Source organism: Triticum urartu, chromosome 2, assembly GCF_003073215.2.
Source record: "Triticum urartu cultivar G1812 chromosome 2, Tu2.1, whole genome shotgun sequence".
Taxonomy (NCBI): Eukaryota; Viridiplantae; Streptophyta; class Magnoliopsida; order Poales; family Poaceae; genus Triticum; species Triticum urartu.
This window is the reverse complement of record NC_053023.1, coordinates 706,217,862-706,289,950: the sequence shown is the minus strand read 5'-3', so window position 1 is coordinate 706,289,950 and position 72,089 is coordinate 706,217,862. Positions and strand designations below refer to the sequence as shown.

General features: G+C 44.8%; 4 protein-coding genes and 1 pseudogene across 4 annotated transcripts; 1 reads left to right on the top strand and 4 right to left on the bottom strand.

The window, feature by feature from the left end:
* The first annotated feature begins 39,555 nt into the window (after nt 1–39,555).
* On the top strand, nt 39,556–40,902 carry LOC125534239 (tuliposide A-converting enzyme 1, chloroplastic-like). Its single transcript, XM_048697509.1, has one exon. It carries the CDS (start codon nt 39,675–39,677, stop codon nt 40,641–40,643), a length of 969 nt encoding a protein of 322 aa, XP_048553466.1. The 5' UTR covers nt 39,556–39,674; the 3' UTR covers nt 40,644–40,902.
* Nucleotides 40,903–44,356: 3,454 nt separating this feature from the next.
* On the bottom strand, nt 44,357–45,168 carry LOC125534238 (heavy metal-associated isoprenylated plant protein 2-like). The gene is made up of 2 exons (XM_048697508.1): nt 44,997–45,168; nt 44,357–44,902 (listed from the first exon to the last, which is right to left on the bottom strand). The coding sequence occupies exons 1-2, from the start codon at nt 45,079–45,081 to the stop codon at nt 44,547–44,549; spliced, it is 441 nt and encodes a 146-aa protein (XP_048553465.1). The 5' UTR covers nt 45,082–45,168; the 3' UTR covers nt 44,357–44,546.
* Nucleotides 45,169–48,555: 3,387 nt separating this feature from the next.
* LOC125542019 lies at nt 48,556–48,650 on the bottom strand (annotated as a pseudogene).
* Nucleotides 48,651–48,838: 188 nt separating this feature from the next.
* LOC125539937 (inositol-pentakisphosphate 2-kinase IPK1-like) lies at nt 48,839–53,412 on the bottom strand. Its single transcript, XM_048703483.1, has 8 exons — nt 53,059–53,412; nt 52,630–52,744; nt 51,961–52,164; nt 51,513–51,657; nt 50,831–50,871; nt 50,630–50,740; nt 49,768–50,355; nt 48,839–49,604 (listed from the first exon to the last, which is right to left on the bottom strand). The coding sequence occupies exons 2-8, from the start codon at nt 52,729–52,731 to the stop codon at nt 49,431–49,433; spliced, it is 1,365 nt and encodes a 454-aa protein (XP_048559440.1). The 5' UTR covers nt 52,732–52,744; nt 53,059–53,412; the 3' UTR covers nt 48,839–49,430.
* A 499-nt stretch (nt 53,413–53,911) lies between these two features.
* Nucleotides 53,912–60,353, bottom strand: LOC125539938 (protein HEAT INTOLERANT 4). Its single transcript, XM_048703484.1, has 14 exons — nt 60,013–60,353; nt 59,270–59,308; nt 59,112–59,165; nt 58,963–59,026; nt 58,538–58,596; nt 57,598–57,722; nt 57,414–57,473; nt 57,036–57,094; nt 56,075–56,148; nt 54,998–55,036; nt 54,859–54,921; nt 54,696–54,743; nt 54,477–54,605; nt 53,912–54,386 (listed from the first exon to the last, which is right to left on the bottom strand). The coding sequence occupies exons 1-14, from the start codon at nt 60,166–60,168 to the stop codon at nt 54,339–54,341; spliced, it is 1,017 nt and encodes a 338-aa protein (XP_048559441.1). The 5' UTR covers nt 60,169–60,353; the 3' UTR covers nt 53,912–54,338.
* Between the last annotated feature and the right edge of the window lie 11,736 nt (nt 60,354–72,089).

Below are 72,089 nucleotides of genomic sequence, written 5' to 3'. Positions count from 1 at the left end.
ATACCTAGTTCAATCTCGTTACCGGCAGGTCTCTTTACTCGTTCCATAATACATCACCCCGCAACTAACTCATTAGTTACAATGCTTGCAAGGCTTGAGTGATGGGTATTACCGAGTGGGCCCAGAGATACCTCTCCGACAATCGGAGTGACAAATCCTAATCTTGAAATACGCCAACCCAACAAGTACCTTTGGAGACACCTATAGAGCACCTTTATAATCAACCAATTACATTGTGACATTTGGTAGCACACAAAGTGTTCCTCCGGTAAACAGGGGTTGCATAATCTCATAGTCACAGGAACATGTATAAGTCCTGAAGAAAGAAATAGCAACAAACTAAATGATCAAGTGCTAAGCTAACAGAATGGGTCAAGTCAATCACATCATTCTCCTAATGATGTGATCCCTTTAATCAAATGAAAACTCTTTGTCTATGGTTAGGAAACATAACCATCTTTGATTCAACGAGCTAGTCAAGTAGAGGCATACTAGTGACACTCTATTTTGTCTATGTATTCACACATGTATCATGTTTCCGGTTAATACAATTCTAGCATGAATAATAAACATTTATCATGATATAAGGAAATAAATAATAACTTTATTATTGCCTCTAGGGAATATTTCCTTCAGTCTCCCACTTGCACTAGAGTCAATAATCTAGATTACACAGTAATGATTCTAACACCCATGGAGCCTTGGTGGTGATCATGTTTTGCTCGTGGAAGAGGCTTAGTTAACGGGTCTGCAACATTCAGATCCGTATGTATCTTGCAAATCTCTATGTCTCCCACCTGGACTTGATCCCAGATGGAGTTGAAGTGTCTCTTGATGTGTTTGGTTCTCTTGTGAAATCTGGATTCCTGCACCAGTATTGTCACAAAAGATTTTCATTAGACCCGATGCACTAGGTATGACACCTAGATCGGATATGAACTCCTTCATCTAGACTCCTTCATTTGCTGCTTCCGAAGCAGCTATGTACTCCGCTTCACATGTAGATCCCACTACGACGCTTTGTTTAGAACTGCACCAACTGACAACTCCACCGTTTAATAAAAACACGTATCCGGTTTGCAATTTAGAATCGTCCGGATCAGTGTCAAAGCTTGCATCGACATAACCATTTACGACGAGCTCTTTGTCACCTCCATGAACGAGAAACATATCCTTCGTCCTTTTTAGGTATTTTAGGATGTTCTTGACCGCTGTCCAGTGATCCACTCCTGGATTACTTTGGCACCTCCCTGCTAAACTAATAGCAAGGCACAGAGCAGGTCTGGTACACAGCATTGCATACATGATAGAGCCTATGGCCGAAGCATAGGGAATACCTTTCATTTTCTCTCTATCTTCTGCAGTGGCCGGGCATTGAGTCTGACTCAACTTCACACCTTGTAACACAGGCAAGAACCCTTTCTTTGCTTCATCCATTTTGAACTTCTTCAAAACTTTGTTAAGGTATGTGCTTTGTGAAAATCCAATTAAGCGTCTCGATCTATCTCTATAGATCTTGAAGCCCAATATATAACCAGCTTCACCGAGGTCTTTCATTGAAAAAATCTTATTCAAATATCCTTTTATGCTATCCAGAAATTCTATATCATTTCCAATCAACAATATGTCATCCACATATAATATCAGAAATGCTGCAGAGCTCCCACTCACTTTCTTGTAAATACAAGCTTCTCCAAAAGTCTGTATAAAACCATATGCTTTGATCACACTATCAAAACATTTATTCCAACTCCGAGAGGCTTGCACCAGTCCATAAATGGATCGCTGGAGCTTGCACACTTTGTTAGCTCCCTTTGGATTGACAAAACCTTCCGGTTGCATCATATATAACTCCTCTTCCAGAAATCCATTCAGAAATGCAGTTTTGACATCCATTTGCCAAATTTCATAATCATAAAATGCAGCAATTGCTAACATGATTCGGACAGACTTAAGCATCGCTACGGGTGAGAAAGTCTCATCCTAGTCAATCCCTTGAACTCGTCGAAAACCTTTTGCAACAAGTCGAGCTTTATAGACAGTAATATTACCGTCAGCGTCAGTCTTCTTCTTGAAGATCCATTTATTTTCAATGGCTTGACGATCATCGGGCAAGTCAACCAAAGTCCACCCTTTGTTCTCATACATGGACCCCATCTCAGATTTCATGGCCTCAAGCCATTTTGCGGAATCTGGGCTCACCGTCGCTTCTTCATAGTTCGTAGGTTCATCATGGTCTAGCAACATAACCTCCAGAACAGGATTACCGTACCACTCTGGTGCGGATCTTACTCTGGTTGACCTACGAGGTTCAGTAACAACTTGATCTTAAGTTTCATGATCATCATCATTAACTTCCTCACTAATTGGTGTAGGTGTCACAGGAACCGGTTTCTGTGATGAACTACTTTCCAATAAGGGAGCAGGTACAATTACCTCATCAAGTTCTACTTTCCTCCCACTCACTTATTTCGAGAGAAACTCCTTCTCTAGAAAGGATCCAAATTTAGCAACAAACGTTTTGCCTTCAGATCTGTGATAGAAGGTGTACCCAATAGTTTCCTTTGGGTATCCTATGAAGACACATTTGTCCGATTTGGATTCGAGCTTATCAGGTTGAAGTTTTTTCACATAAGCGTCACAGCTCCAAACTTTAAGAAACGACAACTTTGATTTCTTGCCAAACCACAGTTCATAAGGCGTCGTCTCAACGGATTTTGATGGTTCCCTATTTAACGTGAATGCAGCCGTCTCTAAAGCATAACCCCAAAATGATAGCAGTAAATTAGTAAGAGACATCATAGATCGCACCATATCTAGTAAAGTACGATTACGACGTTCGGACACACCATTACGCTGTGGTGTTCTGGGTGGTGTGAGTTGCGAAACTATTCCGCATTGTTTCAAATGAATACCAAACTCGTAACTCAAATATTCTCCTCCACGATCAGTTCGTAGAAACTTTATTTTCTTGTTACGATGATTTTCAACTTCACTCCGAAATTCTTTGAACTTGTCAAATGTTTCAGATTTATGTTTCATTAAGTAGATATACCCATATCTGCTCAAATCATCTGTGAAGGTGAGAAAATAACGATACCCGCCGCGAGCCTCAACATTCATCGGACCACATATATCTGTATGTATGATTTCCAACAAATCTGTTGCTCGCTCCATAGTTCCGGAGAATGGCGTTTTAGTCATCTTGCCCATGAGGCATGGTTCGCAAGTACCAAGTGATTCATAATAAAGTGGTTCCAAAAGTCCATCAGTATGGAGTTTCTTCATGCGCTTTACGCCAATATGACATGAACGGCAGTGCCACAAATAAGTTGCACTATCATTATCAACTCTGCATCTTTTGGCTTCAATATTATGAATATGTGTATCACTACTATCGAGATTCAATAAGAATAGACCACTCTTCAAGGGTGCATGACCATAAAAGAAATTACTTATATAAATAGAACAACCATTATTCTCTGATTTAAATGAATAACCGTCTCGCATCAAACAAGATCCAGATATAATGTTCATGCTCAACGCTGGCACCGAATAACAATTATTTAGGTCTAAAACTAACCCCAATGATAGATGTAGAGGTAGCGTGCCGACTGCGATCGCATCGACTTTGGAACCATTTCCCACGCGCATCGTCACCTTGTCCTTAGCCAGTCTTCGCTTAATCCGTAGTCCCTGTTTCGAGTTGCAAATATTAGCAACAGAACTAGTATCAAATATCCAGGTGCTACTGCGAGCTCTGGTAAGGTACACATCAATAACATGTATATCACATATACCTTTGCTCACCTTGCCATCCTTCTTATCCGCCAAATACTTGGGGCAGTTCCGCTTCCAGTGACCAGTCTGTTTGCAGTAGAAGCACTCAGTTTCAGGCTTAGGACCAGACTTGGGTTTCTCTTGAGCAGCAACTTGTTTGCCGTTCTTCTTAAAGTTCCCCTTTTTATTCCCTTTACCTTTTTTCTTGAAACTAGTGGTCTTGTTGACCATCAACACTTGATGCTCCTTTTTGATTTGTACCTCCGCAGCCTTTAGCATTGCGAAGAGCTCGGGAATTGTCATATCCATCCCTTGCATATTATAGTTCATCACAAAGCTTTTGTAGCTTGGTGGCAGTGATTGAAGAACTCTGTCAATGACACTATCAACAGGAAGATTAACTCCTAGTTGAGTCAAGTGATTATTATACCCAGACATTTTGAGTATATGTTCACTGACAGAACTATTCTCCTCCATCTTGCAGCTATAGAACTTATTGGAGACTTCATATCTCTCAATTCGGGTATTCGCTTCAAATATTAACTTCAACTCCTGGAACATCTCATATGCTCCATGACGTTCAAAACATCTTGAAGTCCCGGTTGTAAGCCGTAAAGCATGGCACACTGAACTATCGAGTAGTCATCAGCTTTACTCTGCCAAACGTTCTTAACGTTGTCAGCAGCATCTGCAGCAGGCCTGACACCCAGCGGTGCTTCCAGGACGTAATTCTTCTGTGCAGCAATGAGGATAATCCTCAAGTTACGGACCCAGTCCGTGTAATTGCTACCATCATCTTTCAACTTTGCTTTCTCAAGGAACGCATTAAAATTTAACGGAACAACAGCACGAGCCATCTATCTACAATCAACATAGACAAGCAAAAAACTATCAGGTACTAAGTTCATGATAAATTTAAGTTCAATTAATCATATTACTTAAGAACTCCCACTTAGATAGACATCCCTCTAATCCTCTAAGTGATCACGTGATCCAAATCAACTAAACCATGTCCGATCATCACGTGAGATGGAGTAGTTTCAATGGTGAACATCACTATGTTGATCATATCTACTATATGATTGACGCTTGACCTTTCGGTCTCAGTGTTCCGAGGCCATATCTGCATATGCTAGGCTCGTCAAGTTTGACCTGAGTATTCCGCGTGTGCAACTGTTTTGCACCCGTTGTATTTGAACGTAGAGCCTATCACACCCGATCATCACGTGGTGTCTCCGCACAAAGAACTTTCGCAATGGTGCATACTCAGGGAGAACACTTATAGCTTGATAATTTAGTGAGAGATCATCTTATAATGCTACCGTCAATCAAAGCAAGATAAGATGCATAAAAGATAAACATCACATGCAATCAATATAAGTGATATGATATGGCCATCTTGTGCTTGTGATCTTCATCTCCGAAGCACCGTCATGATCACCATTGTCACCGACGCGACACTTTGATCTCCATCATAGCATCATTGTCGTCTCGCCAACTTATGCTTCTACGACTATCGCTACCGCTTAGTGATAAAGTAAAGCATTACAGGGCGATTGCATTGCATACAATAAAGCGACAACCATATGGCTCCTGCCAGTTGCCGATAACTTGGTTACAAAACATGATCATCTCATACAATAAAATTTAGCATCATGCCTTGACCATATCACATCATAACATGCCCTGCAAAAACAAGTTAGACGTCCTCTACTTTGTTGTTGCAAGTTTTACGTGGCTGCTACGGGCTGAGCAAGAACCGTTCTTACCTACGCATCAAAACCACAATGATAGTTCATCAAGTTAGTGATGTTTTAACCTTCTCAAGGACCGAGCGTAGCCACACTCGGTTTAACTAAAGTTGGAGAAACTGACACACCAGCCACCTGTGTGCAAAGCACGTCGGTAGAACCAATCTCACGTAAGCGCACGCCTAATGTCGGTCCGGGCCGCTTCATCCAACAATACCACCGAACCAAAGTATGACATGCTGGTAAGCAGTATGACTTGTATCGCCCACAACTCACTTGTGTTCTACTCGTGCATATAACATCAACGCATAAAACCTGGCTCGGATGCCACTATTGGGGAACGTAGTAATTTCAAAAAAATCCTACGCACACGCAAGATCATGTTGATGCATAGCAACGAGAGGGGAGAGTGTGTCTACGTACCCTCGTAGACCAAAAGCGGAAGCATTAGCACAACGCGGTTGATGTAGTCGTACGTCTTCACGATCCGACCGATCAAGCACTGAACGCACAACACCTCCGAGTTCTGCACACGTTCAACTCGATGACGTCCCTCGAACTCCGATCCAGCCGAGCTTTGAGGGAGAGTTCTGTCAGCACGACGGCATGGTGACGATGATGATGTTCTACCGATGCAGGGCTTCGCCTAAGCACCGCTACGATATGACGGAGGTGGATTATGGTGGAGGGGGGGTACCGCACACGGCTAAAAGATGTAAGAGATCAATTGTTGTGTCTATGGGGTGCCCCCTCATCCGTATATAAAGGGGGAAGGAGGAGGGGCCGGCCAAGAGGAGGAGGCGCGCCCAAGCGGGGCAATCCTACTCCAAGTAGGTTTTGCCCCCCCTTTCCTATTCCAACTAGGAGAAGGGGGAAGGAGGAGGTGGAGAGAAGGAGAAGGGGGGCCGCCGCCCCCTTCCCTTTCCCAATTCGGATTGGGGTAAGGGGGGTCGCGCGCCACCTCCTGCTGCCTCTCCTCTTCCACCACTTTGGGCCCATGAGGCCCAATAACCCCCGGGGGTTCCGGTAACCCCCCGGTACTCCGGTATATATCCGATAACCCCTGGAACCATTCTGGTGTCCGAATATAGTCATCCAATATATCAATCTTCATGTCTCGACCATTTCGAGACTCCTCGTCATGTCCGTGATCACATCCGGGACTCCGAACTACCTTCGGTACATAAAAACATATAAACTCATAATATAATTGTCATCGAAACGTTAAGCGTGCGGACCCTACGGGTTCGAGAACTATGTAGACATGACCGAGACACATCTCCGGTCAATAACCAATAGCGGAACCTGGATGCTCATATTGGCTCCTACATATTCTACGAAGATCTTTATCGGTCAAATCGCATAACAACATACGTTGTTCCCTTTGTCATTGGTATGTTACTTGCCCGAGATTCGATCGTCGGTATCTTAATACCTAGTTCAATCTTGTTACCGGCAGGTCTCTTTACTCGTTCTGTAATACATCATCCCGCAACTAACTCATTAGTTACAATGCTTGCAAGGCTTGAGTGATGTGTATTACCGAGTGGCCCAGAGATACCTCTCCGACAATCGGAGTGACAAATCCTAATCTTGAAATACGCCAACCCAACAAGTACCTTTGGAGACACCTGTAGAGCACCTTTATAATCACCCAGTTACATTGTGACATTTGGTAGCACACAAAGTGTTCCTCCGGTAAACGGGAGTTGCATAATCTCATAGTCACAGGAACATGTATAAGTCATGAAGAAAGCAATAGCAACAAACTAAACGATCAAGTGCTAAGCTAACAGAATGGGTCAAGTCAATCACATCATTCTCCTAATGATGTGATCCCGTTAATCAAATGACAACTCTTTGTCTATGGTTAGGAAACATAACCATCTTTGATTCAACGAGCTAATCAAGTAGAGGCATACTAGTGACACTCTGTTTTGTCTATGCATTCACACATGTATCATGTTTCCAGTTGATACAATTCTAGCATGAATAATAAACATTTATCATGATATAAGGAAATAAATAATAACTTTATTATTGCCTCTAGGGCATATTTCCTTCACCCATGTGTTTATATCTCTTTCCTCGGGGTGGTGATGGTGGGGTTGTTGATGATGTAGGCTTGTCATCCATCTTCCAAGGCATAGGCTCACCATCATAAAAGGATGATCGAGTCTCCGGGATCATCAAGTCTGCAGCCAAACTCATCCTCTTGAATCTATATTCATACTCACAGTTTTGGTTTTGCAGGTCATAGATCTGGGCTTGGAGGCGCTCAATTTTCTCGTGAAGCTTGTGGATGGCCTCCCCAATGTTCTTGGCATCCAGCTTGTGGTTTTTGGTGAACTCCGTGATCATTATATGATTAGCGTCGAGTCCACGTTCCACCATCTCCTGGCACTTGAAAACTTGTTGCTCCATTGCCTCGAGCCTTGTCTCCACGCTTCCGATCCTCCTTGGTCCCTCAACATCGCGTATGTGCAGCAACCCCTCATGCATCTCAATGGTTTGAGGATGTTGTAGCACTTCCGCGAGGTAGGGGTTGATGACCTTCTCGAAGAACTTGTCCTTGGGGGCACTTGGAGATGTCATGGTGATCTAGATTTGTCAGAAAAACAGCTCGAAACAAAAACAGAGGATATTTGCATGGTATGGTGGTCAAAACCTTCGGGAGATTATATAATGAATTTTTATCGACCGAAAGAAGTACTGTGCAAGAAAACAGAATCCGGAGAGCACACGAGGTGCCCACGAGGCAGGGGGTAGGGCGCGCCCTCCACCCTCGTGGACGCCTCGTGTCCTTCCCGGACTACTTCTTATTTTCCTATTTTCTTAAATATTCCAAAACGGAGAAAAATTGCTATTAGAACTGTTTTGGAGTCGGTTTACTTACCGTACCTCATACCTATTCCTTTTTGGAGTCTGAAACGTTCTGGAAAGTGTCCTTTATGTATTCCTCCGGGGTTACGGTTTCAATAACATTAGGTTCAACATTTATAGGATTACCTGAGATATAATGTTTGATTCTTTGACCGTTCACCACCCTCGGATTTGTGCCTTCGAATTTGTTGATTTTTATGGCACTGGAACGATAGACCTCCTCGATAATGTAAGGACCTTACCATTTAGAGAGGAGTTTGCCTACAAAAAATCTTAAACGAGAGTTGTATAGCAAAACATAATCACCTACATTAAACTCACGCTTTTGTATCCTTTTGTCATGCCATCTTTTAACTTTTTCTTTAAACAATTTGGCATTCTCATAGGCCTGGGTTCTCCATTCATCAAGTGAGCTAATGCCAAATAGTCTCTTCTCACCGGCAAGTTTGAAATCATAATTGAGCTCTTTAATGGCCCAATATGCCTTATGTTCTAGTTTGAGAGGTAAGTAGCATGCTTTTCCATAAACCATTTTATACGGAGACATACCCATAGGATTTTTATATGCAGTTCTATAAGCCCATAATGCATCATCAAGTTTCTTGGACCAATTCTTTCTAGATCTATTAATCGTCTTTTGCAAAATTAACTTAAGCTCTCTATTACTTAGTTCTACTTGACCACTAGACTGTGGATGATATGGAGATGCAATTCTATGATTAACATCATACTTCACAAGCATTTTACGAAAAGCACCATGAATAAAATGTGAATCACCATCAATCATTAAGTATCTAGGGACTCCAGACCTCAGAAAAATAACTTCTTTAAGCATCTTAATAGAGGTGTTATGATCAACACTACTAGTTGGAATAGCTTCTACCCACTTAGTAACGTAATCAACAGCAACTAAAATACTCCCTCCGGTCCTTTTTAATCTGCATATTAGAATTCTCTGAAGTCAAACTTCACAAAGTTTGATCGTATTTATATGAAAAAATATCAACATCTGCCATGCTAAAGTTATATAATATGAAACTTTAAGTCATGACACATCTATTCATATTGATTTCAGATTGTGAAGTTGGTACTTTTTTCTATAAAGTTGGTCAAACTTTACGAGGCTTGACTTCAATCAAATCTTATATGCGAACTAAAAAGGACCGGAGGGAGTATGTGTATACCCATTAGACGAAGGAAACAGTCCCATATAATCAAAGCCCCAAACATCAAATGGTTCAATAACAAGTGAATAATTCATAGGCATTTCTTGATGTTTACTAATATTACCAATTCTTTGACATTCATCACAATACAAACTTACGGGCATCTTTGAAGAGAGTAGGCCAATAAAAACCAGATTGCAATACCTTATGTGTAGTTCTATCTCTAGCGTGGTGTCCTCCATAAGCCTCGGAGTGACACTTGCGTAGGATCTGTTCATGTTCATGCTCAGGTACACAATGTCTAATGACACCATCTACTCCTTCTTTATAAAGGTGTGGGTCATCCCAGAAGTAATGTCTTAAATCATAGAAAAACTTTTTCTTTTGCTGGTATGTGAAACTAGGTGGTATAAATTTAGCAACAATATAATTAGCATAATCAGCATACCATGGAGCAGTACGAGAAGCATTTATGAAAGCTAATTGTTCATCAGGAAAGCTATCATCAATAGGTAGTGGGCCATCAAGAACATTCTCTAACCTAGACAAATTGTCTACAGTGGGGTTCTCGGCTCCCTTTCTATCGATAATATGTAAATCAAATTCTTGTAGCAAGAGAACCCATGTAATAAGTCTAGGTTTAGCATCTTTCTTTTCCATAAGATATTTAATAGCAGCATGATCAGTGTGAACAGTTACTTTAGAATCAACAATATAAGGTCTGAACTTATCACAAGCAAATACAACTGCTAAAAATTCTTTTTCAGTAGTAGCATAATTTCTTTGGGCACTGAGGGACTCCTGGACTATGAAGATACAAGATTGAAGACTTAGTCCCATGTCCGGATGGGACTTTCCTTGGCGTGGAAGGCAAGCTTGGTGATGCGGATATTCAAGATCTCCTACCATTGTAACCGACTCTATGTAACCCTAACCCTATCCGGTGTCTATATAAACCGGAGGGTTGTAGTCCGTAGGCAATCAACTCCATATACAACAATCATACCATAGGCTAGCTTCTAGGGTTTAGCCTCCTTGATCTCGTGGTAGATCTACTCTTGTACTACCCACATCATCAATATTAATCAAGCAGGACGTAGGGTTTTACCTCCATCAAGAGGGCCCGAACCTGGGTAAAACATCGTGTTCCCTGCCTCCTGTTACCATCCGGCCTAGACGCACAGTTCGGGACCCCCTACCCGAGATCCGCCGGTTTTGACACCGACATTGGTGCTTTCATTGAGAGTTCCTCTGTGTCGTCGCCTTTAGGCCCGATGGCTCCTTTGATCATCAACAACGATACGGTCCAGGGTGAGACTTTTCTCCCCAGACAGATCTTCATCTTCAGCGGCTTCGCTCTGCGGGCCAATTTGCTCGGCCACCTGGAGCAGATCGAAAGCTACGCCCCTGGCCATCAAGTCAGGTTTGGAAGCTTAAACTACACGGCTGACATCCACAGAGACTTGATCTTCGACGGGTTCGAGCCACGGCCAAGCGCGCCGCACTATCTCGAGGGGCATGATCTAGCTCTACCTCCGGACAGTGTCCTGGAGGCCGCACACGCATCGGTTCCGACCCCTAACTCGGAGCCTATTACGCCAATCGAGGATGAGCGGTTGGACGTCACCTCGGGGGCTTCGATCTCAAAGGCGATCGAGCCGAACGCTAGCCCCGCACTCTGCATGATCCATGACTTCGAGGATCCGGACTCTCTTCCGAACTCTGAACCCCCCGCGCCCCTGCCGATCGAATCCGATTGGGCGCTGATAATGGAGTTCACCGCCGCAGACATCTTTCAGCACTCGCCTTTTGGCGATATCCTGAACTCTCTCAAGTCTCTCTCCTTATCAGGAGAGCCCTGGCCGAACTACGGTCAGCGAGGATGGGATACGGACGATGAAGAAATTCAAAGCCCACCCACCACCCACTTAGTAGCCACTATCAACAATTTAAACGACGTGCTCAACTTTGACTCCGGAGACATCGACAGCATGGACGATGATGCAGGAGATACCGACGAACCAACGCCCATAGGGCATTGGACAGCCACCTCATCTCACGATGTGTACATGGTGGATACCTCTAAAGGAAGCGACAACGAGGAAAAAGGGGATGGGACGGGAGATCGACCCCCTGAAAAGCAATCAAAGCGTCGGCGTAAACGCCGACCCAAGCCCCGCCTCAACAAAAACCCAGCCATAGAGTAGGACGAGCCGGTAGACGACGAGCAGGCCTTAGAGCAACCGTCCGAACAGGGCAACACGGATAGAGAAACCGAACATCCCTCCTCCGGCGAAAACGGCATTCCGGACGACCTCACGCCGGATAAACCTATGGAGCAGAAGAATCTCCATGAGAGACTCGTTACAACTGCACGCAGCCTAAAAAAGCAGAAGCGGAAGCTAAAAACAGCGGAAGATGCACTCCGGATTAGATGGAGCAAAGTAATCAATACCGCAGATAAATACGGCGACAGTCGCCGCACAAAAAGCTATCCGAAAAGAAAGCTACTGCCTGAATTCGACGAAGAGGCCCTAGAGCCCTCGCATTCAAAAAATGAGAAAGCCACACGGGCGGATAGACGACCCCATAAAGCGGCAAGCGGCGCCGCACCTAAATCGGCATGCGACCCACTTAAGGATTCGCATCATGGCCCAGTCAGGTCCATTTATGGGCCAAGAAAGCAAGCTCTCGTAAGCAACGCTATGAAGCCATCATCAGAATCCGGCACACCCAAATACAAGGGCGCCACACACCCCCTATGTTTCACCGATGAGGTCCTGGACTATGAATTTCCAGAGGGATTCAAACCCGTAAACATAGAGGCATATGATGGAACAACAGACCCTGGAGTTTGGATCGAGGATTATATCCTCCACATACACATGGCTAGAGGAGATGATCTCCACGCCATAAAATATTTACCCCTTAAGCTTAAAGGGCCAGCTCGGCATTGGCTTAAAAGCCTTCCCGAAAACACAATTGGAAGCTGGGAAGAGCTCGAGGATGCTTTCCGAGCAAACTTTCAAGGGACCTATGTCCGCCCTCTGGATGCAGACGATCTTAGTCACATAACTCAACAACCCGGAGAATCAGCTCGGCAGTTCTGGAATAGATTCCTCACTAAAAAGAATCAGATAGTCGACTGTCCGGACGCCGAAGCCTTAGCAGCTTTCAGGCATAACGTCCGAGACGAATGGCTCGCCAGACACCTCGGCCAAGAAAAGCCAAGAACAATGGCCGCACTAACAAGCCTCATGACCCGCTTTTGTGCAGGGGAAGACAGCTGGTTGGCAAGGTGCAGCCCCAGCGACCCAAGTACATCCGAAACTAGGGATGGAAACGGAAAACCGCGACACAACAAGGACCGTCGCTGGACTAAGGACAAAAGTCCGAAGAGCACGGCAGTCAATGCCGGATTCAAAGGCTCACGACAAAATCAGGCAAAATCGCCCCCCCCCCCAGGATAACATGGACGATCCATCCAACCTAAATAAAATCCTGGACAGGATATATCAGATACACAGTACTCCCGGGAAGCCTGCTAACCATACCCACAGAGACTGTTGGGTTTTCAAACAATCCGGTAGACTCAATGCCGAACACAAGGGGCTCGACACACCAAGCGAACACGAGGACGAACCCCAAAAGTAGAGCACCAGAAAACAAAAGAACTTCCCACAAGAAGTAAAAACAGTGAACTCACTTCACATAATAAAACGTGCGGCGCCCGTAAAGGTACGCACCACACGGCCCATCCCCAAAGGGTCCTGCCACTGGTTGTCAAAACCGATCATCTTCGATCAGCTAGATTATTCTAGAAATATCAAGAATGTAGGCTGGACTGCCTTGATACTCGATCCAATAATTGGCGGACTCCAGTTTTCAAATGTCCTTATGGACGGCGGCAGTGGACTAAACCTGATATATCAGGATACAATCCAGCACATGGGGATAAACCCAGCAAGAATCCGCCGCAGCAAAACCTCCTTTCAAGGGGTAATACCTGGTCCGGACACCCATTGTATGGGTTTCCTCCGGCTTGAAGTCATATTCGGCTCTGTCGATAACTTCCGCCACGAAAAGCTGACCTTCCATATCGTCCCGTTCTCAAGTCGCTATCAAGCACTACTGGGATGCGAACCTTTCGCTCGCTTTAACGCAATACCGCATTATGCATCTCTTACGCTTAAGATGCTCGGTCCACGAGGCATCATCTCTTTGAAGGGGAAGCACTAAAGTGCGCCTCCCCAAGCGGAGGACTGTGCGGCCGCTTTGACAGCCCCACAGCAAAATGGCCTCACCGGCCAAAAAAAACTTCGAAATAGGTCATTCAAGACCACGAACGCGGATAGACGAGTTCGGTGCAAAATCATCATTGATGCAGGCCTAGTGGCCATATAATCCCGCACTAGGGGCTCCACGTATATACAATAAGAGACAATAAATCTCAATCTTATACATTTTACTTTATACTTTGTTTATTTTAAACCTTTTCGGCACGACCCATTTTCAACTCAGTTCCTCTCTTTTACAGATGAACGTCGTGCGGCGCCCGTCCAGGATACGGCACAATGGAGACACAGGCGCATACGTGCAGTAGGGAGCCGTCCTAAAGGATTCTTTTTAGATTAAGACCCTGCGTAAACCTTTTTTACTGTCTCTTGTTGCTACACATCCCCTGGTTTTTTCTGATATAACCAAGGAGGAGGCTGGCGTCTTGCCATGTGGCCACGTCAGAATTTTTGCACGTACCTGGACACTAGGGGCTTTTTTAATGAAGAGTGTTGTTTCACCCGCACTCATAAAGACCGAACACCTTAGGGAGTGTTCGGCGTCGCGAGTTTTGGCATTATATGCATCAGCTCCGAATCATGTCTTTGGTCAAATGTTGGGTTGCCCGGCTCCTGAGTTCGGCCACCTTACGTTCCGCTCTATCGGCTAAGGTAGCACCAGGAGAACTACTGCGATTGTGCCCCAGTTCGGCCGGGCGAGCACCTCAGTAGAGAAAGCCGAAAACTGACTGTCATGATGTAGCGTGAGACTGGTCAGCCACTCGATGACCTATCGGAATCTATCGGATTCCTCCGCTTTAACGAAGGGCCGCTTCCCGGTCAGGCACATACGCGCCCCGAACTCGGACGAGCGCAGTTGCCACCAAGGGCTACCTAAATAGTCTCACTGTCAAACTCCTATGGCTAAGTGAAAGTGTTAAAGCATTATAGTCCGGTTGCCTGGCCCGCTGCGCTATCACCTCCTTTGTAGGACCAAGACGTTGGGTTAAGTGTGAAAATGCGTCTTCTGCGAGCACCCCCGCACTATGTGCGTGGGGGCTGAAGCCAACGACTGCCATCTTTCAGATTTTGTATATATATATATATCTTAAAACGGCCGCACAGGAGGTGTTCCCAATACTTGGAGGCACAAGTATAAAAAAGGCCACTACAGTTTATCAAAATATTACTTTATAATTACATATGCTATCATAACATAGCATCTTTCGGGCACTGCGTCTCTATTACACGGGCGCCTTCAAGAACTTCCTGAAAATAGTGCTTGGAGGGTACTCGGCTTTTGTCCGAATCTCGGGATGCAACAAGGGTGGTCTCCATCTCTGCCCAGTATGTCTTAACACGGGCAAGAGCCATCCTAGCGCCCTCTATGCATGCTGACCTCTTCATTGCATTTATACGCGGCACCGCGTCAAGGAATTGCTGCACTAAGCTGAAATAACTCTTCAGCTTCGATCTCCCCGGCCACAGGTGACCCATGACGTACTTCATGGCGAGTCCAGACAACCTATTCAGTTCGGCCCATTGAGCCAAACGATCATCCACTGCTAGTGGACGCTCTGGATTGTGAAACTGCGACCAGAAAAGCTTTTCCACTTCGTGATCTTTCTGATCTGAAAGTGTTCGGTCGCATTAGCAGCACTCGCTGCCAAGTCCAGATAGGTATCCTCCACACTCCACATCCGGTCCAACGGAGCAAACTTCGGATCGCAAAATTTCCTTCGCAGCATAAAGGGCTTTCCAGCCGCAATCTGTTCGGCCTGACGCAGCTCCTCCTTCGCAGCTCTCATCACAAAGCGCGCGTCCTTGGCATTGGCAACGGCCTTCTCTAAGTCCATCTGTTTCGCCTGGTCTTCTTTTTCAAGAAGTCTGCAACGGTCTGTAGCGCTTTTTAACTATTCGTCCATCTCGGCCATCTCTTCCTTGCTTCGGCAATGAGCAGCCTGTTCGGCTCTCAGCTCTTCAAGGGCTTTCCTGGTGGCCGCATCACTTTCACTGGCTTGTTCTTTAGCTCGGGCAAGTTCTGCCCTAAGACTCTCCACGGCGGCCGCACCATCTGCGTCAAGCACACACATCATAAGACACATGCATAAAACTGTTCTTACCTGATGCCGCCCGAGGAATTACATACCTTGAGCCTCATCAAGCCGCTTATTGACAAGCGTGATGTCGGCATCTGCCACGTCCAGTTGCCGCTTTAGTTCGGCAAAATCGTCAGTTCGGCTCGATTCCGGACACTGCCGCCTACATTCAAAGGTGACATCTTAGACCTGGGATTATGATCCTCCGCGTGCCGTCATTTCTTGACGACGCGCAGAGTCTCAAGGGCTACCATCTACACAGGGCGCATCTTATTCATGCGCAACTGACAAAAGTATACATTATCTAATGTACCTCGAAACCCGTCAGTAAGCTTTTAACGGCCTCATACAATCCTCTCTCTACGGATGAAATCCTTTCAATCACCGTGCCCATCAATGCGCGGTGCTCCTCTGAGATAGAAGCTCGCCCCAGCAGAATCTTTAGCTCCTTTGGCCGAGCACCAGACGGTGCCGGGCTCGTCCCATGACCTCTTTCGAAGGCCGGACGCGGAGAACCTCGGGGGGGCGCATAGCTACCTTCCGCCCCAGCCGGATTTGGAGAAACCCTCCGCGACGACACCTCAGGGTCGCCCGCCTCGCTAGGCGGCACGGCAGGGGGAGGCGTCCCGCTCTCCATCATCTCCGGAAGGAGATCCCCCGAAGACGAGCTCTGCTGAGAAGGGCTGAGGTCTGAGCTACAAGGTAAAGGTTTGGTTAATCTTCTCAGATATAAATCAAGGATTTCCCTTATCCCTCAAAAGGAAAATCTTTCTCCACTTACGGCTCGCTGGAGAGCTGATCCCCTTGAGGGCGTAGTCCGGCCGAGGGACTCCCCGGCGTCGGACCCTCTGACGAGGATTTTCTCCCCTGCTTCGAGGCCATGGTTTCCGGGTCGTCAGAGGCGGCTCTCTTCTTCCCCTTAGGAGAGGAATTGTCGGTTCCTCCCTTCGGAGCAGCCTCCTTCGAGGAGGCCATAGCTTCCTTGTCCTCCCCCTCCAAAGGCATTATCTCCAGCATCCTGACCAGCACGGGATCTGGTCTGGTTTCAGGAAGGGGAGCCGGACACCTGATCAGCTTTGCCTTCGCTATCCACTCCTGTTTAAAAGGATGGCTCTTTTAGGGGCAAGTTTATGACAATTATACGGATAGAAGGTCCGGGCACAAGGTTGCTTACTTGAGTATCCGGGCGATTGCAGCTTAGGCCTGCGTCCTCGGTTAAATCCGGACACATCTCTTGTGATCCGAAGAACAATCTATACATCTCCGCGGGCGTTGCGCCCATAAAGTTCTGGAGAGCTCACGGTCCCTCTGGATTAAACTCCCACAGGAGAAGGGGGCGACGTTTGCCGGGCAATATTCGGCGAATCAGCATGACTTGCGTCACCTTGACCAAGCTGAGGTCTCCTTTCAAGAGATCCTTAATTCGGCCCTGTAACAAGGGCACGTATTTGGGCAAACCCCAATCTAACCCTCTGTTAACCCATGACGCTAGCCATGGTGGGGGACCCGAGCGAAAGGCAGGAAGCGCCACCCACTTGGTGCTTCGGGGAGTGGTGATATAAAACCACTCTCGTTGCCACAAGCCTAGCTCCTCTTGAAAAGAGCCCTCGGGCCATGGAGCATCAGCATTTTTGCTTATAACAGCTCCTCCGCACTTTGCGTGCCATCCCTTGATCATCTTCGGCTCCACTTTGAAAGTCTTGAGCCATAATCCGAAGTGAGGGGTAACACGGAGGAACGCTTTGCATACAACGATAAACGAGGAGATATGGAGGATGGACTCCGGAGCTAAGTCGTGGAATTCCAGCCCATAATAAAACAGCAGTCCCCTCACAAAAGGATCCATCGGGAAGCCTAACCCCCGAAGGAAGTGAGACACGAATACTATGCTCTCACCGGGCTGGGGACTGGGGATAGCCTGCCTTTGAGCAGGCAACCTGTGCGAAATTTCGACGGTCAAGAACTTAGCCTCTCTCAACTTTAGCACGTCCTCCTCCGTGACGGAGGAGGGCATCCATCGGCCTTGAAGGTCGGAACCGGACATTGTCGAAGGTCTGAGGTGCCCGGAATCTGGAGCCTAGGGTGTTGGAACTCGAGGCGACGGGCGAACTTGTTTTGGGATTGGAGAAAAGGAATAAGGCCCTGGTCTCTTTATAAGAGGTTGAATACCAGGAGCCCTCCCCGTAACCGTTTGGGACTCGCCTTTAATCGAGAAAACATGCTAACGGGCACGATTGGGTTACCCACGTCCGTATTGATGAGAATCCCGTAAAAGGGGGGTACACGATCTCTGCTTTGACAAGACGTGCCAAGGAAACCACCTCGCAAAACACGCTGAGGTGGAAAAGTGAAAACGATTCGAGTAAAGGACTTCGCTGTAGTGTGATGATGCACTGCGGAATACGTCAGCAGATTTGATTCGTGTTAATATTATTCTCTCTATGGCAATATGTGGAAGCTTACTTTGCAGAGCCGGACACTACTCTTGGTGTTTACAATCTTCTATGAAGGACTTGGAGGAGAACCCGCCTTGCAATGCCGAAGACAATTTGCGCGCCGGACTCGTCGTCATTGAAGCCTGGTTCAGGGGCTACTGAGGGAGTCCTGGATTAGGGGGTGTTCGGGTAACCGGACTATACCTTCAGCCGGACTCCTGGACTATGAAGATACAAGATTGAAGACTTCGTCCCGTGTCCGGATGGGACTTTCCTTGGCGTGGAAGGCAAGCTTGGCGATGCGGATATTCAAGATCTCCTACCATTGTAACCGACTCTATGTAACCGTAACCCTATCTGGTGTCTATATAAACCGGAGGGTTGTAGTCCGTAGGCAATCAACTCCATATACAACAATCATACCATAGGCTAGCTTCTAGGGTTTAGCCTCCTTGATCTCATGGTAGATCTACTCTTGTACTACCCATATCATCAATATTAATCAAGCAGGACGTAGGGTTTTACCTCCATCAAGAGGGCCCGAACCTGGGTAAAACATCGTGTTCCCTGCCTCCTGTTACCATCTGGCCTAGATGCACAGTTCGGGACCCCCTACCCGAGATCCGCCGGTTTTGACACCGACAGGCACTGTCTAGAGTTTTACTAGCATATTGGATACCATTTAATTTCTTATCAACTCTTTGTCCTAGAACAGCCCCTACAGCATAATCACTAGCATCACACATAATTTCAAAGGGTAAATTCCAATCAGGTGGCTGAACAATAGGTGCAGAAATCAAGGCTTTCTTAAATATTTCAAATGCTTCTACACAATCATCATCAAAGACAAATGGAACATCTTTTTGTAAGAGATTAGTCATAGGCCTATAAATTTTAGAGAAGTCCTTAATGAACCTCCTATAAAAATCGGCACGACCAAAGAAACTTCTTATACCTTTAATGTGTTGGGTAACGCAGTAATTTCAAAAAATTTCCTACGCGCACGCAAGATCATGGTGATGCATAGCAACGAGAGGGGAGAGTATTGTCTACGTACCCTCATAGACCGTAAGCGGAAGCATTATGAGAACGCGGTTGATGTAGTCGTATGTCTTCACAATCCGACCGATCCAAGTACCGAATGTACGGCCTCCGAGTTCAGCACACGTTCAGCTCGGTGACGTCCCATGAACTCCGATCCAGCAGAGCTTCGAGGGAGAGTTCTCTCAGCACGACAACGTGATGACGGTGATGATGATACTAGCGATGCAGGGCTTTGCCTAAGCACCACTACGATATGACCGAGGTGGATTATGGTGGAGGGGGGCACCGCACACGGCTAAAAGACCAACTGATCAACTTGTGTGTTCATGGGGTGCCCCTCCCCCGTATATAAAGGAGTGGAGGAGGGGAAGGGTCGGTCCTCTACTATGGTGCGCCCTGGGGAGTCCTCCCCCCTTCCATGTAGTAGGAGTAGGAGAGAAGGAAAGGGAAAAGAGAAGAGAAGGAAGGAGGGGGCGCCGCCCCTCCCCCTAGTCCAATTCGGACTAAGCCTTGCGGGGGGCGCAACCTCCCCTCTCTCTTTCCCCTAAAGCCCAATAAGGCCCATATACTCCCCGGTGAATTCTCGTAACTCTTCGGTACTACGAAAAATACCCGAATCACTCGGAACCTTTCCGATGTCCGAATATAGTCGTCCAATATATCGATCTTTACATCTTGACCATTTCAAGACTCCTATTCATGTCCCCGATCTCATCCGGGACTCTGAACTACCTTAGGTACATCAAAACACATAAACTCATATTACCGATCGTCACCGAACGTTAAGCGTGCGGACCCTACGGGTTCGAGAACTATGTAGGCATGACCGAGACTCGTCTCCGGTCAATAACCAATAGCGCAACCTGGATGCTCATATTGCCTCCTACATATTCTACGAAGATCTTTATCGGTCAAACCACATAACAACATACGTTGTTCCCTTTGTCATCGGTATGTTACTTGCCCGGGATTCGATCATCGGTATCTCAATACCTAGTTCAATCTCGTTACCAGCAAGTCTCTTTACTCGTTTCGTAATACACCATCCCGCAACTAACTCATTAGTTGCATTGCTTGCAAGGCTTAAAGTGATGTGCATTACCGAGAGGGCCCAGAGATACCTATCGGAGTGACAAATCCTAATATTGATCTATGCCAACTCAACAAGTACCATCGGAGACACCTGTAGAGCACCTTTATAATCACCTAGTTACATTGTGACGTTTGGTAGCACACAAAGTGTTCCTCCGGTATTCGGGAGTTGCATGATCTCATAGTCACAGGAACATGTATAAGTCATGAAGAAAGCAATAGCAATATACTAAACGATCGAATGCTGAGCTAACGGAATGGGTCAAGTCAATCACATCATTCTCTAATGATGTGATCCCGTTAATCAAATGACAACTCATGTCTATGGCTAGGAAACTTAACCATCTTTGATTCAACGAGCTAGTCAAGTAGAGGCATACTAGTGACACTCTGTTTGTCTATATATTCACACATGTACTAAGTTTCCGGTTAATACAATTCTAGCATGAATAATAAACATTTATCATGATATAAGGAAATATAAATAACAACTTTATTATTGCCTCTAGGGCATATTTCCTTCATAATGTCCTTAGGACACGACATCTTTTCAATAGCATAAACTTTAGTTTTATCAACTTCAATACCTCTTTCAGAAATTTTATGCCCCAAGATAGTACCTTCATTAACCATAAAGTGGCACTTCTCCCAATTCAAGACAAGATTAGTTTCTTCACATCTCTGCAAAACTTGATAAAGGTTGCTTAAGCAATCATCAAAAGAAGTTCCATATACGGAGAAATCATCCATGAAAACCTCAACAATCTTTTCACAAAAGTCAGAGAATATAGCAATCATACATCTTTGAAAGGTAGCCAGTGCATTGCATAAACCAAAAGGCATACGTCTACAAGCAAAGGTACTGAAAAGGCAAGCAAAAGTTGTCTTTTCTTGATCCTCTTTTGACACAGGTATTTGAGAGAAACCAGAATAACCATCTAGAAAGCAAAAATGTGTATGTTTGGATAATCTTTCGAGCATTTGATCAATAAAAGGTAAAGGGCAATGATCCTTTTTAGTAGCTTTATTTAATTTACGGAAATCAATTACCATTCTATAACCTATAACAATTCTTGGTGGGATCAATTCATCTTTATCATTAGGAACAACAGTAATACCTCCCTTCTTAGGGACACAATGGACAAGACTTACCCACTGACTATCCGCAACGGGATAAATTATACATGCCTCCAAAAGCTTTAGTATTTCTTTTCTTACCACTTCTTTCATCTTAGGATTTAACCATCGTTGGTGATCAACAACCGGTTTCGCGTCTTCCTCCAATTTTATTTTGTGCTGGCATACAGTGGGACTAATGCCCTTAAGATCATCAAGAGTATATCCAATAGCAGCACGGTGCTTCTTCAGAGTTTTCAATAATTTCTTTTCTTCATGCTCTGAAAGGTTAGCACTTATAATAACAGGATATATCTTCTTTTCATCAAGATAAGCATATTTAAGAGTATCAAGTAATGGTTTAAGCTCAAACACGGGATCACCCTTGGGTGGAGGAGGACCCCCTAGGATTTCAACAGGCAAGTTGTGTTCAAAATAGGTCCTTGTTTAAATAATACTTCATCTATTTCCCTTCTTTCATTCATAAACATATCATTTTCATGGTCGAGCAAATATTGTTCTAAAGGATTATTAGGAGGCACGGCAATAGAAGAAAGACCAATAATGTCATCTTTACTAGGCAATTCTTTATCATGGGGTTGTCTATGAAATTTAGCAAAATTAAACTCATGAGACATATCCCCTAAACCGATAGTAACAACATCCTTTTTGCAATTTATCCTGTCATTAACAGTATTCAAGAAGGGTCTACCAAATGTAATGGGACAAAAGTTATCTTGTGGGGAACCAAGAACAAGAAAATCAGCAGGATATTTAACTTTCCCACACAAGACTTCAACATCTCTAACAATCCCAACTGGTGAAATAGTGTCTCTATTGTCAAGCTTAATTGTAACATCGATTTCCTCTATCTCAACAGGTGTAATATCATGCATAATTTCTATATATAAGGAATGAGGTATTGCACTTGCACTAGCACCCATATCACATAAGCCATGATAGCAATGATCTCCTATTTTAACAGAAATAACAGGCATGCCTACAAAAGGTCTATGTTTATTTTTAGTGTCAGGTCTAGCAATTCTAGCAGCTTCATCACAGAAGTAAATAACATGCCCACCGATATTAGCAGCCAAGAGATCTTTGACCATAGCAATACTATGTTCAACTTTAATTTGCTCAGGGGGGTGTGGGTGTTCTAGTATTACTCTTACGAACCACAGTTGAAGCTTTAGCATGATCCTTTATTCCAACAGGGAAAGGTGGTTTCTCAATATAAGCAGTAGGAACAACAGGATCAACATTATAAGTGATAGTCTTTTCTTCAACTTTAATAGGTGAAACTACTTTTACTTCAATGGGAGGATTATATTTAAACCACTTCTCCTTAGGGAGATCAACATGAGTAGCAAAGGATTCACAGAAAGAAGCTACTATCTCAGAGTCAAGTCCATATTTAGTGCTAAATTCACGGAAAACATCGGTGTCCATAAAAGATTTAACACAATCAAACTTAGGTGTTATACCTGACTCCTTACCTTCGTCGAGATCCCAATCTTCAGAGTTGCGTTTAGTTCTTTCCAATAAATCCCATTTGAATTCAATAGTCTTCATCATAAAAGAGCCAGTACAAGAAGTATCGAGCATGGAGCGATTATTGAGAGAAAGCCGAGCATAAATTTTTTGAATAATAATTTCTGTTGAGAACTCATGATTGGGGCATGAATATAACATCGACTTAAGCCTCCCCCAAGCTTAAGCGATGCTTTCTCCTTTGCGAGGCCAAAAATTATATATATAATTACGATCACGATGAACCAGATGCATAGGAAAAACTTCTGATGAAATTCCAATTTCAATCGGTTGTAGTTCCATGATCCCATATCATCACATAGCCTAAACCATGTCAATGTCTTTCCCTTCAAAGATAAAGGGAAGACCTTCTTCTTGATAACATCCTCAGTCATACCTGCAAGCTTAAATAATCCACATAGATTAGGTGCAAATCGGGATGTAATGTTCCATCACCTGTGAAAGGATTAGCTAGCAGTTTCTCTATCATACCTGAAGGAATTTCAAAGTAAACATTTTAAGTAGGTTCAGTAGGTTGAGGAGCAACTCTTTGCTCTACTGGTCGGGGTGAAGTACCCCGAACAAGCGCCTCAAAGGATTATGTTCCATAGTAACAATGACAGTAAATTTCAGCACACTATATAAACTTTTCCTTACCAAATTCCACCTACCAAAGGCACTTCACTCCCCGGCAACGGCGCCAGAAAAGAGTCTTGATGACCCACAAGTATAGGGGATCTATCGTAGTCCTTTTGATAAGTAAGAGTGTCGAACCCAACGAGGAGCAGAAGGAAATGACAAGCGATTTTCAGTAAGGTATTCTCTGCAAGCACTAAAATTATCAGTAACAGATAGTTTTGTGATAAGGTAATTTGTAACGGGTAACAAGTAACAAAAGTAAATAAGGTGTAGCAAGTGGCCCAATCATTTTTGTAGCAAAGGACAAGCCTGGAAAAACTCTTATATAAAGGAAAATGCTCCCAAGGACACATGGGAATTATCGTCAACTAGTTTGCATCACACTGATATGATTCGCGTTCGTTATTTTGATAATTTGATATGTGGGTGGACCGGTGCTTGGGTACTGCCCTTCCTTGGACAAGCATCCCACTTATGATTAACCCCTATTGCAAGCATCCGCAACTACAAAAGAAGTATTAAGGTAAACCTAACCATAGCATGAAACATATGGATCCAAATCAGCCCCTTACGAAGCAACACATAAACTAGGGTTTAAGCTTCTGTCGCTCTAGCAACCCACCATCTACTTATTACTTCCCAATTCCTTCCTCTAGGCCCAAACAATGGTGAAGTGTCATGTAGTCGACGTTCACATAACACCACTAGAGGAGAGACAACATACATCTCATCAAAATATCAAACGAATACCAAATTCACATGACTACTTATAGCAAGACTTCTCCCATGTCCCCAGGAACAAACGTAACTACTCACAAATCATATTCATGTTCATAATCAGAGGGGTATTAATATCCATAAAGGATCTGAACATATGATCTTCCACCGAATAAACCAACTAGCATCAACTATAAGGAGTAATCTACACTACTAGGAATCCATAGGTACCAATCTGAGGTTTTGAGACAAAGATTGGACACAAGAGATGAACTAGGGTTTGTGATGAGATGGTGCTGGTGAAGATGTTGATGGAGATTGACCCCCTCCCGATGAGAGGATCGATGGTGATGACGATGGTGATGATTTCCCCCTCCTGGAGGGATGTTTCCCCGGGAGAACAGCTCCGCCGGAGCCCTAGATTGGTTTCGCCTCGTGGCGGCGGAGTTTCATCCCGTGAGCTTGCTTATGATTTTTTTCTCGGACGAAAGACTTCATATAGCAGAAGATGGGCACCGGAGGCCTGCCAGGGGGCCCACGAGACAGGGGGCACGCCCAGGGGGTAGGGCGCGCCCCCCACCCTCGTGGCCAGGGTGTGGGCCCCCTCTGGTTAATTCTTTTGCCAGTATTTTTTATATATTCCAAAACGTGCTCCTGCGAAGTTTCAGGACTTTTGGAGTTGTGCAGAATAGGTCTCTAATATTTGCTCCTTTTCCAGCCTAGAATTCCAGCTGCCGGCATTCTCCCTCTTCATGTAAACCTTTTAAAATAAGAGATAATAGGCATAAGTATTGTGGCATTATGTGTAATAACAGCCCATAATGCAATAAATATCGATATAAAAGCATGAGGCAAAATGGACGTATCACAACTCTAACAGCAAAGTCATGCATATTATGATTCGTTTCATCAAGTAATTCTCTTTGAGATTTAGCAACTTGTTCTAATTGAGTTTAAACCATAGAAGCATGTTTTCCAACACCCTTAACATCATAGACTGTTCTGTTTTTGACAGATTCTGTTTTTCGTGTGTTGTGTGCTTATTTTGATGAATCTATGGCTAGTAAAATAGTTTATAAACCATAGAGAAGTTGGAATACAGTAGGTATAACACCAATATAAATAAAGAATGAGTTCATTACAGTACCTTGAAGTGGTCTTTTATTTTCTTTCGCTAACGGAGCTCACGAGATTTTCTACTTTAAGTTTTGTGTTGTGAAGTTTTCAAGTTTTGGGTAAAGATTTGATGGATTATGGAACAAGGAGTGGCAAGAGCCTAAGATTGGGATGCCCATGGCACCCCCAAGATAATCTAAGGACACCTAAAAGCCAAATCTTGGGGATGCCCCGGAAGGCATCCCCTCTTTGGTCTACTTCTATCGGTAACTTTACTTGGAGCTATATTTTTATTCGCCACATGATATGTGTTTTGCTTGGAGCGTCTTGTATGATTTAAGTCTTTATTTTTTAGTTTACCACAATCATCCTTGTTGTACACACCTTTTGAGAGAGACATACTTGATTTGAAATTTGTTAGAATACTCTATGTGCTTCGCTTATATCTTTTGAGTTATATAGTTTTGCTCTAGTGCTTCACTTATATCTTTTAGAGAACGGTGGTGGATTTGTTTTATAGAAACTTTTGATCTCTCATGCTTCACTTAGATTATTTTGAGAGCCTTAAATAGCATGGTAATTTGCTTAAAATCCTAATATGCTTGGTATACAAGATTAATAATAAAACTTTCTTATGAGTGTGTTGAATACTATGAGAAGTTCGATGCCTGATAATTGTTTTGAGATATGAAGATGGTGATATTAAAGTTATGCTAGTTGAGTAGTTGTGAATTTGAGAAATACTTGTGTTAAAGTTTGTGATTCATGTAGCATGCACGTATGGTGAACCGTTATGTGATGAAGTCGGAGCATGATTTATTTTTTGATTGTCTTCCTTATGAGTGGCGGTCGGGGACGAGCGATGGTCTTTTCCTACCAATCTATCCCCCTAGGAGCATGCGCGTAATACTTTGCTTTGATAACTTGTAGATTTTTGAAATAAGTATATGAGTTCTTTATGACTAATGTTGAGTCCATGGATTATACGCACTCTCACCCTTCCACCTTTGCTAGCCTCTCTAATACCGCGCACCTTTCGCCGGTATCATATACCCACCATATAGCTTCCTCAAAACAGCCACCATACCTACCTATTATGGCATTTCCATAGCCATTCTGAGAGATATTGCCATGCAACTTTCCACCGTTCCGTTTATTATGACACACTCCATCATTTTCATATTGCTTAGCATGATCATGTAGTTGACATCGTATTTGTGGCAAAGCCACCATTCATAATTCTCTCATACGTGTCACTCTTGATTCATTGCATATCCCGGTACACCACCGGAGGCATTCATATAGAGTCATATTTTGTTCTAAGAATTGAGTTGTAATTCTTGAGTTGTAAGAAAAATAAAAGTATGATGACCATCATTATTAGAGCATTGTCCCAGTGAGGAAAGGATGATGGAGACTATGATTCCCCCACAAGTCGGGATGAGACTCTGGACGAAAAAATAGGAAAAGATGACATAAAAAGAAAGGAGAAAATGCCCAAATAAAAAAATGAGAGAAAAAGAGAGAAGGGACAATGTTACTATCCTTTTACCACACTTGTGCTTCAAAGTAGCACCATGATCCTCATGATAGAGAGTCTCTCATTCTGTCACTTTCATATACTAGTGGGAATTTTTCATTATAGAACTTGGCTTGTATATTCCAATGATGGGCTTCCTCAAAATGCCCTAGGTCTTCGTGAGCAAGCGAGTTGGATACACACCCACTTAGTTTCTTTTGTTGAGCTTTCATATACTTATAGCTCTAGTGCATCCGTTGCATGGCAATCCCTACTCACTCACATTGATATCTATTGATGGGCATCTCCGTAGCCCGTTGATACGCCTAGTTGATGTGAGACTATCTTCCCTCTTTTTGTCTTCTCCACAACCACCGTTCTATTCCACCTATAGTGCTATGTCCATGGCTCACGCTAATGTATTGCGTGAAAATTGAAAAAGTTTTGAGAATGTCAAAAGTATGGAACAATTGCTTGGCTTGTCATCGGGGTTGTGCATGATTTAAATATTTTGTGTGGTGAAGATGGAGCATAGCCAGACTATATGATTTTGTAGAGATAACTTTCTTTGGCCATGTTATTTTGAGAAGACATAATTGCTTTGTTAGTATGCTTGAAGTATTGCTATTTTTATGTCAATATTAAATTTTTGTCTTGAATCTTTCTGATCTGAATATTCGTACCACAATTAAGAAGAATTACATTAAAATTATGCCAAGTAGCACTCCGCATCAAAAATTCCGTTTTTATCATTTACCTACTCGAGGACGAGCAAGAATTAAGCTTGGGGATGCTTGATACGTCTATCTACTGTTTTGGACATTATTGGGCTTTATTGTCCTCTTTTATATTATTTTTGGGACTAACCTATTAACCGGAGGCCCAGCCCAGAATTGCTGTTTTTTTGCCTGTTTTAGGGTTTCGAAGAAAAGGAATATCAAACGGAGTCCAAACGGAATGAAACCTTTGGGAACGTGATTTTCTCAACAAACAAGACCCGTGAGACTTGGACCCTACGTCGAGACGCAAAAGAGGAGGCCACGAGGTAGGGGGCGCGCCTACCCCCCCCCTCCCGGCACGCCCTCCACCCTCATGGACCCCCTGTTGCTCCACCGACGTACTCCTTCCTCCTATATATACCTACGTACGCCCAAACGATCAGATACGGAGCCAAAAACCTAATTCTACCGCCGCAACTTTCTGTATCCACGAGATCCCATCTTGGGGCCTGTTCCGGAGCTCCGCCGGAGGGGGCATCGACCACGGAGGGATTCTACATCAACACCATAGCCTCTCCGATGAAGTGTGAGTAGTTTACCTCAGACCTATGGGTCCATAGTTATTAGCTAGATGGCTTCTTCTCTCTTTTTGGATCTCAATACAATGTTCTCCCCCTCTCTTGTGGAGAACTATTCGATGTAATCTTCTTTTTGCGGTGTGTTTGTTGAGATCGATGAATTGTGGGTTTATGATCAAGTCTATCTATGAATAATATTTGAATCTTCTGTAAATTCCTTTATGTATGATTGGTTATCTTTGCAAGTCTCTTCGAATTATCAGTTTGGTTTGGCCTACTAGATTGATCTTTCTTGCAATGGGAGAAGTGCTTAGCTTTGGGTTCAATCTTGCGATGTCCTTTCCCAGTGACAGTAGGGGCAGCAAGGCACATATTGTATTGTTGCCATCGAGGATAACAAGATGGGGTTTTCATCATATTGCATGAGTCTATCCCTCTACATCATGTCATCTTGCTTAAGGCATTACTCTATTTTTAACTTAATACTCTAGATGCATGCTGGATAGCGACCGATGAGTGGAGTAATAGTAGTAGATGCAGGCAGGAGTCGGTCTACTTGTCTCGGACGTGATGCCTATATAAATGATCATACCTAGATATTCTCATAACTATGCTCAATTCTGTCAATTGCTCAACAGTAATTTGTTCACCCACCGTAGAATGCTTATGCTCTCAAGAGAAGCCACTAGTGAAACCTATGGCCCCCGGGTCTATCTTCGTCATATTAATCTCCTACTACTTAGTTATTTCCTTTGCCTTTTACTTTGCCTTTATTTTACTTTGCATCTTTATCACAAAAATACCAAAAATATTATCTTATCATATCTATCAGATCTCACTCTCGTAAGTGGCCGTGTAGGGATTGACAGCCCCTATTCGCGTTGGTTGCGAGGATTTATTTGTTTTGTGCAGGTACGAGGGACTCGCGCGTAGCCTCCTACTGGATTGATACCTTGGTTCTCAAAAACTGAGGGAAATACTTACGCTACTTTGCTGCATCATCCCTTCCTCTTCGGGGAAAACCAACGCAGTGCTCAAGAGGTAGCAAGGCATCAAAGTAATCCAGGAGTGGATCACTGGACAACGGTCAAGAACATCCTAAAATACCTGAAAAGGACAAAGGATATGTTTCTCGTTTATGGAGGTGACAAAGAGCTTGTCGTAAATGGTTACGTCGATGCAAGCTTTGACACTGATCCGGATGACTCTAAGTCATTAACCGGATACGTGTTTTTATTGAATGGTGGAGCTGTCAGTTGGTGCAGTTCTAAGCAGAGCGTCGTGGTGGGATCTACGTGTGAAGCAGAATACATAGCTGATTCGGAAGCAGCAAATGAAGGAGTCTGGTTGAAGGAGTTCATATCCGATCTTGGTGTAATACCTACTGCATCAGGTCCAATGAAAATCTTTTGTGACAATACTGGTGCAATTGCCTTGGCAAAGGAATCCAGATTTCACAAGAGAACCAAGCACATCAAGAGACGCTTCAATTCCATCTGCGATCAAGTCAAGGAGGGAGACATAGAGATTTGCAAGATACATACGGATCTGAATGTTACAGACCCGTTGACTAAGCCTCTCTCACGAGCAAAACATGATCAGCACCAAGACTCCATGGGTGTTAGAATCATTACTGTATAATCTAGATTATTGACTCTAGTGCAAGTGGGAGACTGAAGGAAATATGCCCTAGAGGCAATAATAAAATTGTTATTTATATTTCCTTATATCATGATAAATGTTTATTATTCATACTAGAATTGTATTAACCGGAAACTTAGTACATGTGTGAATACATAGAAAAGAAGAGTGTCCCTAGTATGCCTCTACTAGACTAGCTCATTAATCAAAGATGGTTAAGTTTCCTAGCCATAGACATGTGTTGTCATTTGATGAACGGGATCACATCATTAGAGAATGATGTGATGGACAAGACCCATCCGTTAGCTTAGCACTATGATCGTTTAGTTTATTGCTATTTCTTTCTTCATGACTTATACATGTTCCTATGACTATGAGATTATGCAACTCCCGAATACTGGAGGAACACCTTGTGTGCTATCAAACATCACAACGTAACTGGGTGATTATAAATATGCTCTATGGGTGTCTCCAATGGTGTTTGTTGAGTTGGCATAGATCGAGATTAGGATTTGTCACTCCGATTATCGGAGAGGTATCTCTGGGCCCTCTCGGTAATGCACATCACTATGAGCCTTGCAAGCAATGTGACTAATGAGTTAGTTGAGGGATGATGCATTACGGAACGAGTAAAGAGACTTGCCGGTAACGAGATTGAACTAGGTATGATGATACCGACGATCGAATCTCGGGCAAGTGACATACCGATGACAAAGGGAACAACGTATGAGCATACATGTTCCGCTATTGGTTATTGACCAGAGATGTGTCTCGGCCATGTCTACATAGTTCTCGAACCCGTAGGGTCCGCACGCTTAACGTTCGATGACGATTCGTATTATGAGTTTATATGATTTGATGTACCGAAGGTTGTTCAGTGTCCCGGATGAGATCACGGACATGACGAGGAGTCTCAAAATGGTCGGGACATAAAGATTCATATATTGTAAGGCTACATTCGGACACCAGAATGATCCGGGTCGTTTCGGATAAGTTTCGGAGTACCGGGGGTTACCGCCCCCCCCCCTCAGGAAGTTATTGAGCCTCATGGGCCTAATGGTGGAAGAGAGGAGGCAAGCCAAGGTGTGGCGCATGCCCCCCCCTAGCCCAAACCGAATTGGACTAGGGCTAGGGGGCCGCCCCCTTTCCTTCTCTTCTTCCTCTCCTTCCTTCTTCTCCTACTAGGACTAGGAAAGGGGAAACCTACTCCTACTAGCCTCACCCTGAGAAAGGAAATAATTTGAGAATAAAGTAATAGCGAGTTTTCTCATCACGAGTAAAAAGGGTGGCTATGTCATTCAACTTAGTAAGATGTGCCACAACAGTTTTAGTTTCATAACCATGGAAAGGATCAGATTCAACCAGAGTAATTAACGTTGGGTCGACAGAGAATTCATAATCTTTGTCATCAATAAAGATAGGTGAAGTAGCAAACTTAGGATCACACTTCATTCTAGCATTCAGAGATTTTTTTTATACTTGTGTAATAATTTCTCTAGATCGTATCTATCATTACAAGCAAGAATATCTCTAGTTGCTTCTTCATTCATAACATAACCTTCCGGTACCTTAGGCAATTCATATCTAGGAGGGCTAGTTCTAGCAGGAGTTTCAGGAGTTTCAGTTTCAAGCTCATCATCAGATTCAACAACATCATGTTGTATAACTCTAGCAATTTGTTTATCAAGTAATTCACCAAGTGGCACATCATCATTATCAAGCAAGGTACTAGCATCATCATAAGGATCATTCATAGTAGAAGTAGCATCATAAATAACTTGCGACATATTAGAATTAATAGCATGTGGTGGTGTTGCAAGTTTATTCATAACATAAGGTGAATCTAAAGCAGAACTGGATGGCAGTTCCTTACCTCCCCTCGTCCTTGAGGGAAATATCTTAGTCTTTGGATCCTTCATATTCTTCATAGTGCTAATATGATAATAATCCCAAGTGACTCAACAAATATAGCTATCTCCCCGGCAACGGCGCCAGAAAAAGGTCTTGATAACCCACAAGTATAGGGGACCGCAACAGTTTTCAACGGTAGAGTATTCAACCCAAATTTATAGATTCGACACAAGGGGAGCCAAAGAATATTTGAAGGTATTAGTAGCTGAGTTGACAATTCAACCACACTTGGAGATTAATTATCTGCAGCAAAGTGATCAGTAGCAAAGTAGTTTGATAGTTTTGATAGTAGTGACAGCAGCAACAATAACAGTAACAGTGATAGCAGTAATTTTGTAGCAAGTGTAATAGTGATGATAGCAGTAATAACTTAGCAGAAACAATATGGAAAAGTTCATAGGCATTGGATCGGTGACTGGTTGGATGATATTCATCATGAGACAGTTATAACCTAGGGCGATACGGCACTAGCTCCAGTTCATCGATATAATGTAGGCATGTATTCCGTAAATAGTCATACGTGCTTTATTAAAAGAACTTGCATGACATCTTTTGTCCTACCCTCCCGTGGCAGCGGGGTCCATATTGGAAACTAAGGGATATTAAGGCCTCCTTTTAATAGAGAACCGGAACAAAGCATTAACACATAGTGAATACATGAACTCCTCAAACTACGATCATCATCGAGAGTGGGCCCGGTTGTTGTCACTCCGGGGTTGTCGGATCATAATCGTAGTAGGTGACTATAACTTGCAAGATCGGATCTAGAACATGGATATAATGATGGATTCATAAATGTTTGAGATCTGAAATCATGGCACCCGGGCCCAAAGTGGCAAGCATTAAGCATAGCAAAGTCACAGCAACATCAATCTAAGAACATAGTGGGTCCTAGGGATCAGGCCCTAACAAAACTAACTCGATTACATGATGAATCTCATCCAACTCCTCACCGACTAGCGAGCCTACGAAGGAATTACTCACTCCCAGTGGGGAGCGTCATGGAATTGGTGATGGAGAAGGGTTGGTGATGACGAAGAACGAAGATCCCCCTCTTCAGAGCCCCAAACGGACTCCAGATCTGCCCTCCCGAGGAAGAATAGGGCTTGGCGGCAGCTCCGTCTCGTGGATCGTGATAATTCTTTCTTCCTGATTTTTTCTGGAAATATGTGATTTTATAGTATCAGGGGGTCGTTAGTTGGGCCACCGGGTGGGTACAACCCACCTGGGCGCGCCAGGAGAGGGCGGCGCGCCCTGGTGGGTTGTGCCCACCCAGGGGCCCCTCTTCGGTAGGTCTTGGCTCCAGAAATTTTTATTATTGATATAAAAATTCCTCAAAAAGTTCCGTTCCATTTCGAGAACTTTTATTTCTGCACAAAAACAACACCATGGTAGTTCTGCTGAAAACAGCGTCAGTCCGGGGTTAGTTTCATTCAAATCATGCAAATTAGAGTCCAAAACAAGAGGAAAAGCGTGAGAAAAAGTAGATACGTCGGAGACATATCAGTTTTCTCAGGATTATCAAAGTAGTGCATAATATTTTTCACATAACGAGCATCGAGGGTTTTAGGAGGTTCCCCATCTCCATGAGTAGCAAGTACCACTAATTTTTTTGGTGTTTCGTGTTCCATATCCATAACTAAGATAGAGAACAACTTAGAACATGAAATAAAAACTACTTAGTGATAAAGCAAACAAGCACACACGAGAATATTCACCCCACGCTATTGCTCCCCAGTAACGGCGCCATAAAAAGGTCTTGATAACCCATAAGTATAGGGGGTCGTTTGTAGCCTTTTTCGATAAATAAGAGTGTTGAACCCAAACGAGGAGCTAAAGGTAGAACAAATATTCCCTCAAGTTCCATCGACCACCGATACAACTCTACGCATGCTTGACGTTCGCTTTACCTAGAACAAGTATGAAACTAGAAATACTTTGTAGGTGTGATAGGATAGGTTTGCGAGATAATAAAGAGTACGTAAATAAAATCTAGGGGCTGTTTAGATAAAGACACAACTAAGTTAGTTTTAGTAGAGAGCTTTTGTCAACAAGAAAGTTATTTGTCCCTAGGCAATCGATAACAAGTACCGATAATCATTCTTGCAACTTTATATGAGGGAGAGGCATGAGCTAACATACTTTCTATACTTGGATCATAAACACTTATGATTGGAACTCTAGCAAGCATCCGCAACTACTAAAGATCATTAAGATCGTGAAACCCAACCATAGCATTAAGTATCAAGTCCTCTTTATTCCCATACGTCATACCCCACCTACTCGGGTTTAAGTTTCCGTCACTCTCGCAACCCACCGTAAGCGAACCATGAACATATTGCAACACCCTACAGCGGGGGGCCCTCACGTTTGCGTGAGAACGGAGGGCACCGTAGGACAGCACCATAAATAAAATATACCATCATACCAACCAAGATCACGATTAACCCACAGGACAAAACAGATCTACCCAAACATCATAGGATAACCATAGATCATTGGGAAATAATATATGGAGTTGAGCACCATGTTCAAGTAGAGATTACAGCGGGGGGGGGGGGGGGGGGGGGGGGGGGGGGGGGGGGGGGGGGGGGAAGAGGTGTTACACCGCTGCATAGAGGGGGAGAAAGTTGGTGTTGACGGTAGCAAGATTGTTGATGTAGATCTTCATCCCGATCGTTGCCCCCGGTGGCACTCTGGCGCCACCGGAAACGAGGGGGAGAGAGCCCCCCTCCTTCTTCTTCTTCCTTGGCCTCCCCCCTAGATGGGAGGAGAGTTCCCCCTCTGGTCATTGGTCTCCATGGCCGCGGAGGGGCGGGAGCCCCTCCAAGATTGGATCTCCCTCTCTGTTCTCTTCTGTTTCGCGTTCTCTAGATCTGGCCAAAAACCGTTTCTTATATTCCGGAAGATCCATAACTTCGATTGCGCTGATACTTTAACACGATTTTTTCCGGATATAAGCTTCCTTGCGCCCGAAGTAGAGCCCCAACTGTCATACGAGGTGGGCACAACCTACCACCGCCCGCGAGGGGCCTCTGGCGCGCCCTAGTGTCTTGTAGGCTGTGTGGACCTCCACTTGCGGTGATTCCAACTCCCAAAAATCACATATATTCCAAAATAATTCTCCGTGAAATTTTATTGCATTTGGACTTCGTTTGATATGGATACTCTGCGATACAAAAAACATGCAGAAAACATGAACTGGCACTGGGCACTAGATCAATAGGTTAATCCAATAAATCATATAAAAAATTGCCAAAAGTATGTGAAAGTTGTATAATATTGACATGAAACCATAAAAAATTATAGATATGACGAAGACGTATCATATATATACACATAACTAATATATTCATATTGATCTTCTTCTTTAAAGATGCAAGAGATGCGGGATAGGCTCCTAGTAGAGAACCGCATACGAGCAATTCAAGAGGAAATTGCGGGATTTTTGCTTACGGAGGTCATATCTGAAAGCGGAGAATACCATTGCACCTAATGTCTGCAAATTGTAGGAGAAATTGTATATATATGTATGTATGTGTGTGTGTGTACGAGAAATTATATGATATATGTATGGTCGTACGAAGAATTATATTATATATGCATAACGTGTACAGTATGTAGTAGCGTAAAATATGTTTGAAATGAAAAAGAATTGAATATAAAACACAAAATGAAAAGGAAAAATAAACCCTAAACCCTAAACCCCTAAACCCTTAGAGAGAATTCCTTATTTAACACTACCGTAAAATATGATGCCCTATTTGACACTGGAAAAATATTTCTTCCCTATCTAACTCCAACTTTAAATTTTGTTCTCAATATAACACTTTCATCCATTTTCTGAGGTAACATTGTTAAATGGAACATGAAATGACATTTTTGCCCTCATACATCTATTTGATCTTTTTTTGCGGAGTATCTATCTGATCATTAACTGAGGGTGCGCCCTCTCCTTTCTCTTGTAGGAGTATCTCTCTGGGTCCGCCCTCTCCTTTCCCTTGTATCTTCTGATGTTTGTGCGTGAGTTCTTCCTGGATACTTACTTCGTGCGTGAATGATGAGTGCGTGAGTTCCCCTTGCGATGCCTACGTATGAGTAGGTCAGACGGATCGCAGCAGTTCGGATATTCTGGATCGTTGGTGCCTTTCCTTGCCCCCATGATCAAGTTGATCGGCTCCTTATCAACATACCTGGAAATAAAAAAAATTCTTTAACCATACATACACAGGTGTACAAGTATTCAGGTATGTATGTGTGCTTGCCTGTATGTGCGTGGGTATTCGAGTATGTATATGTGTGTCTACGGCCGCCACAGGTATTCAAGTATGTACAGACGGTAAGTATCGGATGGCCATGATCATGTCATTATCGTGTACTTGCTCACAAATCACAATGCATCCATGGATGGGTACGTGAAGGAGCACCCACATGCATGAATGAGTCATTAACTAATGTGCTAGTACACGTGTGTGTGCTTGACGTTGTTTTTTTCTTCATCTTTTTCTACAATGCCAAGTATAAGTATTTTGACATAGCTCCGTACAAAACCACTTCAAACAAAATAAAACACAGATGCATGAGAAAGAGGAGTAAAAAATGTCATATACTAGTTATAGGGGTAATATTGTCATTTCATGTGCAAGTTAACACCGTTAGCTCACAAAACGGATGAAAATGTTATATTGGAAACAAAATTTAGAGTCAGGATTTGATAGGGAAGAAATATTTTATCAGTGTTAAATAGGGAAGATGATTTTAAAGTAGTGTTATATAAGGAATTCTTTCAAACCCTTAGTCCTAGTTGGTGTTACCAACCGGGACTAAAGGTCCCCCAGCCCAGGGGCTAGCTCGCGGCCACGTGAAGGGACCTTAGTCTGGTTGGTGTCACCAACCAGGACTAAAGGTCTTAGTCCCGGGTCATGGCCAACCGAGACTAAAGGATGGGGGCCTTTAGTTTCGTTGTCCCGGTTGCTGACCCGAGACTAAAGGCCCTTACCAACCGGGACTAAAGCTCGTTTCTCCACTAGTGAAGAGAACTACAGGGACAGAGCCCTCGTGCTCCTCGCTGCTGCCACATGAGGGAGCACCGCAACCACCACCTCGCCGGAGAGCGCCGCCTAGGGATTCGCCTGACCGCACAAGGGTGGCCACTGAGTTGTCGGAGAAACCGCATCGCGCAGCCGCGGAGGTCCGAGCCTCCCCCACCATAGGCACGCGGAGAAACGCCCCGCCATCGTCGTCTGCCATGCAAGCTTAGCCCGCCGGCGTCCTTCGATGGCAGCGAGGGAGGAGGAGGCAAGAGGAGGGGCGGTGGCGGTGGCTAGGGTTCCGCCCGAGCCGCCCCCTAAGCGACACGGGCGTCTCTTTGTTTCTGCAGGACACATACTTCGACAAGTGTCGTTATACAAAATACATGATGTGTATTTGGTCTTATATGACTTTACTATTTGCTAGCGTGTTTTTCTACATGCGCTGGTTTTAGCTGCGTGCATCATACTTATGCAGATGTCAGATGCGTGTTTATTGTGTTTGTGTCTTCTCCATTCTAAACCCGAAATCCACCCTTTTGTCAAACTACTAAGAGCAACTCCAACGCAGGGATCCAAACGGACATGGATTTTATCCGTATTTTGTCCATTTCGATCGTCTGTTCGCCTCACGGACATCGGACGGACACGCGCGACGTGCGGATAAACCCAACACAGAAAGACCAAAAAGCGGACAAGACTGTCGGCGTCCCTCGACGCAGCGCTCCTACGCGGCTGCTGCCACCGGCCCGCCGCCCGCCGCGCTCCTTCTTCGCTGGCCGCGGCCGCCACCCGCCTCTGCTCCTCCGCCTGCCGCGGTTCTCCGTCAGCCGCAGCCGTCGCTGCGGCCTCCGCCCACCTCCGCTCTTTCCCCCGTCGCGCTCCTCCGCCCGCTGCAGCCGCCGCGGCCGCTGCCACCGGCCCGCCGCCCGCCGCGCTCCTCCTCCGCTGGCCGCAGCCGCCACCCGCCTCTGCTCCTCCGCCTGCCGCGGTTCTCCGTCAGCCACAGCCGTCGTCGCGGCCTCCGCCCGCCTCCGCTCCTTCCCCCGCCGCAGCTGCAGCGGCCGCTGCCACCGGCCCGCCGCCCGCCGCGCTCCTCCTCCGCTGGCCGCGGCCGCCACCCGCCTCTGCTCCTCCGCCTGCCGCGGTTCTCCGTCAGCCGCAGCCGTCGCCGCGGCCTCCGCTCCTTCCCCCACCGCGCTCCTCCGCCCGCCGCAGCCGCCGCGGCCTTCGCTGCCTCAACCACCTCAGTGTTGCACCCGCGCCGCCGTCGCCCGGCCTCGAGCTCGCGCGCCCGCCACCCGTTCGCCACGCCCCGCCCGGCCCCGAGCTCGCCGCGCCCGCCCCGAGCTCGCCTCGCCGCGCCCGACGGCGAGCGACCTGAGCGCGCGGAGCAGCGAGGTACCGGCGAGGGTGGTGGGCGCGAAGTAGACGCGAGCGAGTTGTAGCCTTCCTGCCTCCGTCCATTGACGAGGCCCACGACGGCGTCCTCGATCCCATCTCTTCCGACCGAGAGAGAGAAGAAAATGGGAAGGTGCGGGTCGCTGATTTGTAGGGCCAGGGCGGACAAGAGAAGCCACCAGCGGATGGGAGCGGACGACGGGAGCGCTCGCTTTTGTCCGCCGCGAACACATTTCTTTCCATATTTACGTTCAATTTGGGTCCGCGACGGACAGCAAGTGGACAATGGGCGGACGCTTTGTCCGTTTGAGTCGCCCCGTTGAGCCATCTTTTCTGTCCGGATAATCCAAACGGATAAAATAGATCGCTCCATTGAAGTTACTCTAAGTAGTTCAATGGCCACGAGCCCACGACCCCACCTAGCTGGCTCGTGTGGTATACATGACCAGCGGACAACCTCGTATGCAGTTCACCAGACTTAACAAAAGAGATGAGCGGTAAGAATGTCATGTGGTCCATGCTAATCGCTAGCTGGTGAAAATTCATTTCAGCATGTATGTGGCCACACTGTTAGTGAAACAACAGTTTTTTTTCCTTTAAAAATTTAAAATCCGAATTTCAAACTTAGACCCATATATTGTCGCATGACCAGTTTCATCAATAAATGAGATAGCATCACCAATTTGTGGAATTTCATGTGTCGTTACAAGCATCAATTTGTCCACTCAGGTGGGAACAGGAAACGAGATATTGTTGTCACTTTGGGATTTTGTTTGAAATATACAAAATTTCGGTTCGGGGCGTTGTCATGGCGTCCACCACTCTCGAGTATGTTTTTGATGACTGTGTGCATTTTCAAGCTTCTTCTTTAAAAAACAAGTTGAGCTCACGAGTCAAACAAGAAACAACTAATGAATGCTATCTGGATAGCTTTGGCTTGAAGAAGGTTTTGACAGTAGAAACTAAAGTTTGAGAAATAATCCTCTTTTGACAGCTAAACAATGTTAATTATCTGGACGAAAGCTAGCTTTGGCTTCAAGTAATTGAAGTTTGGCAGTAGAAATTACCTGCCATTTTCCATCAGCTGACAAAGTACTTAAAATATGAGGCCAGTGACTTCTCGGTGAGTTGACGAGATCACAGTAATAGCTGCAGCAAGTAGCCAGCTACCGCAATATACTACCGGAGCCATCCATCACTTGATCAACCCAAACTCCGACTGCACCAGCCATGTCCGCCGCGCCCTCCGAGCCCCCGGCGGCCACGGCTGGCGACGACGAGCTTCTCTACGAGTCCATGCCCCGCCTCCGCGTCTACAGGAGCCGCGTGGAGCGCTACCTGGTGGGCTCCGAGTTCGTCGCTGCCTCCACCGACGCCGCCACCGGGGTCGCCTCCCGCGACACCGCCATCTCCCCCAACGTCTCCGCGCGTCTCTACCTCCCACGCCTGGACGCGGCCGACGCCAGGCTGCCCATCCTCGTCTACTACCACGGCGGCGGGTTCTGCCTCTTCTCCGCCTTCGACTCCAACTACCACGCCTACCTCAACGCCTTCGCCGCGCGCGCCAACGCCATCGTCGTCTCCGTCGAGTACCGCCTCGCGCCCGAGCACCCCGTCCCCGCCGCGTACGCGGACTCGTGGGACGCGCTCGCCTGGGTCCTTTCCCAGGTCGCCGCGAGCGCCGGCGCCGAGCCGGATCCGTGGCTCGCCCGCCACGCCGACCTCTCCCGCCTCTACCTTAGCGGCGACAGCGCCGGGGCCAACATCGCGCACCACATGGCCATGCGGGCGGGCGCCAGCGTCCGCGGCCTCGTCCTGGTGCACCCCTACTTTCCTGGGAGCGACGAGGTGGGCTCCGACGGCCTGGACCCGGCGATGCGGGAGCGGCTCGGGAGGCTGTGGCGCGTCGCGTGCCCGGCCGCAGCGGGGGAGGACGACCCGCTCATCAACCCGCTCGCGGACGGCGCGCCGGGGCTCGAGGCCCTGGCGTGCGGGCGCGTCCTCGTGTGCGTGGCCGAGGCCGACGTGCTCCGCGACCGCGGCCGCGCCTACTACGACCGGCTCGGGGCCAGCGGGTGGCCTGCCGAGGCGGAGGTGTGGCAGGCGCCGGGGAAGGGGCACAGGTTCCACCTGCTGGAGCCGGGCTGCGACGAGGCCGCCGCGCAGGACAGGGCCATCAGCGGCTTCCTCAACCGCTGACTCGCCGGCCACGAGCTCGACATCGCCGGAAGAGGAAGAGTCAACTGTGTAGCCTCATCCAGGAGCGGCAAAACCACCATGCATGATATATACCGTGTCTAGATCTGTCACTCATTTTTTTACCGAGATTCGTGCCCAAAAGAAATCAATATGCATGCAAACCAGCAATCATCACTCCTCTTGTCACATGCTCAGCTTATGTGTGTCAGTGCTTTTCGTAAATAATTTCCTACCCTGTGCATGGCCGTGCCCCTCATTGCAACTCTATCAGGAAATATATTATCTCTTTCTGTGTAAATGATTTAAATACCTCATATCTTCTAAGTACAAAAGTGTGTTTTACATTATATCTGGACAAATGTGTTTATTTCGATGAGATATTTAAAACATGACCAATATTGAATATGTTTTTGAAAACTTCTTTTTTCTTACGACTCAAATACACTTTGACTATTTCCGGAAAGAAAATTGAAATAAGCACATATGTATTGTAAACGTGTCATACATCAGACTTACGATTCAAAAGCATCTCCCGCAAAATAAAAAAGACTCACGATTCAAAATATAAACTGGATTTAATCTTTGGAATCATAAAAAAAAAGGCATGGATGAGTGAAATACAAGCGCATGTAACCAGGGAAAGTTTATGTGCACATGCGAAAAGGTGACTGATTGATAGGGCGTTAACCGATAAAACTGAGGCCCAGATTGAGATTAACTAAGCACTGCAGTAAATACATGCATGCATGGGTTGGAATCTCAAAGATGATGAGTGGCTGAGACATGCACGGTAGGTATCGTGCATGGTAGAATCTCTTTTCTCAGCCTCATCCCCACAAAATAAAAATAAAAAACTGTAACTTCATCGAGACTGGATTTTCTATCATGCACGGGACCTCCCGTGCATGCATCCACCATCTCATTTATTGTTTTATGGGACCAATGACATCATCTATGTTGTTTTCTCTACTCACTAAGTTTTATTCAAATAAATAGATGTCTGATGTATGTTGAAGTGAAAGTTTGATTTACATTCTGTTTGCATAATTGTTTTTTTCGACAAGATCTTTAAAATAAGACTAATATTGAATATATTTTTTGGAAATTAGTTTTTAGACAACTAAATAACCATGCTTCAAACTTGTTTCGTACAATTGTTTTAATTCCATGCAATTTTTTAATAATGTTGCATTCTATTTCATAATGAAAAAAAATCTAACTATTACACTATGGCTCGCTGTGTTCCGTTGTGTATCATAATGTTACATTGTCTGCCGATGTGTATCAAATTGATTCTTCTTAATTTTACAGTGTTTCATCATGTTTCAGAACATGGATTTTCAAACTTGTTAAAATATATTCAAAAGTGGTCTCGTTTTAAAGTTCTCGTTGTCAATAACACAAATATGCAAACAGGTCATAGATTAAATTTTTGATTCAAAAGATAAAGTAGATTTTAACTTGGAAATAGAATTAAAAAGTATGGGATGGTGGAGCCTCGCCGGGATAGTGTGCTTTCATGTGTCAGAGAAATATATAGCAAGTATCAACATCATTAAACCATCAATGCATGGCATCGGATCTTAAGGAAAAATCAACGGCTCTCCCATGCACGGTACCTCCCGTGCACACGGAAGAATTGCTTTTCTCTAACTTCACTGTATACTCTTGAAATAATAACAGTAGCTTCGTCGCCGATGAATACTGCTTCGTCTACTATATACTACGCTTTGTCCGGTTTATAACTCTAGCAGACATTCAAATACTTTTTTGGGCTAATCAAAGGGTGATTCATCCAGTTTTATGCATGTCGGAGGACCAAAACCGTCGCCGATCAACTCCTCGCTATGAGTGCTGGTGGATCTGCGCCATTTGTTTTATTTTTTGAAAACCATACATCTCTAAAACTGTGAAAAAACTTTCAAACACAAAATACAGAAGAAAAAATAGAGCTTGAGGATAGCTTTAAATGAACACACACTCACAAATCAAGGAACATCTACTCACAAGACATCATATCCACACTGAGACTCATTAACCGCCTTTGCATCCAATCAACATGGACTGATATTTTGCAGTGTCCACCTTCAACTTACTGTTGATGTCTGCCAAAGCACGAATTGCCCCGGTTGCTTTGCGATGAAACATTTTTTTGTACAAATTCAGGTTGGCCTTCATCTTGTGCTTGTCCCCTTCCTCTTTGTTCACCTCCCGCAACTCCCAAAATGCCTTCATCAACATGTGCACTCGGTTATCGAAATATTGCCCACCTTGTTTTTCTTATCTAGACGCTCGTTACGCGCTATGTGTGACTGTGTGAGACACACCATCTTCCTCCACCCGCAAAGGCATCGGAGTCCCAAATAGACCACACAAGTAACCTTATTGATAAACTCATCCCCGAGATTGGTGATGCAAGGTACATCGACCTTCGTCACATCAACAGACCAACAATTGTTGTGCTCGAAAGCTCTGCAACACCAACCTTGTTGCGCTTGCGTCACCAGGTACGCATGGGCCTTTGATCACCCATTGCAACATGAACCATGGTGTGGTGACCTCCATCTATATGACTTGGGCTTTTGTCATCCATTACGTGACATGGGCCTCTGATCATTGCAACATGGACTATGTTGTGTTTACCTATTGCAACATGGACCATGTTGTGGTTAGATGCTGCAATCTGGCGGTGGGATGCGGCAGCACGCTCCATGTGTGAATCCATGGGAAGGAGTCGTCAGGGGAGAAGCCGATGGATACATGGAGAAATGCAGGTTCAGTGGTTGGTCGTACGTTGTCGGTGACTGTGGTGGTGGATGGGCTGAGCCGCACATGTGGTTGGGCCGGCAGATCTAGGATGCGGCAGCACGCTCCATGTGTGAATCCATGGGAAGGAGTCGTTGGGGGAGAAGCTGATGGATACATGGAGAAATGCGGGTTGCAGTGGTTGGTCGCACGTTGTCGGTGACTGCGGTGGTGGATGGGCTGAGCCACACATGTGGTTGGGCCGGCAGATCTGGGATGCGGCAGCACGCTCCATGTGTGAATCCATGGGAAGGAGTCGTCGGGGGAGAAGCCGATGGATACATGGAGAAATGCGGGTTGCAGTGGTTGGTCGCACGTTGTCGGTGACTGCGGTGGTGGATGGGCTGAGCCACACATGTGGTTGGGCCGGCAGATCTGAGATGCGGCAGCACACTCCATGTGTGAATCCATGGGAAGGAGTCGTCGGGGGAGAAGCCGATGGATACATGGAGAAATGCGGGTTGTCGTGGTTGGTCGCACGTTGTCGGTGACTGCGATGGTGGACGGGCTGAGCCGCACATGTTGTTGGGCCGGCAGATTTGGGCTGCGGCAGGGTTGCGATGGACGACGCCTGATGGCCGGGGGGGGTCCCGACGCAACATGGGATAGGGCAGTGAGCAGGGAAGAGCAGGGGTGTGGGTAGACGATGCCGCCTGCTCGGCAAAATACTTGCGGTTGCGGCCGCAGGAGGAGACACTTAGAAGAAAGGGAAAGCGGTAGGTGGGCCCATGGTCCAACCCGGGACTGGTTAGGATCCTCTGCAGTACTGCAGAGTGCAGTATAGTCACTGACATGTGGGACCCGGCCCCACATGTCATCCGGTGTATTGACCGTAAAGTACTACAGAGAATCTCAACCTCATGGGGACGCGTGGCAGACAGAGGAAGCGGTTGACCCAAAATCAAGGATCCGTTCGGTTGATTTGAAGCCTTTTCCATAACATTAGGTATTTATTCAGAAAGTTCAGCTAATTCTCTCGAAGGAAAATCACGGTGGAATGCTAGTGCGCAGAGGTATCGGTCCGGGGTTTGAATTACCTATATCGATTAGTAGTATGGTCCAAATAGCAGTGACACAAAGAGACGATTAGCTAGCTAGCTACATGATGGAGCAGGGGTCCTGCTGCTGCTGGTAGTGGCAGGGCACGACGGCGCACTGCTCGTACGCGGGCCACGACGGCGGCGGCGCCGGGACGTGGTGCACGTACAACGTCACTGGCGGCTCAGGCGCCCTCCTCTCCGCCGCCACATATGTCTGCTGCGGCTTCTGCTGCTCGGGCTTCTTCTTCTCCTCCGGCTTGGACGCGGTGGACGCCGACGGCGGCGGGCCGATGGTGAGGACGTCGGCGCGCTTCCCGGCCTTCCTCCTGGTGGCCTCCACCACGTCCACCGGGTCCACGCCGCCGGTCACCGTCATCGTGCCCTTCTCCGAGTCGACCTCGATCTTGTCCACACCTGGGCACAGCACGTAAGAGCAACACTTAACCAAGCAAGAAATGCATGGCCTCGCTGCCAGTTCGGCCATGCGATCTGATCCAAACGTACGTACCTTGGAGGCTGGAGACGGCGAGCATGACCTTGCGCTTGCACTTGGCGCAGGAGGTGTCCACCCGCAGCACCGTCCTCTTCGACATGAGCGCTCTCGCGTGGTCGATAGAACCGATCCCGGCCGACCTCCACCACGACAACGACAACGCCGGCCGGCGGCTCTGCTGATGTCTGGTCCCGGGCTATATACAGACGGGTAGCGGTGGTGTCCCGTTTGGGTTTCAGGTGGTTAGGGACCCCGATGGGGTCGCTCAACCTCCCCGAACGGGAAGTCCACTGGCTACGGAGTCTAGATATTCTAGATAGCGAATTAGCGATTCACCTTTAGTTTCACCAGGTTTTCAGCTGGGGAAGCGTCACACGAGCCGGGATCAGGCGACCCGATTTTATGTCGCACACACGACGTACTCAACTGTTGTTTCGTCGTGGCAAACATGAAGTCGTCCTTTCCCTTTGTGTGTGTGTGGTCGTTGGGTGTTGGAACCACTTTAACCTGTACATATGACTTCATGCGTGCGGGGTTGTTAGCACAGTGGTCTTGGTGCTCAACTCCTGGTGCATTCTTTTTTCTTTTTTTAAACCGGGCATTACCCCTTTCCAAGAAATACAAAGTTTCCTGCCGGCCATAGACAAGAGTGAAAGTCCTGGTGCATTCTAGACTTTCACAAACGGCACAGCAGAAAACAGGCACAAATTCAAGAGGTACGGTGAAACAGCAACAGCAAATTCAGAAGATATACTGCAGATGCCCGTCAGACCGTCAGAGCACACAGGGAACACCGTGGCCAGGTGGCCTGCAACGAGAACTTTAGAGTTTTCGTCTGTGCTGCAAACATTACAGCATGTGGTCGCACCGCTGTAAGACAAGTCTGTACATCTTTGTGTCTGTGTATCGAATTCGTGCCGTATTTTCTGCCGCGACGAGACACCCGGTAGGTATTCATCCCTGTACTAGTCATAAAGCTACAATAACAGCGGCAACAAACAGCAGTGAGCGACCGCTCTGCTGCATCTTTTTTCCCGCCCAAGGGGAAGAGCTCCTCGACATTGGAGCTGTACTTACAAGGTTACAACAACAGCCGCAAGAAGAAACAGCAGGGGCCAATCTCATGTGCCGTTTCTGGTCCAGAGGCTTGGAGGAGCTCCTCAATGTTGTGGATCAACCTTTTTTTTCAAACCGGGCTATACCCTTTTCCATTGCAAATGAACGGAAATACAGAGTTCAGAAACATGTCAGGAGGAGGGAAAAAGGTAAAGCGAGTCCGGGCACTGCCAGGAAACCCACTACATTCGCCCGCCATCGAAACGAATGTCATGGGGCGAAAACCTAGACAGCACCGAATATCCACAGCAAACACCCATAAGTTTTTAACTACAGACAGAGACATGAGACATCCACAAAAGAACCAAAACGCCACCACATGATCGTAAGGTCGCCCAGCTCCAGCCAACGAGGTTTTGCAGCCCTTCAATCTCCTTCGATCGGCACCCTCGCCGCGTTGCACATCTCCATCATACGCATCGTGCTCGACCTGATCAACCTTTGTGTCATCACTGGCGCCTCCTCCCTTTGGGGCAATTGCATCATCAAGATAAAAAAAATTCAACCGCTAAGCAACAAAGGCGCCATTTTGAGCAATACAAACATCATGATATACCTCAGACCAACAACACATGCATGTATCAACAACCTAGGGTGTCCTCTATCATGTGTGTTTTCAGTGTACACACATAGTTGCATCATACAGATATATACAGCTGCATTTTTTAGATGAGTATGGCATTTTCTGTAAGGCTTTTTGAAGGGTTCCGTCTAAGCAAAAAATAAAAAAGGCACGATTTTGGGAAGTACTGCCGCGCACCAAAAACACACATATGTATCAACAACCTAGGGATTTTTTAGCGCTTCTTTTTCCATTGGAGTGTCTTTCTTCATTGGACAACACATACATCACTGCATCATGCAGTACAAACAACTACGTAGATACTCGAGATAAATACAACATTTTCTGTTGGGTTTATTGTAAGGTTTTGTCATCCATGTCTATAAGAGGGGGTCAATGACACTAGTAAGTTAACATACTTTAATCCGTTCCTTCCTTTCTTGGTTGCTTATTCCGGAGACATGGACGTCCACAAGGTCAAGAGGCCGGGCTTGTGCTTGTTGTTGCTCCTGGCATTCCTGTTGCTTCCTGCGGGGTAAACCTTGCCTGAAACAATAATCGTATGAAGAATGTACTGTAGTTGTTTCTCGGTGTGTTATCTTCTGATGAAGTGGTTACCCAAAATCCTGTGCATAATTTGTTGCAGGGTCTGAAGGTTAAGGTGACTAGGTGAGACTGTTTGCACAACGTTCAGCAAGACCTACTCTCACTCTATGTGTGTGGACTTTCCTTGCCATAGTCACTGCAAGCATGAGGGCTTCTTAGGCGGGGATTGCCACCCGTTCGGTGACCACTGGGAACCTGCCTATTACTGCCTGTGCGAGTACCCCTGTGGCTGATGGGGAAATCGCTTCATGATGTGAAGCGGCATGTGATGATGTAATAAATAAGCTCTTAAGGAGAGCCGTCCGTAACTTGCCAATAAATTCCAGTTTTGGAATGTTAAAATAAAAATAAATAATTACTTAATTAGGTATGTCTAGGACACATCTATATGTGATTAGTTTTAGTGAATAGTTTCAGTCGATTTGTGTTACTTTAGTTTCGGGCCTGCGTGCCGCCTGATCTTTTCAAAGATCTGTATTCCCGGTTCTCTTTTCACTCGTATTGTCGTTTTAGGCTGACTGCTCCTCTCAGTGAGCTGCTGTATAATTGGAGGTCGCGTTTTGGTTTCATGCTAAGTAATGGAACCGGGGAGGGGGAACCTCCCTGTTCATCTAAAAAAAACATCTATATGTGATATAGTTATGTCTCATCTAAGCTGATGTCCACTTTGTTTGTGGTCTATTTTTTGTTCTAGTTTTTTTGTTTTTCGTTGCTACATTATATATTTGTGGGAGGTTAGATGTAACATCTTTAAAAACATCTAGATATGAATTAGACAAATTGTACTTAATTATAACTTTTTTAACAGAATATAGATGCAAGTGGTTGTATATAAGGCACCTTGTAGTTGATGTTCCTTTATATCATGTGGGAGGAGACGTTTCCGTCAACTACAAAGCGCCATATATATGAGCGCTTAATTATACTCCATCCGTTCCGTTCTTTTATATAAGGTGTATTTGTTTTTTCAAAAGTTAAACAAGTGCATGTTTGACCAAGGTTTTTAAAATATATAGCAATATCCACAATACGGATTTTATATCATTTGGTCCATCATGAAAAGTAGGTTCATATTTCATCTATTAGCTATTACAGATATTGCATCTACAATCTTGGTCAAATATTCAAATTGTTGACTTGCACAAAAAACAATACAGCCTATACTCTGGAACGGAGGGAGTATCGCATCTCTTATCATTTTATTTTTGGTGGGGGTCTCATCATATAACACCTCTTCAACGAAACGATGAGAATTAGACGAAGATGCAAAAACACCAGTGCATAAATGTCCAGAAAATGGACCTTTTCTCAATGAGACCTGACATCCTTTTGTAGTGGCCATGCTAATCTCCACTGCATTGGTCCAACTTTACAAGCCTCCAGTACATCCCCCCACCCCCCACCCCCCCCAAAAAAATGTAGCTTTCGATCCTCTGCATGAACTTGCTCTAGTTCATTCGGATAATTTGAGACAAAACCATATATGGTCATTGGGTCTAATTCACATATTGTCTGGTCTGGTTGCTCAGTCGTTCTAGAATTCAGGTGCTACATGGAAAATCTAGCTACACGATATAAATAGAGACGACAATGTTGTCCAGAAACAATAAGCAACTGAGACCAGAGAAGGAACCGCAAACTCAAAAGTTGTGCAGTACTCCCTATCTCATATTAGTTGTCACAGAAATGGATGTACCTAAACATATTTCAATGCTAGATACATTCATTTGAGCATATTTCAATACTAGATACATTCATTTGAGCGACAATTAATATGAGACGAAGGGAGTAGTACATACGCCAGTTATCATCTCTGAGGGAAGCGGTGAAATGGCTACACCGTAGCCTGCAAGGCAAACCTGAGCTCCCATCTCTGCTGCAGATACTGCAACATGTGGTTGCCACTGTAAAAGTCTGTTCATGCATCTTGGTGTCTGTATCGAATTCCTGGTGTATTTTCTGCTGCGCCGAGCCACCCAGTAGGTATACATGATGTACCACTCATAAGCTACAGTAACAGCGACAACAAACAGCAGTGACTTTTTCCCGATGGAAGGGAAGAGCTCCTCAACAATGGAGCTGTACTTACAAGGTTACAACAACAGGCGCAAGGCGAAACAACAGGACCAACGGCATGTGCCGAGGCTTCAAGTTGAAGGAGCTACTCAATGTTGTGGCTGAACAGCTGTGTCATCACTGGTGCCTACCCCCTTCTGAGAATCACAAGGAACTCGCCCGATTTCCCCGCTCTTAGTGTAGAAATTGACGATCTTTTGGTCCAATTTAAAATAATGTGTCATCTTATCCAGAGGCTTCACATCCAGATCAACAAAGTATGCCTACGCATGGAATATGCAATTTTATGTCATTCACGTGCAAACGAACACCGCATAAAAGAAACGCATAAGCGGAATCAACGGTTCAACAGTAAAATATACAAGTACAGAAGTTGCTGACAAATACAAGATGAAGGTAACAGGAACACATTTCACAGAAACATACCTTGTAATCATAGGCTCGGTTCACTGACTGGAGAAAAACTGAATCATACTCGGAATCTGTTCTTTCACACTCTCTTGGCCGGAAGCACATCATGAGGCTACAGTCCTTTGCAGTAGCAGAAATGAGAAAGTCCCTCACAATCTTACAGCTCTTGTCCAAAGGAAGAGAATGCAACACAGAGTACTTGTGCAATAGCTCAGCATCAGTTATATTTTTGCAGACCAAACAAGGCTGAGAGATGATGTTGTAATACAAATGAATTGCCCCTTCGATGTCATGATCATCCAGTTTTTGAGTGGCCAAAAGTTTATCCAATACTCCAGATTTAGATATTGCCTCTGACAAGAGTTCAATAAAGTCAGATAGTTGTAGCCCACTAACCTTCCTCAGATCTTCAAGACACTTCTCAGTTTCATTAGCAAGGACCTTATCAGCACCACCTCCCATGCCACCAAAACCTAAGGAGCCATTTACAAAAATCCTGAAGTTGTTCTGAGGAGTCGAGAAAAATGACTTGATGGCCGTGCGTATTCTTTCTTTTGACCCAGAGAATAGATCAAGGGGGTCATATTCACTTGTCTTCGATATCTGAAATTTGTTAAAAATGTGTTGGGAATCAACCTGATTTCAAGAACCAATAGAGATACTACAGTATTGCAAAGAATGTCAACCTGGCAACCCTGAATTCTTAAATAAACAAGAATGCTTGAAGATATTTTGATTCAAAACAAATATCACCAAGACAGGTTTGTTTTTGCCAAAAGGTTACTTTGTCTTTCAGTGGACAAAGAATAGTCTAGGATTCTATATAATCTATCAAACATAGCTATAATTAGTTTGAAATCTGTTAAGATTGACATACCTGCCCCTGATGAAATTTGAGGTGTTGATGCATCTTGTACCGTGTTACTTGTTTCTTAATAGCATTTTCCTTTGATATATATTCTGATGATGGAAGAAACCCACATTTGGCCTGGATGGTGAAGCATATAAAAAGCATGTCAATTGGAAATAAATATGTCAAAACAAATAATAAGAAAAATAAATGAAGCTTCGAGTGTACCTTTATCTCCACTGCAATACAGCTGCTACCTCTAGGTTTTCCTGTGATTAGAAAATTTAGTGTAAGAAAGTACAAATCTAAATGCGGGAAATCTACCATAGAGTTCTTAATAGCCTACCACAAACCCAATGGAAACCACTACTGAATCATGATACAGGTTAGCATTACTGGACCAAATATCCTTCTGGACAGAAACCAAAGATTTTTTGCAGTGAAACAAGATCAAATCTACAATACAAATCCGTAAAATACAAGAAACATAATTTTGTATCTTTCAGATTAATGGAGTTAGGAAAATCCCTACTATATGTATCCATGCAAAAACATCCCAAGTTTCAAAGGAAGTGCGACTTTGGCATAAAATAGTGCTGTTTTTTTTTGGAGGTTGGGCAACTATCTTGATCCTACCATTTGGCTGTGGCGAGTAGCACTAGAAATCCTAAACCACCATGGACTGCAAGCTATTTTTGCAAGACTTATGAATGGCGAACTTAAAAAAAATATACATGCAAAGAAGCTCAATAACCATGTAATACAAATAGAAAATAACAAAGCAAGTAAAACTCATGCTACAAACATTCCATCCAAGGTTTGCTGCATCAAGAGGGAAAATTTCACTTTCGTCATGCTCACAAGAGATGGGATGCACTGTAATAGTAGGGTTCAGGTTCCAAAACTTTACCAGAAAATAAGGAGTGGTCAGAAATTAGAAGGGCAGAATCAGCATTGGTGTCAATTGCGCTTGCATTCACTCGCCAAGCAGGACGGGCGCTGAGCACATTCTTTCCAACAATCTCCAGAAAATCCTTAGACACAGAGACACGAACCTGCACCACAAAAAAATGACATTATTTGACAATTGACATATATTGAAGCGGATCCAGAGAATAATGACTTTTGAAAGATCTTAACAAAAATGACAGCATATCTTTATCCAAACTTAATAGGTTGCATACTGATACCATGTTGTCCTTATAGACCAGATTAACTGGGGTGATGTTAACATTAGGAGATTTTCTCGCTGTTTCTAGAAGAACACGGAATTTGGAAATTTCAAAAAAAAATGATGATAAATTTATGACAAACATATAACTGCAACAAACATAACTGGGTCGAATATAAAACCGTACCCCGCCATCAACATGATCGTGCCCCAGATGTTGGCTCATGACATGTACTGCATAAGCTTGTGCCACAGAACCTTGCTTGACAGACTCGATCAATTCTGGGATGTCACCCCACACGAGCTGCTCGTAGCTTGAGAAGTTTACGCAGTTTGGTGCTGGTTGTGCCTTGTCATTTAGGACCTTCTTGGCCCGCAGTACCTTGCCAAGCTGTATGCAAACCAAAGGTAGATCAGCAAGTATAATCCCTGTCAGCTCTGAATGTATCAAACGAAAGCAAAATGGGGAATCATGGAACCAACTACAGATAAATAGGATGGCTGTTTCCTGGTTAGAAATGGCTAAAAAACTGGTAGGGAACAAAGAGCTACACCTGACCCCTGCTGCTCTCATGTTTCAATAATAATAAAGTGAAAGCAGATGCCTAAATTAAGAGGGCAGCCCTACACATAATTTATTGATTGCTACAGTGATGCGTGCTTAATTATCAAACAGAGCAGTGGGGACAAGCTAGCATCTCTGATTCTAGGCCACCAACTTCCCGATCGGTACACCAATCAATCTAGGCAGGGACAAACCAAGTCCAGAATCTTGCAGTAAATAGATGAAAGCTAAGTAGGTACCCAACAGCACAACAGAACGAACCTACTCAGAGCAGAGCAGAGCATAGCATACCATGGAGGGCGAGGAGCCCGTGTAGCTGAGGATGAGATTCGCCGCGCCCTCTCCCTTGTAGACCCAGTCCTCGGCGTCGCCGGCATGCAGCACCACCTCCATCTCCGCCCGGAATCTGCAGCCAGCACGGGATCAGACGAGTGGATCCGCGCGCAAAGAGAGAGAAAAAAGGCAGTCGGAAAAGCCAAACAAAAAAAAATCGGCAGAAGAGGGCAGATGGTGAATGCATCTAGACATGGGCGAATTTGTCGTTTGCTCTGCTGCCTCACGCCGCAGGCCCGCGGCATGGCCCGTGGCCGAAATTACGCGCGAGAGAAGCTAGTGAGGCTTGTCTCTGCTCGGCGCCGCATTCCGTCGAGCAGATGGCGTGCGGGCGGGAGGCCGCGGAGGATTCCGAGAGGAGCGGTGGAGGCGAGCGCGGGTGCTTACCGGCGGAGGCGGGGGGCAGAGCTGCGCGGGCGCTAGCGTCGGACCGCGCCCCCGCGACGGCCGGAGGAGAGGCGAGGAGGGCGGCTGCAGCCCGCGGCGGAGAACGCACGCCGCTCGCTCCCGGCTCGTGTCGCCGCCGCTGCCTCTCGCTCGCTCGCTCGCTCGTGCTGCAGACGCTGACGCTGCCGCTGCCGCCCCAGTTGAGCGGTTCGAGGAATCCGGGCCCGGAGGTGGGAAAAGGAAGGCTGCAGATTCCCGGGAAGCCGAAACGTGGAGGAGGGGTGGACGCCACGCGGACCGCGGGGGCTTTCCTCTGCATGTGGTTCCAGTGAGACAGACAGCGTGCCGATGCTCATGCTCGCATCAACGCAACTTGTCGTGCGTGACCTGTGATCATGAGCTCCTGTACCCACTACCCACCCCACCTACCTGCGGTCAGTGCGCTCGCTCGATTTGATGCAACGCATCAACATGTCTTTCATCTCCCCGAAATTTACCGGAATTTGATCAAATGTTGCAGTATATTTTTTTGTCACGGTGCAAACAAGGGTTGCCAAAATTTTCTAAAAATTTACGGCCTTCCTGCGAAGATTACAGCCACCGTCTGAACTTGAACTGCGCACAATTCTTAATCCAAGTAATACTATAACAAAATGAACTTTGCGACAAAAACTGCCGCGTGTACGAGCAGCTCGGGTACCATCGCTAAAACAACTGGTGGTATCCTCAAAATCATCTCCACGTTGAGAATGCCAACAGCCGAGTAGCTCTTGGCAACGGGATGACCGCCGTTAACAAGTTAAAGGAAAAAAAAACTACCACTAGTTGCAACGCAAGATTTGAACAGCACAAATTTTACACAACGCGCACAGGGTTAAACATCAAAATATATAGGGATCCGATCAAAATACACAGGGTAAGCTAAACAATAATGGGTGAGAAGCCAGAGCTGTACTGGGTGAGAAAGGGAACAAACTGTTCCTAGAACAATTGTTCTACTCTTACAGGATCTACTTTCTCGCCGCTACAACTATCTCCCACAATGTTACATATCGCAGTACAAAGAGAAGTAAAATGCCGACCGGAGGAGACACTCAGGAGCATGGGTGAAACTGTACTACAATTGAGTTCAGACGCAACAAAGTTATCCATTTGGCCCAATACAAGCCCCGAATTGAGTCTGCCAACCAAGCAGGCACATCTCCAAGTCTTCCAAAATTTCCACCCGTAGCTTGGATGGATAGCTTCATATTGTGCGCAGCAAACTATGAGGTTGTACATCACAGCAGTTCATGCGCGTGGCGGTAATATCTATTGATGTACCTCGCCTGCAGAGTACAATATACACAGAGTTAAAATGCAAGGCTTGTTCGACAAATAGTCCTTTCTAAGGAATACAGAGCAATGCTGCTGCATACCTGTACTTGGCTCACATCAGGAGTGTCATCGGTTTTTACAGGATAAAATTTGTAAAACCGGATATTTTCAAATGCCGCTTTCAACTTTGGATCCATATCATCAATAGCTTTCTTTCTGGCTTCTTTAGCCTGCATCAGGTTTGGAGAAACATTTGAGTAGTGAATAAATTAGATTCTTTGGTGAAGGTAAATTAATTAACATTTTGCTTGATTGCGAACCTGCTTCAGCTCTCTCTTCCTTTCTCTAACTCTCTCCTTTATGAAGTCCTGTTAATGAAACATTCCAGCAAAATTAGGAAAATAAATCTTCTCAAGGTAATCAGCTGACTATACTAAGTTATACACTACAGCAGAGCAAGGACAAAAAATATTGGATGTGCACCTTGAATTTTTCCTTCTCATCCTCCGGCAAGACCTCGTCTTTGACTTTCTCATCAATAAAATCCTGCACGGCAGTGCAATGATTAAAAAAGATACATTTCCATGGATAGCATAAGAAACAAAACAAATTTCATACAAACCTCCATATCATCCATTTCCCAGTCGAAGTCGCATACTATCTGCAACAAGCAGCAAGAAGTAAATACAGTAGTTTATAACAAGAATTAACAGCTACTAGAAATAAAAGCCGAAGAGCCAACTAGGAAGCATTTAATTACACTCCTTAGAATAATTTTCATGAAGCATTAGCTAAAAGCGGGTAATGGTATGAGCAGTTCTTTGTTTTATCCCTTCATAGATATACCAAACCTAAGAAATATGTGCTACATTTTTGGGTAACGACTTCTCAAACTTATGGCATGAGCTACCTTAAGTTTGAGAAGTTGTCTGGGATAACTCATGCTCACGAGGGAAACATAAGAAATATATTACACCCCATCACTGGCATCACACAGCTACATCAACGCAAAAGATAATCAACTCATAGGCTTGTTATAATACAACAGATACAGGCAATCTACATGTACATAGAAAGAAGTCAAAAGGTCAACTCGAGATATGTCATGCAGATTCTCTCATAAGCCTAGTTACCAAACATTCCATAAATAACTACAACCTCCTTAACGGTTTACAAGGCCCCTAACCAAATTCAAGAATTTGGCAAATACAAGGCTGGCAAATACAAGGCTCCTTGCCTTCCCCGGGTCTTCATTTAATTATTGTTAATTGATTGTCTTTGATTGGCACATTGGCAACAAAATGCATGCAGCATCTAGGCAAGATTGATTGGGTGTGCAACACAATTAATTAGCATGTGGGCCTCAGAGTAATTAAACAGAGCCTAAATTAGAACTATTGGTGACTGCCCTTATCGTTGATTTGAGTCAATTAAAAGCATCACAACCTACACTGAGTTAAGTTCACAATCAAACAACCTTTTTATAATGTTTTGACGTAGATTATAGAGGCCATGTTGCTACACACATGGTATCTTTGTTGACTTCTCTATCAGCAGTTACGAGATTATGGCTCCTCTATGAGCAAATAATGAACAGCCAACTTCCGAGGAAAAATAAGAGAAGCAACAAACTTTCATGACAATTAAGACAGTAGTTCCAACTTCCAACATGGTGTTAGACCTTGTGAAAGAAGCTTACCGGGGGTTCTAAAGGATACATGATATTGACAACGGTATCATCTTCATCTTCAGGAGGACTAAGTGGCATATAATCTGCAAGATTTTTGCAACAGGGTAAGTGTTCCTGCCTCTTGCCTCGGAAAAATATATTATATTGCAACAGGTTCATGAGCACATCACATTACTATCAAGGGAACCATAGTAGCAAATATTTCATTTCAGATATATATATATATATATGGAGGGATTAAACAATATAGTCAACTAGTTGTGCTACTCAGGTGAGTGGGTACGTTGGGTTCCTCATGTGATCAATACCCTTCGCATATATTAACTCACACTACTCTATGCTTGTTTCACAATTGCTGACCTTGAAGGTACAAACACCACCAAAGGAGATCCCAATACACAGTTCATGAAAAATTGGGCTTGGTTAACATGGTATATAGTGGTATCAAACCAAATTGTTTCAAATCAACCAATATGTATTTTTAACCAATGATTATTAAATATATGGCCCACCATTCACAGCTCTAAAAGTGCTAGGCTATAGAAGCCACATCATCTCCTGTCTGGCACTTTTTAAAACAAGGATGCCATTTATATTTTTTATAAATGAAATGTCATTCGTCCAGCAGAAGAAAAGCAGCAAACTAAACATCCAAAGTCCCAATGAAGTGACGTCCCAATGAAACAAAAAACAGTAAGCAAAAGGCTTCACATCCCAGACATACTATTGCATAGCAAAACATTAAACTAACACGTACTCCTAGTTGTGATCATGTATTGCAAAATATTAAACTAAGACATAGTCATGGTCATATTTTATATTATATTAAGGGAAAAATGAAACATGTAGATTACATATTCACCCAAGAAAGAAGAAGTACAGAAATGGAACCATAGGATCCAATAACAACAACAGATATTTCAGAAGACACAAAAAGCAGGCCTATGGAAACAATCAAAATTCAGCTTACAAGGCATGCAGTAGTCAAACTTCTTCACTCGTTCTTCTTTCAGATGCTTCAGGGCAGACCTGCCATATATATAAAATTAGGATGCTGGGACAACTCCAGGAAAAAATATATACTCCCTCCGTTCCTAAATATAAGTCTTTTAAGAGATTTCTATATGGACTACATACAGAGCAAAATGAGTGAATCTACACTCTAAAATATGTCTATATACATCCGTATGTAGTCTACATTGAAATCTCTAAAAAGACTTATATTTAGGAATGGAGGGAGTAGAAGTTTAAGATGGGAGCATTTAGAGCAGAGCTCCATCAAACATGAATAACTGATAGCAACAGAGCTCCATCAAACATGAATAGTCAGTATTGCAATAATACCAACCTTCGCTGAGTGCAGCCAAGAGTGAATATTTTTGTTTTCAAACTGTCAATTCTGCTGAGCCTGAAAACAAAGCAGGAGCAAAGTAAACAAATGCACAACTACATTGCCAAGGGGGGGAAGTAACAATATGGTAGCCCAAAAGAGAATATAAGAAATATAGTTGAAATAAATAAAATGTTAGTACCGGTCCTCTAGTGGAACATAGGGCACCCAAGCCATTTTCATCGCCCTCATTGGTACTATTTCTTCATTTTCCCTTTGGACAGAATTTATACCAATTTTATCTGATGGAGGGAAAGGGCAATCAACCTGTACAAGAGTAAGAAATGCAAGAGCTGTAAATCCATCGACCAGTGAATAAAATAGAAAGATATCAGATCTTCAGGAAGCAAAACAATTAAACAATCACAATGTACAGATACACCAAGATCTGCACACCTAATTTCAGGAGGGGGAGGGGGGGCGTCTGCACTGTGGGTTCGATACCATCAGCAAAAGTGCGGCAAAAACACGTAGTTTGCATCTCCAGGGTTTATAGGAGAAAAAGGGAACCCCAGGCAAAATACTCATACTTAAGACTGACATAACAAAGGTAGAAAGTGTCCTTAGCACAATCCAGCCCAGCGAGAGTTTTATGCATATGACTTAGCACAACTAGGAAAGTAAGATAAGATAAATATAAGCAAGACTAAAAATATATCCGCCGGAATAGCAGATCATAATCTCAGACGCCTCGTTAACATTAATGGGGTATATTAGTGGAGCAAGCCATTTAATGGGATAGATTAGTGGAGCAAGCCATTTAATCATTGTCTACTCATGAAAGACATGAGATTATTAATCACAACAAATACTCATGCATTCCCCATCGAGTGCAGTGGGTCTCTTTATCTTCATGTACAAACGAGCAAGGGCCATTACTGATTACATGCAAGATACCATACGTTTTATGTAATGCATTAATTATGAAATATAATATGGCTAGTAAAATCATGAGAAAACATGCAATTGAGAAAGAATTTAAGAAATGCGTCTTTCTATCAATCCACTCCAGAACATAAAATAGAATACCAAAGAAAACAAAGAGATAAATTCTCAGGTAAAAGGAATGGATGGAAACTTACAGCAACCACAACAGGAATAAGTACTATCTTCGATTCACCATCAACATTCAACAGTTGAGCTGCATAGCAACAGAAATAAGCCCATTAGACCAATTATATAAAACCATGTAATCTACAGGGATGCTCAGGGAATTTTTCAGTATTAATAAACTGTCGTAAAATAGCTCTAAAGGATAATATAGAACTACATATCTACAGCCTACAGGGATGCTCGGGGAATTTTTCAGTATTAATAAGCTGTTGTCAAATAGCTCTAAAGGATAATATAGAACTACGTATGTACAGCCTACAGGGATGCTCAGGGAATTTTTCAGTATTAATAAACTGTTGTTAAATAGCTCTAAAGGAGAATTACTTAATTTCTAGATGATTGTTAACACAACTGATAGTGCCAGTTAGCCAGCCAGTGCTAAAATACTACTTACGCTCAGTGCTGCCAAATACGTAGACCGTCTTCCCATACAGCTTCCCCCCTTCTTCTAGAGCTTTCTGTTCACCAACAATAAAGAATGTATTACAATGCAAGGAAACATCATATTGAAGGGGAAATTTGAAGATCATCTATTCATCATACCTCTAAATTTTGAAAGTTCCAGTTGAACTCCTTAATCTTATCAATATTTTCCCACTGCAGATGAAACAAGCATTAAAAGTAAGGCCAAATGTGTATGACAGGGAAGTATTATGCATGTTTGCGTGTGATTAAAAACAAGAACATGAATGCGCACAAACCTCTGTCCCAATAGGAAAAGCCGACAGCCAAAGATCCTCCTGAAGATAGTAATTGAACGTCAGGCAATATGCAGAAAACACAATACAAACAAGGGCACAAAGCATACGCCCTTCCTTCAAGTGAAGCATCTAATGAATTCAGCCAAAAGAGCCAACTCATAGCACAACTTGAACGGAATGGCCACATCACAGTTAAAGCTAGGGGGTTGCATTGGAAAATCTGATGGTCATTAAGCAGAGGAAACATTTTCTTTAGTAATTTGCACTTTGAAACTGGGTCAGACATGCGTAGGAGACAACCATTATGCTAATTGTCTACACTTACGCTATTATTAGGGACAGGAAAACATGTCCTGTAAACAACCATCTCCTAGACGAAAGCAACTAAGCATACGACATTCGCTACCGTTGCCGTGGGTCAACTCCAGTGCAATGCACAGCACGGCATTCCAGGAGAAAACAGAACCATAATCAATCGGACAAGTACCAAACTCTAAACAAATCTAGATATTTCAGCGGAAAGGGAACAGCAACAATATGAACCAGATCGCCATCCCCTTGGCCTGATTCGAAGAGCGTAAAGCTCGCGGCAGCAAAGAGCAACGGCACGGACACAGACGCACGCTAAGCCGTACCAGCAGGGCCAATCAAGCCCGCCGCCAGCCGCCTATGCAGGGACCTAGCGAACCCGAAGCACGCAGTCGAGAGCAGAGAGCAGGAAACCGTCGGGAAAGCGTCCTCACCAGATTCCTCGGCTCGTGGACGTACTCCGTCTCGGGCTTCGGCTTGGGGGGCGCCTTGGCGCGCCTCGGCCGGCCCCCTTTCGCCGCCGCCGCCGCCTCCGCCTGGCTGTCACCGGCCGCCGCGGCCGCGCGCTTCCTGCCCTTGGCGCGCGCCATGCTTCTCTCTCTCTCGATCTCTCGATGTGGATTCGCTAGGGTTAGGGTTTGGTCTCGATTGGGATTTGGGGATTTGGGGATTTGTATTTATGCGCCGGGGGAGGAGTGGGAGTGGGAGTCGATTTGGGGGGAGCGGCGCGTGAAATCGACGCGGACGCAAATTTGAAGCGTGGAACCGACGGGGAGCGGAGGGGAGGGGGGGAGAAGAGGGTGGCGGCGCGGGCCTCCGTGGCGTGGGGTGCGCGATGGGCTTCTGAGCCGTCGGATCTGACGTGGGCGGCCCTGGCCCGTCGGATCTGACGTGGGGGCCGAAGGTGGTCCGGACTGCGCCAGTGGGTGCCCTCGCGTGGAAACTATGCGACCTTTTTTTTATCGGCGGTGGGTGTGCGCTGTCTGTTGGAGAAGCCAGATTCAAAATTAGTGACTATGACGTGTGGGACCAGGACCACGCGCCCAGATTCAAACAGAGGGACGTGCGGTGTTTTTTTAGTGCCGGTGACGTCGTCCTTCGGCCCACGGTTTTCAGGCAGCCAGATCGGCCCACGGTTTGGGACCTGGATGCCGCATGGGCTGTGTACTGCTGTAGTATTTTGTCAGTTCGATCCCTCCTTAATTTACACTGTTTTGCTTTGTTATTAAGGAAATGGTTTTTTTTTCATGAGCATGCTCGGCCTACCATATTTTCATTGAAGACAGCAGAATATTAAATATGTACAAGATGATAGCATTATGGATAAGACCAAGCACTCCAAAGTCCGAACACTCCAGGAAAAAGCTAAGGAACGACTCCCTAATTACATTCTTCTAAACCACCCCACCAGTCGCCTTCCATTGGCCAAGTTCCTCCATGATCAGACCAATCAGCGCTTGCACCGGACGTTGCTGCTTCGGGTTGTCGAGGACTCTGGCACTTCTTTGTTTCCGTTGATGCCAACACACCAGAATGATAAGCGAGTCGAAGCCTTTTCTAAAGTTTGCCGTTGTAAGCAGCCTTATCTTCAAGCCATCACTCCTCCCGTCTGTTATCATGGTGTGGAATTGTTGTGGGGATCTGCAACCTATAGAAGCAACTAGACCAAACTTGTCGGGCAAACACACAGCCCAAGAGGACGTGATCCACCGCGTCTTGCTCCTGCAGGCAAAAAACAGGGGATGTCTAGTCCTGAAGACCATGTCTAGCCCTCCGATCTGATGTCTATTGTCGATAATGCCAGCGAGGAAAAAATGAAAGTGAAAGGAGGCCAGGGGTACCAGATACATTTCCCCCCATCTAAATATAGATCACCGTTAGTTAATATTTGGTATGTAGAACTGGCTGAGTACTGACCTGGTGTCGACCACTTCCAAGAGAAAGAATCAAGTGGGCACGGTGGTTATTTCCTAGACTGCCCTCCATAGGATACTGAGTTGCGCAACACCCAAGCCAAAGAGTTCAGGCTTTATGTCATCCAGCCATCTCCAATTGATAAGCATCTCCTTGATTGTACACTTGTTGATTGTTCGCTTCCCAACTGTCGTGTCACAAGCGGTACCAAATCCATAACACAACGCCCCTCTAAGCATCGGTTGCTCTGAAATTGAATCTTGGCCCATCTCCCATATTAATCTACACTAGACTATCAAACACATGTTTGGCAGCGGTGTCAACAAACAAAGGCAATCCTTGCCAAGGCCTGCTAGGTTTAGCTTGTCGCAACCATTCCTAGTGGACACGGAGCGCAAGGCTTGCAGTTTTCAGATTTTTTTTATCACCATGCCTCCATTTGCTTGGGCTTGCAGATGACATTCCATGCCACAGGGCATTTGCTTTCACTCACCGCAATAGAACCTTCCCATGAAAAGGCCCTCCTTAGCCCTCACCCACTTCTCAATCGCCTCCAAAACCCGGTCAAGGGCCTCCATGATGAGCAAATGGTCGATCAGTTTGGTAGCAAAGACCAAATTTATTAGAACCAACCTCTCTACCCTATTAATGTGCCCTCTCGGTCGAGCATGGATGAAATTGAGCCTTGCATCAAGCATGGGCTGCCAATCAGCTTTACTAAGGCTCGTGATCGAAAGTTGTAAGCCAAGATACCTGTTGGGGGATTGTCAATGCTTCAAATTTGGGATTTTATACACTCTCTCCTTATCTCCAATGCCTTCTCTCATGCGAACAACCTAGGATTCGCCTAGTTCACCTGATCTGAGGCTTCTCCAAACGCCAAGAGCATGTATCTCATGCATAACAGATGAGAAGTCAGCGATCGCAGGAACATGTAGCGACCAGACCTCAAACGGTCCAATCTCTGTGCTTAGGTGTCATCCCTGGATCAGTAATGCTGACATCACACAGTACTCGGAGGATTTATAACAAAGTAGCAATCACACACTTATTACATCGAGTGTCTCAATAGAGAACTTATTACAATAAATATGGCTTAAGGCCATCTAATAACGATAACAGCGGAAGGCTTAGAAGATAAGTGAGTCCATCAACTCCAACGGCATCACTGAGTATAGAACCCCGACCTAAAAACTCCTTAATCGTCGTCTGAAAAGTCTGCAACATTAACGTTGCAGCCCGAAACGGGTCAGCACATGGAATATGCTGGCAAGGTAACACATAGAGAGTAATGGAATGAAACAGCTATTCTATATGCATATTTGGCTGGTGGAAAGCTCTATGGTTACAGTTTTGCGAAAAGCCAATTTTTCCCTACTGCAAAGGAATGAATTTATTTAACTATCATGGTGGTTGTTAAACATTGAGAATGGCTGACAGCATTCTCAATCCCAATTAAGCATCATCATTAACAAAACCCAACAAAATTAATTTTAGAGTAACATGTTGAGATTCACATGATAATTCAGGTACTAGATACTCAAGATGTCCATAACCGGGGACACGGCTAACCATGATTAGTTTATACACTTTGCAGAGGTTTGTGCACTTTTCCCCACAAGACTCGATCGCCTCCGTTTGGTTTCTCGCACTACATGGTGTTTGAGAATACGGATGACCGACACATAGTCTTTCAGAAGCGCTAGCACCTTACGATGGATAGACCGTTACACCTACTTTCCCCTGCATCTGCTAGTCTACCCTGTAAGAGTTCGCATGACTTAATCAACTATGCTAGAGCCCATAATAGCTTGTGGCTGCACACGAAAGTTTCTAGTATGAAAAATCTCATGATCCCTTTGGGCCTGGGTGGCGGTCCATAAAGAAAAACAGGCAATCCTGGAATACCCAGGTACCTCAATCCACCCAGATGTGTGTTTAAGTTGCCACCTTAGATAAACCATTTAATTAACAAACTCACATCTGTCATGGATATCACTCACCCAATCCACGTCTACTAGCATAGCATGGCATAATAAGCAAAGGTAGAAGTAACTCCCAAAGGTTTGAAAATAAACAGGTAATAGGTACTACCTCAATTACTTCCCGAACCCACAATTTAATTAGATCCTAATCATGCAATGTTTGAGGATTGATCTAATGCAATAAAACTGGGTAGTAGGAGGTATGATCAAAGTGTTACTTGCCTTGCTGATGATCTGCGAAACCTAGAGATTCGAAGTAACAGGCGGCGCACTCCGGGTATTCTATCGCAGACAAACAAACAAGCATACAATAAGTATTCATCTAATGCACAGGTAAAACTCAAATAAGGTATCTAACCAGAAGGTTCAACTTAAGAACTCCGGTTTGCAAAAAGAATCAAATCAAACGAAGCAACGAAAGTCAAACGGCAAAAGAACAGGCTTCGTTTACTATTCTGGATCTAGGGCAATTTTTACAGTGGCAAAAACTTGTTTAAGTTGGTTAAACGGATAGTGGGTTTCGAGACGAAACTCCAGGCGCTTGAATCGCCTGATTCCGATAAACGAGCAAAAAGTTATACTAAAACGAAAATCGGATCAGGAATCGCGATCAGAAAAATCGCGGATTTAATCCGAGAAAAAGAAAAACAACGAACGTCCGCTAGAACGAACGAACGGACGAACGCTCGCTATTTAAATAAATCGGAAAAACCGATCTATTTAAAAAAACCGAACTAAAAAAAATAAACGAACAAAACCGTCGGAAAAACCGAACGGTTTTTCAGAAAAAAAACCGGCATCTAAAAAAACTACCCAGCAACTCCGGCGAGAAATCCGGCGGCGGCGGCGAGACTCCGGCGGCGGCGGTGGTCGGCGGCGCGGGCGGGGGCGGCGGCGGCGGTCGGCGGCGCGGGCGGGGGTGGCGGCGGCGGCGATGGGGCTGGGGCTGGGGCTAGGGTTTTTGGGGAGGCTCGGGGCTGGGCTCCCCGGCTTATAAAGCCTGATTGGGCCTAGAGTCCAGGTCGGACACGGCCCGTAGGTCGGTTGCGTTTTTTTTAATTATTCCGCGCAAAAAAACAAATAAAATAAATACTAAACGGACTCCAAAAATCCCGAAATAAATTTTCTCGGGCTTCTAAAATCAAGCCGCACAAGGTGAACATTTATTTGGGGCCTAAATGCAATTTTGAAAAACGCACATTTTTCGTAAATTCAAATAAAATAACAAAAAACTTCGAAATAAAATCTTATTTGATTTTATTATTAAATCCTCAATATTTCTTTATTTTGGTAAAGTCATTTTATTCCCTCTCTCATATTTTTGTAATAGAAATAATTGATGATAAAATAATTAAAATTAAATGATCCTATTCTCAAATTTTGAGAAAACTCAAATATGAAAATAACGAAATCCCCAACTCTCTCCGTGGGTCCTTGAGTTGCGTAGAATTTCTAGGATCAAGGCCAAAAGCAAATAAATTATGATATGCAATGATGATCTAGTGTATAACATTCCAAATTGAAAATTTGGGATGTTACAAACCTACCCCCCTTAAGATGAATCTCGCCCTCGAGATTAGGGTTGGCTAGAAAATAGGTGGAGGGTGGTCCTTGAGCAAATCTTCCTCTCGTTCCCAGGTGGCTTCATCCTCTGTGTGGTGGCTCCACTGAACCTTACAAAACTTGATAACCTTGCTGCGGGTGACTCGGCTGGCAAACTCGAGAATCTTAACTGGTTTCTCCTCATAGGTCAAATCACTGTCCAACTGAATTGCTTCCAGTGGTACCGTATCTCACAGCGGTATGTCAGCCATCTCCGCGTGGCACTTCATCAACTGAGAAACGTGGAACACATCATGAACTCCTGACAATCCTTCGGGCAATTCCAACTTGTAGGCCACTTCTCCCATATGTTCCAAAACTCGGTATGGTCCTACAAATCGTGGCGCTAACTTTCCCTTAACACCAAAGCGCTTTATTCCCCAAAGTGGGGATACTCGAAGATAAACTCTGTCTCCGACTTCGTAAACTGTCTCCTTGCGTTTAGAATCTGCATAACTCTTCTGCCTGGATTGAGCTACCTTGAGCCTATCGCGAATCAATTTCACCTTCTGTTCAGACTCTTTAATCAAATCAGGTCCAAACAACTGGCGGTCTCCAACTTCATCCCATGACAACGGTGTCCTGCACCTCCTTCCGTACAAGGCTTCGAAAGGGGCCATCTTTAAACTGGATTGATAGCTGTTGTTGTAAGAGAATTCTGCATATGGCAAATTGTCGTCCCAACTAGATCCATAATCTAGCGCACAAGCTCTCAGCATGTCCTTCAAAATCTGATTGACTCTCTCGGTCTGTCCATCTGTCTGTGGATGAAAAACTGTGCTGAACTCTAGCCTGGTACCCAAAGTTTCGTGCAACTGATTCCAGAACTTTGAGGTAAACTGGGTTCCTCTATCTGATACTATACTCCTCGGAACTCCATGTAAGCATACAATCCTGGTCATGTATATCTTTGCCAACTTAGCACTGGTGTAAGTGGTCTTTACCGGGATGAAATGAGCTACCTTCGTCAACCGATCGACTACAACCCAAATCGAGTCATAGCCTGAACGAGTCCTGGGTAATCCCGTGATAAAATCCATGCCTAACTTATCCCACTTCCATTCGGGTATCGACAATGGCTGTAGCAATCCTGCTGGCTTCTGATGCTCTGCCTTTACTCTCTGACATACATCACAAACTGCTACATACTCCGCAATATCCTTCTTCATTCCGGTCCACCAGAAAATATCCTTCAAATCCAAATACATCTTGGTATTTCCTGGGTGAATCGAATATGGTGAATCGTGTGCCTCTTGCAGAATCAACTTCCTGATCTCCGGGTCATTGAGCACATAAACACGGTCTTCAAACCATAGGGTGTCGTTCTCATCCTCACGAAATCCTTTAGCCTTTCCTTCGCTCATTTTCTCCTGTATAGAGGCAATCCCCTTGTCAGTCTTCTGAGCTTCTCTGATTCTATCCATCAAAGTTGACTGAATCTCCAATGCTGCTACATAGCCTCTCGGAACTATTTCCAAACATAGCTCACGAAGATCCTCGGCTAACTCCTTTGGTATTTCTCCCGTCATTAGTGTATTGGCATGGCTTTTACGGCTCAATGCGTCAGCTACTACATTAGCCTTTCCGGGATGGTAATGCAATCTCATATCATAGTCCTTGATGAGCTCCAACCATCTCCTTTGTCTTAGATTTAACTCCTTCTGCGTGAAAATGTATTTCAAACTCTTGTGATCCGTGTACACCTCACAATGATTTCCAATGAGGAAATGTCTCCATGTTTTCAAAGCATGCACTACGGCTGCTAACTCCAAATCATGTGTGGCATAATTCAATCCGTGGGGTTTCAGTTGTCGTGAGGCATATGAAACAACTCTCCCTTCCTGCATAAGCACTGCTCCAAGTCCTCGACGTGAAGCGTCGCAATACACCTCATAGTCCTTGGTCTGGTCTGGCAAAATCAACACTGGTGAAGTAACCAAGCATTTCTTCAACTCCTGGAAACTAGCCTCACACTCCTCGGTCCATATGAACTTGGTATCCTTCTTTAACAACTCCGTCATAGGTTTTGCAATCTTGGAGAAATTCTCAATAAATCTCCGGTAGTATCCTGCGAGTCCAAGGAAACTCCGGATCTCGCCAACTGTGGTTGGTGCTTCCCACTTGGTCACGGTATCAACTTTAGTGGGATCTACTGATATACCTTCTCCGGATATAACGTGTCCGAGGAATCCTACTTCCTTCAACCAAAACTCACATTTGCTGAACTTGGCATACAACTGATGTTCTCTGAGCTTCTCAAGTACCAATCGCAAATGTTCCTTATGCTCCTCTTCATTCTTCGAGTAAACCAGGATATCATCAATGAACACTACGACGAACTTATCCAAGAACTCCATAAACACTTTGTTCATCATGTTCATAAAATAGGCAGGTGCGTTAGTCAGACCAAATGACATAACGGTATACTCGTACAACCCATACCTGGTGGTAAAAGCCGTCTTAGGTATATCCTATTCTCGAATCTTCAACTGGTGGTATCCTGATCGCAGATCGATCTTGGAAAATACCTTAGCTCCTTGCAATCGATCAAACAGGTCATTGATCATTGGTAGTGGGTACTTCTTCTTGATCGTTACTTCATTCAACCCACGATAGTCAACAACCATCCTTAACGATCCATCCTTTTTCTCCACTAGAAGTACTGGTGATCCCCAAGGCGATGAACTTGGGCGAATGTAACCTTTATCCAGTAACTCCTTAATCTGCTCCTTAATCTCCACCAAATCCTTTGCAGGCATCCTGTATGGTCTCTTCGATATTGGCACTGTGCCTGGCAATAGCTCAATCAAAAACTCAATATCTCTATCCGGTGGCATGCCTGGCAATTCTTCTGGAAATACTTCAGGGAAATCCCTTACCACTGGTACTTCCTCCTGCACAACTCATGTTAAATAATTTACTTGAGTCCCTTTTGGCACATGTCAGGATACATACTTGATCCTTCTCCCTTCTGGGGTGGTAAGCAAAATTGTCTTACTGGCGCAATCGATGTTTCCTCCATACATCGACAACCAATCCATACCCAGAATTACATCCAATCCTTGTGATTCCAAAATGATCAAATCCGAGGGAAACACATGCCTACCTATACTCAATGGCACTTGAAAATATCCTTGACTGGCCATATACTCCGCTCCTGGTGATCTCACTAGCATAGGTGTTCTAAGAACCTTAGTGGGCAGGTTATACTTATCCACATTGATATGTATGAATGCGATGCACCAGTATCAAAAAGAACGAGTGCGGTAAATGACTTAACCAAAAACTTACCGATTATTGCATCCGGCTGCTCTTCAACCTCCTCCACGTTAACGTGGTTCACCTGTCCCCTGTTGAAAGGGTTTGGCTTCTTCCCAGAGCTTCCATTGCCATTCTGGCCTTCAAGACATTCATTGGCATAATGTCCGGTCTTCTGACACTTAAAGCAAGTGACTTGGCTCAGGTCCTTCTTGGCTGGGGTTGATGGGTTGGTACGGTTCTGGCCGTTGCTTCCTCCATTGCCATTACCATTCTTGGTGCCATTGTGATTGTGCGAGCTACCTCCTCCATGGGTATGCTGAAAATGTCCTCCCGATCTAGGGGTAAAACGTGGCTTCTGCTGAGCTCCAGAATTGTACTTCCCTTGTCCATACTTCCTCTTGCGATTCTCAATTTGCTGCTGCTTGCCTTCAATCATAAGAGCATGATCTACCAACTCCTGGTAGTTGTTGAAGGTTGCTATCATCAACTGCATGCTCAACTCATCATTCAGTCCTTCCAGAAACTTCTCCTGCTTAGTTGCATCCGTAGCAACGTCATCTGGGGCATAACATGCTAATTTACTAAAGTCCTCCACATACTGGCCAACTGTCCGTCCTCCTTGGCGCAAGTTGCGAAACTCATGCTTCTTCATGGCCATAGCTCCTGCTGAAACATGGACAGTACGAAAAGCCTGCTGAAACTGGTCCCATGTGACAGTGTCGACAGGGAAAGTGGCTGTTAAATTCTCCCACCATGATGCTGCGGGTCCTTCAAGCTGATGTGCGACAAACTTCACCTTCTCCGCATATGTGCATCCTGCTATGGTCAACTCTCTAGCTGTCTTGCGGAGCCAATCATCTCCTACTATCGGCTCGGTGCTACTGGAAAACACTGGCGGATTCAGCCTAAGAAAACAGGCTAAGTGATCAACAGGTGGTGGTGGGGGTGGGTTGTTGTTGTTGTTCCCCTGATTCTGATTCTGGAATAGCAACTGCATCAATGTGTTCTGCTGCTGGATCAACTGGGTGAGCTCCGGTGGAAAGGTAAATCCGGGGTCATGTCTCGGAGGCATCTGAGGGTTTAGAAAAGATGAGATTTAAGAATAGAGGGGGTCTAAAGAGAAAACACTACCCATATGCACATGAGGCAAAAGCAAACAATTCACTTCATTCAATCAAACAAGGGCATACAATCGATCTAACTATCGCAAAAGTGCTCGGACTACTGTATTTACATGGTGGACTACTACTACTGATGATGTGGTCTACTAGAAATATTCTTCGGTTGCAGACTCCATGATATCTGCTCCGGCTTCATCAACATAGTCATCATCGCTATTGTTTGGGTCCGAGTCGGTGTCGTCGATGATGATGTAGTCTTCCGGGCGAATCTCCTTGGGTTCTTCGTCTTCATCTACTGGTGTAGGGCCTCCCATAAATATTCCGATCTTCTTGATCAGATCGTCATTCTTCTCCACTAATACTTCTATTTCTTCTTCATAATCCTCACATGTAGCCTTGAGTTCTTCCTCCAGTTCCTTGATTCTTGTCTTAGCCTTCTTCAGGTCTATCATGTCGGCGCACATCTGGTTCTCCTGTCGTCGAATGTGCTGGTTTAGTTCCTGGATAAAAGCTGCAATTGATCTATCCTTTCTGGTGCTGATCATCTCCCAGTGCTCATCTCGGCGCCCACAAATCTGGTAGATAGTATCCCTGAGATCATTGCGGTAGACTTCTCCAATGCGTCCCATGGCGATGTGAGCTGCCATGCTCTTTTCTAGACTCCAAGTTGGTGCATCAAAAGAAAACTCTATGGGCTCAGTGACTGGCATGAACGTCCTTCCTGGAACTTGAACTTGAATCATCCAGCGCTCTTCTTCAGGTAAAGTGGCGTTGTAGGTTCCGGTGAAGCTTGGTACTCCTATGTTCAGGTATCTAGTGACTTCCTTCAAGTGACGCCCAAAGGGTGTATCTTCATCCGGTTGCGTGAACTTGTTCCTTGCATCTGCCATCCTAAAGAGTAGAAAAGATGAGAGGTCAGAAGAGAAGAGAGTGAATAGTGATCTAGATCTTTAGCTTAGTGGTCGTGTCCTACAGTCAGCGTGTGCTCTGATATCATCTCTGTAGCGACCAGACCTCAAACGGTCCAATCTCTGTGCTCAGGTGTCATCCCTGGATCAGTAATGCTGACACCACACAGTACTTGAAGGATTTATAACAAAGTAGCAATCACACACTTATTACATCGAGTGTCTCAATAGAGAACTTATTACAATAAATATGGCTTAAGGCCATCTAATAACGATAACAGCGGAAGGCTTAGAAGATAAGTGAGTCCATCAACTCCAACGACATCACTGAGTATAGAACCCCGACCTAAAAACTCCTTAATCATCGTCTGAAAAGTCTGCAACATTAACGTTGCAGCCCGAAACGGGTCAGCACATGGAATATGCTGGCAAGGTAACACATAGAGAGTAATGGAATGAAACAGCTATTCTATATGCATATTTGGCTGGTGGAAAGCTCTATGGTTACAGTTTTTGCGTAAAGCCAATTTTTCCCTACTGCAAAGGAATAAATTTATTTAACTATCATGGTGGTTGTTAAACATTGAGAATGGTTGACAGCATTCTCAATCCCAATTAAGCATCATCATTAAACAACCCAACAAAATTAATTTTAGAGTAACATGTTGAGATTCACATGATAATCCAGGTAATAGATACTCAAGATGTCCATAACCGGGGACACGGCTAACCATGATTAGTTTATACACTCTGCAGAGGTTTGCGCACTTTTCCCCACAAGACTCGATCGCCTCCGTTTGGTTTCTCGCACTACATGGTGTTTGAGAAGACGGATGACCGAGACATAGTCTTTCAGAAGCGCTAGCACCTTACGATGGATAGACCGTTACACCTACTTTCCCCTACATCTGCTAGTCTACCCTGTAAGAGTTCGCATGACTTAATCAACTATGCTAGAGCCCATAATAGCTTGTGGCTGCACACGGAAGTTTCTAGTATGAAAAATCTCATGATCCCTTTGGGCCTGGGTGGCGGTCCATAAAGAAAAACAGGCAATCCTGGAATACCCAGGTACCTCAATCCACCCAGATGTGTGTTTAAGTTGCCACCTTAGATAAACCATTAATTAACAAACTCACATCTGTCATGGATATCACTCACCCAATCCACGTCTACTAGCATAGCATGGCATAATAAGGCAAACGTAGAAGTAACTCCCAAAGGTTTGATAATAAACAGGTAATAGGTACTACCTCAACTACTTCCCATCCCACAATTTAATTAGATCCTAATCATGCAATGTTTGAGGATTGATCTAATGCAATAAAACTGGGTAGTAGGAGGTATGATCAAAGTGTTACTTGCCTTGCTGATGATCCGCGAAACCTAGAGATTCGAAGTAACAGGCGGCGCACTCCGGGTATTCTATCGCAAGACAAACAAACAAGCATACAATAAGTATTCATCTAATGCACAGGTAAAACTCAAATAAGGTATCTAACCAGAAGGTTCAACTTAAGAACTCCGGTTTGCAAAAAGAATCAAATCAAACGAAGCAACGAAAGTCAAACGACAAAAGAACAGGCTTCGTTTACTATTCTGGATCTAGGGAAATTTTTACAATGGCAAAAACTTGTTTAAGTTGGTTAAATGGATAGTGGGTTTCGAGACGAAACTCCAGGCGCTTGAATCGCCTGATTCCGATAAACGAGCGAAAAGC

Bases quoted from the DNA above. Each gene is read 5' to 3' on its own strand.
- LOC125539938 (XM_048703484.1), bottom strand. From the start codon at position 60,168: ATGGCGCGCGCCAAGGGCAGGAAGCGCGCGGCCGCGGCGGCCGGTGAC. The intron at 58,597-58,962 runs GTAAGTAGTATT...GTTGCTATGCAG, and splicing joins CGTATTTGGCAGCACTGAGC to CTCAACTGTTGAATGTTGAT. The intron at 56,149-57,035 runs GTAAGCTGAATT...AAAATCTTGCAG, and splicing joins GTTTGACTACTGCATGCCTT to ATTATATGCCACTTAGTCCT.
- LOC125539937 (XM_048703483.1), bottom strand. From the start codon at position 52,731: ATGGAGGTGGTGCTGCATGCCGGCGACGCCGAGGACTGGGTCTACAAG. The intron at 51,658-51,960 runs GTACGGTTTTAT...TTTGTGGTGCAG, and splicing joins ACGATCATGTTGATGGCGGG to GTTCGTGTCTCTGTGTCTAA. The intron at 50,356-50,629 runs GTATGTCAATCT...AACAAATTTCAG, and splicing joins TCAAATTTCATCAGGGGCAG to ATATCGAAGACAAGTGAATA.
- LOC125534239 (XM_048697509.1), top strand. From the start codon at position 39,675: ATGTCCGCCGCGCCCTCCGAGCCCCCGGCGGCCACGGCTGGCGACGAC.
- LOC125534238 (XM_048697508.1), bottom strand. From the start codon at position 45,081: ATGTCGAAGAGGACGGTGCTGCGGGTGGACACCTCCTGCGCCAAGTGC. The intron at 44,903-44,996 runs GTACGTACGTTT...TGCTGTGCCCAG, and splicing joins CGCCGTCTCCAGCCTCCAAG to GTGTGGACAAGATCGAGGTC.